The 70,331-nt window shown below is 49.6% G+C and overlaps 3 protein-coding genes and 1 pseudogene across 6 annotated transcripts; 1 reads left to right on the top strand and 3 right to left on the bottom strand.

Moving 5' to 3' along the window:
- Positions 1 to 43,347: 43,347 nt before the first annotated feature.
- On the bottom strand, positions 43,348 to 49,249 carry LOC103638194 (protein MEI2-like 2). Of its 2 annotated transcripts, none has more exons than XM_008661186.3 (13): positions 48,939 to 49,249; positions 48,286 to 48,347; positions 48,061 to 48,216; positions 47,071 to 47,537; positions 46,794 to 46,952; positions 46,596 to 46,712; positions 46,349 to 46,500; positions 45,795 to 45,889; positions 44,785 to 45,685; positions 44,608 to 44,692; positions 44,435 to 44,503; positions 44,089 to 44,268; positions 43,348 to 43,988 (listed from the first exon to the last, which is right to left on the bottom strand). In XM_008661186.3, the coding sequence occupies exons 2-13, from the start codon at positions 48,317 to 48,319 to the stop codon at positions 43,860 to 43,862; spliced, it is 2,544 nt and encodes an 847-aa protein (XP_008659408.1). In that variant the 5' UTR covers positions 48,320 to 48,347; positions 48,939 to 49,249; the 3' UTR covers positions 43,348 to 43,859. The 2 variants fall into 2 exon arrangements, with proteins under 2 accessions (XP_008659408.1, XP_008659409.1); XM_008661187.3 differs by having other exon boundaries at positions 43,349 to 43,988; positions 47,071 to 47,550; positions 48,939 to 49,223.
- Positions 49,250 to 49,833: 584 nt separating this feature from the next.
- Positions 49,834 to 50,498, top strand: LOC103639860 (uncharacterized; annotated as a pseudogene).
- Positions 50,499 to 50,938: 440 nt separating this feature from the next.
- On the bottom strand, positions 50,939 to 53,808 carry LOC100192757 (uncharacterized). 3 transcript variants are annotated; one of them, XM_008659838.4, is made up of 8 exons: positions 53,294 to 53,770; positions 52,933 to 53,166; positions 52,763 to 52,842; positions 52,325 to 52,492; positions 52,084 to 52,259; positions 51,938 to 52,007; positions 51,709 to 51,856; positions 51,078 to 51,645 (listed from the first exon to the last, which is right to left on the bottom strand). In XM_008659838.4, the coding sequence occupies exons 1-8, from the start codon at positions 53,485 to 53,487 to the stop codon at positions 51,312 to 51,314; spliced, it is 1,404 nt and encodes a 467-aa protein (XP_008658060.1). In that variant the 5' UTR covers positions 53,488 to 53,770; the 3' UTR covers positions 51,078 to 51,311. The 3 variants fall into 3 exon arrangements, with proteins under 3 accessions (XP_008658059.1, XP_008658060.1, NP_001131427.3); NM_001137955.3 differs by having other exon boundaries at positions 51,081 to 51,599; positions 51,702 to 51,856; positions 53,294 to 53,591; XM_008659837.4 differs by having other exon boundaries at positions 50,939 to 51,856; positions 53,294 to 53,808.
- Positions 53,809 to 55,841: 2,033 nt separating this feature from the next.
- LOC100283190 (OB-fold nucleic acid binding domain containing protein) lies at positions 55,842 to 59,673 on the bottom strand. The gene is given in 2 exon segments (NM_001156092.2): positions 55,842 to 56,265; positions 59,287 to 59,673. Coding segments are annotated over 2 exon segments (501 nt in total). The 5' UTR covers positions 59,594 to 59,673; the 3' UTR covers positions 55,842 to 56,071.
- Between the last annotated feature and the right edge of the window lie 10,658 nt (positions 59,674 to 70,331).

Here is a 70,331-nt window from a genome sequence, read left to right as displayed (position 1 = left end):
TGGATTGCTTCTTTTCTTTCTCATTCTTTCTTGTGATCAACTCAATTGTAACCGAGGCAAGAGACACCAATTGTGTGGTGGTCCTTGCGGGGACTTTATGTCCCGTTTGATTGAGAAGAGAAGCTCACTCGGTCTAAGTGACCGTTTGAGAGAGGGAAAGGGTTGAAAGAGACCCGGTCTTTGTGACCACCTCAACGGGGAGTAGGTTTGCAAGAACCGAACCTCGGTAAAACAAATCCTTGTGTCTCACTCTTTATTTTGCTTGCGATTTGTTTTTCGCCCTCTCTCTCGGACTCATTCATATTTCTAACGATAACCTGGCTTGTAGTTGTGCTTATGTTTATAAATTTCAGATTCGCCCTATTCACCCCCCCCCTCTAGGCGACTTTCAGCATCCCTAGCAAATTTTAGTTTCTCATAATCATCTTTGTAAGTCTTAAGTTGATCATTAAGACTTGCAACATCATTATTTAGTTTGGCAATAGTAGCAGCATGTTCATCAAAATCAATATCTTTACATCTATTGCAAATGACCACATGCTCTACACATGAACTAGTTGCATTTACTTTCTCTAGCTTAGCATTCCAATCATCATTTAAATTCTTTAAGTAAGAGATTTTTGAACACTAATAAATTTATCATGCTCCTCATACAAAATATCTTCTTGCTTTTCAAGCAATCTATCCTTTTCATTAAGAGCGTCAATTAATTCATTTATTTTGTCTACCTTAGTTCTATCTAATCCTTTAAATAAATCAGTGTAGTCTACTTCATCATCAGATGATTCTTCATCACTAGAAGAAGTATATTTGGGAGTGTCCCGAATACATACCTTCTTCTCCTTAGCCATAAGGCATGTATGGCGTTCGTTGGGGAAGAGCGAAGATTTGTCGAAAGCCAAGGCAGCCAGTCCTTCATCGTCGGAGTCGGATGAGGAACAGTCGGAGTCCCATTCCTTTCCAAGGTGCGCCTCACCCTTCGCCTTCCTATAGTTCTTCTTTTTCTCCTTCCCAAGCTTTTCTTGTGCCTGGTCATTCTTATTATCGGTACATTGAGCTATAAAATGACCAGTCTTACCGCATTTGAAGCAGGAGTGTTTTCCCCTTGACTTGTTCTTGTTGGGGTACTCCTTTCGTCCTTTTAGTGCGGTCTTGAAGCGATTGATGATGAGCGTCATCTCATCTTCATTGAGCCCGACAGCCTCCCCTTGTGCTACCTTGCTAGGTAGCGCCTCCCTGCTGCTGGTTGCTTTGAGAGCAACGGGTTGTGGCTCGTAGACGGGGAATGGACCGTTCAAGGCGTCGTCCACATATCTTGCCTCATTTACCATCATGCGCCCGCTTACGAATTTTCCGAGGATTTCCTCGGGCGTCATCTTGGTGTACCTAGGGTTCTCGCGAATAAGATTTACAAGATAGGGGTCAATAACTGTAAATGACTTGAGCATGAGTCGGACGACATCATGATCCATCCATCTTGTACTCCCGTAGCTTCGGATTTTATTGACCAGGGTCTTGAGCCTGTTGTAGGTTTATGTTGGCTCCTCTCCCCTGATCATCGTGAACCTCCCCAGCTCGCCTTCCACTTGTTCCATCTTGGTGATCATGGTGGCGTCATTACCCTCGTGAGATATTTTGAGGGTGTCCCAAATCTGCTTGGCGTTGTCCAAGCCGCTGACCTTGTTATATTCTTCCCTGCATAGAGATGCTAGCAACATAGTAGTAGCTTGGGCATTTTTATGAATTTGTTCATTAATAATCATAGGGTTATCAGTACTATCAAAGTGCATTCCATTTTCTACAATTTCCCACATACTAGGATGGAGGAAAAATAGATGACTACGCATTTTATGGCTCCAAAATGAGTAATCCTCTCCATCGAAGTGTGGAGGTTTTCCAAGTGGAATAGAAAGTAAATGAGCGTTTGAATTGTAGGGATGCGAGAATAATCAAACGAGTAATTTTGGTTAACCATTTTCCGTTTGGACGAGAAGTCGTCGTAGTCATCCCTTGGTGAAGAGGAGGAGGCATCACTGTCGTAGTAGATAATCTTCTTGATGCGTCTCTTCTTCTTCCCGTTCCTCTTCTTGTGACTCAAGCTTGAGTCAGTGGGTTTGTCGTCTCTTGGCTCGTTGAAGAGGGACTCATCCTTGTCATTTATCACCATCCCCTTGCCCTTAGGATCCATCTCTTCGGGCGGTTAGTCCCTTAGATGAAGAGTACAGCTTTGATACCAATTGAGAGCACCTAGAGGGGGGTGAATAGGTGATCCTACAATATTCAACACTGATCGCACAGACTTGATTTATAAAATGTTAGTTAGACTAAACCAAGTTGCTATAGAGTGAGCTCTTGAGAAGAAATCAATCATAGAGAAAAACAACACAAGAGACACAGTGTTTTATCCCGTGGTTCGGCCAAGTAACACTTGGCTACTTCCACGTTGTGGCATCCCAATGGACGAGGGTTGCACTCAACCCCTTTCAAGTGATCTAATGATCGACTTGAATACCACGGTCTTTTTCTTTAGAGTTTTCCCGTTTGCAAGAAATCTCCACAAGTTGGAGCCTCTCACCCTTACAATATTGATCACAAGAGAAGCACAAGAGTAAGGGAGGGAAAGCAACACACGCAAGAGTCAATACGCAGCAAACACACACACACAATCCAAGACTTGAGCACAAAAACACGATGCATGAGTTCTCGACTCGAAAGGTGCTCAAATCTCTAACACAGTGATCCAAATGTGTGGCGGTGGAGTCTAGGTGTCTTAGATTGTTCAGAGAATGCTTGGTATCCTGCTCCATGCGCCTAGGGGTCCCTTTTATAGCCCCAAGGCAGCTAGGAGCTGTTGGAGATCCAATTGGAAGGCAATACTTGCCTTCTGTCGAGTGGTGCACCGGACAGTCTGGTGCACCACCGGACATGAACAGTTCATGTCTGGTGCATGATCTCCTTCCTTTTCTAGCGAAGCCAACCATTGGGTCTCTGGTCCCGTTGGCGCACTGGACACAGTCCGGTGCACACCGGACAGTCCGGTGTGACCATCCGACCGTTGGCTCGGCCACGTGTCGCCCATTGATCGCGCAGACGACCGTTGGCCGCGGGCGTCGTTTGGCTCACCGGACTATCCGGTGCAGTCCGGTGAATTTTAGCCGCGGCGCCTTCGCTTTTTCCCGAGAGCAACGAGTTCGCCACCGGGCCAGCCTGGGCACCGGACAGTCCGGTGCGCCTTAGGCTAGTGCTGATTTGGCTGAACATAGCCAATTCTTCTCCACTTCTTTTCCTCTTTTCTTGGCAATGTCTCTAGTACTTAGATAAACATGTTAGTACCCAGAAACAATTTACTAGGGCTAGAAACATACCTTGGTTCTTGATGTGCACTTCTAAATCACTTTGGCACATATGAACTTAAAACAATGTGTTGGGCATCTAATCACCAAAACATTTATAGAAATGGCCCAAGGGCACATTTCCCTTTCACCTAGGCATGTGCGGTGGTGGGGCCCCAACCGATGGTTGCGGCGGCTCCCCGACCCGGACGCGCGGTGGCGGATGTTCCCCTACCCTAACAGGCGATGGCGGAGGTTCCCAGATCGGTGGCGCGATGATGGTGGCTCCCCGATCCAGAGGGCGAGCACGGGGGGCGAGTGAGCGACGGCGACACTCCCAAGGTAGACGGGCAAGCGGCGACGCACCCTAGGCCCGAGCAGCGGCGACACACCCTAACCTACGAACGACGGTGGTGCCCCCGGTGTGCGAGTAGCGGCGGTGCCACACGAGGCGTGAGGTGCGTGCAGCGACGATCGCGTGTGACATCCTCCAATCTGGTGGAGTTTGGGCGGCCCGAGTGACGACCTCCCTCTGTTCTTGTGTCCTCGATGGTGTTCTCCGGCGACTACTTCCTCCGATTCGTGTTATGCCTTTCGATTATTGTGTTTTATGCCTGTCACATGCACTATTTATGCTAAAAATTGTAGGATTTTATGTTTGAACACGGAGATGGTACATCAGTTTACTGCATGCATTTTTTCATGCACATTGAAAAGGCAATTCCTTGATTTATGTTGTTCGTAATTACCATAAAAATCAAATCACTTATATTCATAACTGCCAGATTTGTACGTCTACCATAAAACCATCCCTAATTCTCGTCGGCGTTCTTATTTGGACCGATTTAGGTTTTTATTAATTATGCTACACGGTGTAACTATTTATGTGACTTTGTATAAGAATTTATGCTCTACGTGACTCATGTCATCCAATTTTTTGCGTGTGTGCAGTGAAAACGAAAATATCATCCAAAATTTGCGTGCATACAATGATAGCTCCAACGATCTGTCATAATTTTTGGATCTGAATAAAAATAGAAACTGCATACATATGACTCCCATATTTTTTAGATCTGCCATAAAAATAGGATTGTGAATACAACCCACCAGAATTATCAACCTCTCACATTGGCCCAATATTTACGCTTATAACTGAGGGTTTTCTGCTAAAAAAGTTAAGGTTTTTACGCGCGAACCTGGAGATGCGTCCACCAGTGAACCACATGCCAGATTTTTTACGTTGTGTACCGCATTGCATAAATATTTAGACTGTGTAGCATAATTTGTATAAGTATATATCATAAATTGGTTCTAACGAACCTGGAGATGGCTATTGGAGCGATCCTATATTTATGGAGAAAATAAGATTTTTTTTATTTTCATGCATGTCAATCTATTTTTTTCATTGCACATTCCTGTCATCCTAAATTCTATATTTACGAAGGATATAAAGCATTAAATTCGATTTTTTGATTCCATGCATGATGCATGTGAATTCATTTCCTTTCATCGTATATTTTTGTCATCTAATTTTGTGCCCATGCAGCAGGTAACATATTTTTACGCAGTGTACTGAAATGCATAAATATCTATACTGTGTAGCATAATTAGTATCGGTATATATCATAAAGTGATCCTTACGAGATGAACTATATGGCTGTTGCAGCGATCATATATTTATTGGAGGAAACAAAACATTTAAAAATTGAAACCGCCACACATTTGTTTTCTAAATTTACGCGCATGCAGGAAACGATGTTTGACTTATGTATGTCTTCCTATTTTTTTGCACAGACGTAGGTGGGGGCACCCGACAGCCTGGCTTGGAGTGTGGGTGAGCGCGTCGGCCTCGACCAGGTCGCAGGTGTGGTCGGTTAGGGCTTCCTCTAACTATTTGAAGCTCATGACTTCTAATATACCGATCTATATATTTACTAGTCGGTTGCCCTTGCTTTACTACGGTTGTTATATATCATATAAATAAGTATTGAGATATTTATTCAAATATAATATTGTTTATTTTTAAATACTAAGATATGTGTGGTTTGATGGCCTAAATTTCTGGAGCAGGTGGCGTGGGTTCGAGTGTTCGCTCTGCACTTTTTTGCGCGGTGTGGTAGCTGCGCAAACGGGAGGTGCAGAGTAAAAGTTGAAGTCGTGATAGCATTAGGTGCTCACATTAAATTCTATTAGATAATAGATATATAATATAACACTCCCAACACACGAACGCCGCTATTATGGCATGACCATAGACCCGATTGCTTTTGAGTCGATTAAGCTATTTTCTGTTCCAAATCTACACCTGGCGCTTAGATAGAACAGATAAACCGTAGCGCTCAAGCCGACTGAGACCTCAACCCTGCTAGATGCTTCGTCGCACGGCTCCCTCGCCATCTTCCCCGAGCACCGACGTCACCATGCGTCCCCTCCCCGCCATGCATCTGTTGTCCCGTCCCCCATGCATCCGCCCCGCTCTCGCCCAGGCTGTAGTTCGCCGGTGGACCATCGATTGGTGTCCCATTCGGATGTTCCATGGGTTCGAAGCCATCCGCGTCCCATGATTCGGTGACGCACCCGTGGAGCGGTGCTTGGCACCACGCATCGTCTCGGTCAGCGTCGTCTTGAGGAAGACAATCTGTATGAAGGTGATGGAGAATGGGGAGAGGAGAAAGAAAAGGTCGTGGGAGGACAAAGAAAGACAGGCCAGTGCCAGGTAGGATAGCGGTCAGGGCAGCGCGAAGGTGGCAGCGATAATTACATATATTACATAAATTATTCAATAAAAATATTAGAGCACAATAATTACATATACTCTGCAGCACATGTTCCAATTTCCAAGAAAGCATGTGTAATATCATTAGATGAAAGAGCAAGCAACAAAACCGAGGTGAATAAGTGGATCGAACGGTAAAAAAACGAAGGCCTCCTTTGGAATGTAGAAATTTCATATGAATCATACAAGAATTTCATAAGAATCAGTTTATTTCCACAGAAAAACATATGAAACGGAAAAAAATCTCGTATTCCAAAGGAAACCAAAATGAATAAGCGTATCAGATCATGAAGTGCACCATCTCAGAGGTGATGTCGTCGTGGGCATTCATGGCCTATCACGGAGGAAGGGAGATACAGGGGGCGAAGGGATTGTTATGGTTGCTCTAAAGGTTTGTTTGGTTACACCAATTCAAAAGTAATCATATCCAATCTGTTAAAACGAAATTAGCGCACTTTTGCCTCCAAGGAAACTGTCCACGTCACCATAACGTTTCTGCACCGTTGATTTGCGCTCCGATGCAATATAATCCGTAGGATTTAGTCTCCTCTGGAGCACATGTGAAAGTTCGAGAAATTGGTAACGTGACACATGCTAAAAATGCTCTGTTGTATAAAAAGAAAGTGATTGCTCAGGTCTCTTAGACAAATAAGGCACGCGACTATGCTAAAAATGCTCTGTTGTATAAAAAAGAAAGTGACTGCTCAAGTCTCTTAGATAAATAAGGCACGCGACTCTAAAGGTGTCAGCTTTACCCGTGGGCCAGGGCTGTCCCACAAGGGCAAAGTTGATTCACTTCTTTTTTCCTTGCAAGTGTTTCGAAAATTAAAAACAAACAAAACAACAGTCCACTTCCCAGTAGTTACAGGAATTGGATAAGAAAAACAGGCATACAGTTTTAGCGCGCGCTCTCTTTATATTGCCTATTTTTTATATATTTCCTTACTATGAAAGCAGCTCCAAAACGTGTCTCTGTAGCCTGTCCACGACGGCAGAAATTCATGAGGCTCTGCTTATTGCCTATTTTTTTATATTTCCTTACTATGAAAGCAGCTCCAAAACGTGTCTCCGTAGCCTGTTCACGACGGCAGAAATTCATGAGGTCGTGCAATCGTGAACCAATAACTTATGTTGATCGTGGTCTCCGTAGCATGTGGATAAGCATTGTTGATTTCTATTGCTTAGGGTTTAGGGTTCAAGAATTTGTTGATGCCATTGTTGATTTGAAACTCTGATTTTTATTACCCAAACATCAGTCATATGATGATCCATGATTTGGTTGCGCATAACAGAGGCATATCTAATGGGTGGTTCGAGTGGACCACGGCATACCCTAAGCCGGCCCACCAAACCACCAATCTATTAAGGTCTAACAAAAAATCTAACACCAGTAGTTATTTTTTATTTGATGTTTACACAATTTTATATTATATTTGCATTTTAATGTATACAATTATGGACTTAAATACTAATTTTATAATTTCATATGCTATTCTTGCCTTTATATTTTGAACCGTATACCAAATTATTATGCATTATAGAAAATCTTATGGCATACCTTGTGAAAAAATTCTAGCTACGCCACTAGCGCATAAGTATAGTCAATATAATGTTTCGCAGTGGCATTTCAATATTTCTCTCCTCATACGTAGTAGTATGATAAATGTAGCACACTTACAATTGGTTGTGTACGCCAACAAGAAATTTCTTTTACATAATTTTGGATTGTCCTAAAAAATCACTATACGACAATTATGAGTTTTGGGACAAATATTTTAAAACTTGTTATATATGTTAGTCAAGGGATCGTTTTGATTTATTTGAAGTTCTATGAATCTAGCAAGTTGATAACATCTGGAAGTTGTGCAGCAGTTTTTATTTGCATCTACTACTAGATTCATATGCCAACAACGATAAAAGTCTCGCTCAAGGCGCAAGCAATTTACTAGTTTTATTTATTTACACAAGAGCAATACTTGCCTCCTGTTCGTCCACGTCATCCGTTTAGTTTCATCCGTTCGATCTTAAATCAGCGGCGGACGCTAACGACTGCCTCCCTCCGCTCGATGTTGTTGTCTGTGGGCTCCGCTCCTAGAACTCTCCACGTCGAGCCTGTGACCAAAACTTGTGGTCCGTGAGGCCATGTTGTGCTTTAACTTCCCAGTCGTTCGAACACCATCCAACGCCTTTGGTTAAGGCTTTATTCGGTTATTCCTATTACACATGAATTAGATAAGATTGAAAAAATAAGAAGAAATTTGACTTGTTTGTTATTTAAACCCACTCAATCTCACTCAATCCATATGGATTAAGAGGTACTAAATCGTGTCGAACCTTCGAGACGAAGCCATGCTTCCTCCATCCGACCCAACCCACCAATCCCTGCGAGCCACGTTGTGGAAGGAGTAGGAGACGGATACAGTCGTCTCAAGGATGGTCGGGACCCGGGAGCATGCAAGCGGTGTATGCGGTGGGCCGGATATGCACGGCTCGCGCTGCACTGGCTCCTCGTCGTGCCCCGATCGCTGGCCCTGCTCCTGTCCTTCCGGTGGCACCCGCGACCGGGGGTCGGGGCCACGACCGCTGCCGTCTGATGGCTGCCGCCCGCCTAGAAGGTGAAGGCGTCTTCGTTAGTGGTTCTACAAGGTACCAGCCAGGTCGCCCATGGTCACATCATGCCTAGTATTTTTCTTTTTTTTTCAGCAATCATCGGTTAACAATTTCCGCTTGTGAATAAGTTCACATCATGCCTAGTATTTTTCTTGTCACCGTTGCATCGTATTGACCTTACAACTTCCAAGGTCAGTCTTGGTTGCTTCTAGGTCACCCTGCTAATCTGTGCCTTATCCAATCCACCGGTAATACAATAGATACATAATAGAAACTTAACTGCCCCTAGCTCATAGCTACCGAACGACTTAAGAGAGCGCGCCAATGGCGCGTCATGCTTTCTAGTCCCTTTATAATTAGATTGGTGTAACTCTAACTAAAATTTATTAAGGCCTCGTTTGTTTTCTTTGGAATTGAATTCCATTTAATAATTATAATTTAGACAAAACTAATTAAGTTCATATATTTATATATGTAATATATTTGTATATTGTCCTAAATTATATGAGAGAGATAGTTATATACAACATTTATGTTATAGGGAAGCAAGTAGAAGAGTGTTGTCGGCGTTTCGAGACCGGGGGTCCCTCAGGCCGACGAGTGAGTGTCGCGTGCCCCAGCCCAGATGGGTCGAGCGCGTGGGCGAGCGCGAAGGGGGGAAAGGAGCGAGGCGGCCGGAGTCCGGCGTGAGAGAGGTGGGAATCTCGCGGCCTTCGTGTTCGTCCCGCGCCCAGGTCGGGTGCGCTTGCAGTAGGGGGTTACAAGCGTCCACGCGAGAGAGGGAAGCGAGCGACCCCAAGAGAGCGCCTGTCCCGTCCTCGTCCCCGCGCGGCCAACCCTCTCTAAGAGGGCCCTGGTCCTTCCTTTATAGGCGTAAGGAGAGGATCCAGGTGTACAATGGGGGGTGTAGCAGAGTGCTACGTGTCTAGCGGAGGAGAGCTAGCGCCCTAAGTACATGCCGTCGTGGCAGCCGGAGAGATTTTGGCACCCAGCTGGTGTGATGTCGTGGCCGTCAGAGGAGCGACGGAGCCTGGCGGAGGGACAGCTGTCGGAGCGGTTGGGTCCTTGCTGACGTCCTCTTGCTTCCGTAAGGGGGCTGAGAGCCGCCGTCGTCACAGAGCATGCGGGGCGCCATCATTGCCTATCTGGCGGAGCTAGCCAGATGGGACGCCGGTCTTGTTCCCTGCGGCCCGAGTCAGCTCGGGGTAGGGTGATGATGGCGCCTCCTGTTGATGTGGCTGGCCTACGCCCTAGGTTGGGTGATGTGGAGGCTCCTCCGAAGCCGAGGTCGAGTCTGTCTTCCATGGCCGAGGCCGAGTCCGAGCCCCTGGGTCGGGCGAGGCGGAGGTCGTCGGCAGAGGCCAGGGCGGAGTCCGAGCCCTGGGGTTGGGCGGAGCGAAGTTCGTCGTCTTCTGGGGCTGAGCCCGAGTCCGAGCCCTAGGTCGGGCGGAGCGGAGTTCGCCGTCTTCCGGGTCTTAGCCCGAGTCCGAGCCCTGGGTCGGGCGGAGCGGAGTTCGTCGTCTTCCGGGTCTTAGCCCGAGTCCGAGCCCTGGGTCGGGCGGAGCGGAGTTCGCCGTCTTCCGGGTCTTAGCCCGAGTCCGAGCCCTGGGTCGGGCGGAGCGGAGTTCGCCGTCTTCCGGGTCTTAGCCCGAGTCTGAGCCCTGGGTCGGGCGGAGCGGAGTTCGCCGTCTTCCGGATCTTAGCCCGAGTCCGAGCCCTGGGTCGGGCGGAGCTTCCTATGGTGCCTTTGGCAGGGCCTGACTGCCTGTCAGTCTCACTCTGTCAAGTGGCGCTGCAGTCGGAGTGGCGCAGGCGGCGCTGTCCTTCTGTCAGGCCGGTCAGTGGAGCGGTGAAGTGACGGCGGTCACTTCGGCTCTGCCGGGGGGGCATGCGTCAGGATAAAGGTGTCAGGCCACCTTTGCGTTAAATGCTCCTGCGATTCGGTCGGTCGGTGCGGCGATTTAGTCAGGGTTGCTTCTTAGCGAAGGCAGGGCCTCGGGCGAGCCGGAGATGTGTCCGCCGTTGGAGGGGGGCCTCGGGCGAGACGGAAATCCTCCGGGGTCGGCTGCCCTTGTCCGAGGCTAGGCTCGGGCGAGGCGTGATCGAGTCGCTCGAATGGACTGATCCCTGACTTAATCACACCCATCAGGCCTTTGCAGCTTTATGCTGATGGGGGTTACCAGCTGAGAATTAGGAGTCTTGAGGGTATCCCTAATTATGGTCCCCGACAGTAGCCCCCGAGCCTCGAAGGGAGTGTTAGCACTCGCTTGGAGGCTTTCGTCGCACTTTTTTGCAAGGGGACCAGCCTTTCTCGGTTGCATTTTGTTCCGGTGGGTGCGCGCGAGCGCACCCGCCGGGTGTAGCCCCCGAGGCCTCGGAGGAGTGGTTTCACTCCTTCGAGGTCTTAATGCCTTGCGTAATGCTTCAGCTGGTCTGGTTGTTCCCTCATGCGAACTGGGCGTAGCCCGGGTGTACGGTCGGTGTCGGTGTTTTGGGTCCGACCGCACACCCGGGGTTGCCCCTCAAGGTGTTTTTAGGAGTAGGACGGTGTCGACAACTGTAGCAAAATGGTTCGTGCCGATCGCACGAGGGACAATGGACAAGATTTTCAGGTTCGGGCCGCTTAGAAGTGCGTAACACCCTACGTCCTGGTGAGTATATGAGCGTGGTTACAAGAGGATTCTCTGGATAGAGGGCGCAGAGAGTTTTTGTGGGTGGCTAAATAGAACAGAGTCGATCGATCTGAAGGGGTGCCCCCTAGGCCTTATATACTCGACCGTGGGGCAGTACACGTGGGTAAGATAACAACAAGTAGCTAAAAGATAGTGAACCTCTTGATATTATCCCTACGTAACCCTCGCCGACTTATCCTCGCATGGCTTCGTTGCATGGAGACTCCAGTGCGGGAAAGCCGGATCTCTGTTGCAGCCATTCGCTCGACGCTGTGGGTCGTCCGGGTTTGCACCAATTCGGCTTCACATCGTTCTGTTTTGCCGGTTGTTTCTCCCCAGGCCCACGAAAGAATGACCTTACGTTTTATTGGGCCCTTGGGCCTTTCGTGAGGTCTTTTACTCTTTTAGTGGACCCGGGGGATATCTATCTCCCACAAGCCCCCGATCTTTGGGTTGATTTGGAGGTAATCAACTCAAAGATCCAAGGTCCAAAAATGATTCCCTGCTGTTTTCTCTTGCTCTGATCACTTGTTCGACCAAAGTTTAGCTTTGTGCTTGTGCCTTAGAGGTCGACATTTCGGATTGTCAGACTCTAGACTTCATTGGGTGCACCGGAGGTGCACCCAATGGGTGTAGCCCCCGACCTTTGAGTAGATTTTAGAAGATAATCTACTCAAAGGTCTTCTCCAAAGGTTATCTCCATTCACGTTCCTGTATCTCAGTTGAGGATTGATCTTTCCAATCTTGTTCCACGCCTTAGAGGTCGGCACTATATTGATTTAGAATGATAATCCATGGGGTGCACCGAAGGTGCACCCAATGGGTGTAGCCCCCGACCTTCAAGTGGATTTTTGAGGATAATCCACTCGAAGGTCTTCCTTCTGTGTCCTTTTTGCTGAAAATTATCCTTTCTACTTGTAAAAAATTGGCATGATGTCATCCGCGCTATGTCATCAGTATCATGCTTCAGAGGTCAGCATGTATTTTGTCTTTTGCAGCCGAGTTCGCAATCCATCCATATCTCGCTAGGTAGTGTAATTTATTTGCTCTGTGACTGATTGGACAGTTGATGGACGTTCTCTGTCTAGCCTTCAAGTCATTTCTGTCGACCATATTTTGCACTCTACTGGCTATATTTGGCTTCCCTCTAACTCTTGTTGATATCTCATTTTTGTCTCGAGGTATTCACTGCATGCCCTGCACGGATGTGACCGTTTGAAAAATATACTGATAATTCCTGGGCGTCCCCCCCCCCAATGGGTGTGGGCAAGGGACGGCTTGGTACGCTGAGTGTTTTAGCCGGTTGCCTCTGAGTAGTAATGCGATGGGACGGCTAGTGTAATCATATCCTTTGCGCTGTTGAATGGAGTCCCAATGGGTGTAGTGTTGCATGAAACGGCGTCCACCGTCTGACGTGTCTTCGGGTGGGTGGAAGTGCTTATTGAATGCCTTGCGACTGTTCAGTGACCGCGGTTAGAAGCGAGCGGTTGCCTTTCCCTTCTATAAATAACTCCTTTGCTTCTCTGGTTTCTTCCTATCTCTTCGCTGCTCCTTACTGCCTCTTCCCTTTCTTCTCTCCCAAAGCTTCAACCATGGGCAAGAACAACAAGCGCAAGCGTGAACCGACTCCTCCATCGGAGGAGTTTGGTGACTCGGAGTACTCGGAGGAGGAGTTCTCCTCCGAGCCCGAGGGGTCTTCGACTCCCGTCTCTCCCCCGGCGTCGTCTGATGACTCGGACGACTCCCAGGGGATAGCCGCGGAGGTCTGGACGTACATCCGAGCCGTCGAGCGCGCCGGGCTCGATGGCTCGGATGAGTCGGAGTACTCCTCGGATGAGGAGGACTCGGACGGCGGCGACGAGGGTGAAGACGACGACGACGACGACGATGACGACGACGACGGCGACGACAGTGGCAGGGGCGGCGGCGACGGCAGCAGGGACAGCACCAAGGGCGGCAGCAGCAGGGGCAGCACCAAGGGCAGCAGCAGGGGCAGCACCAAGGGCGGCGGCGGCGGCAGGGGCAGGGCCAGTGGCTAGACGCCACTGGTCTTCTTAGATATTAGTATAGTTTAGTATAGCTAGAATAATGTAGTAGTAATTAGTGTAATTTAGTAGTAGTGGTAATGTAGAGTAGTATATTGTAGTTTAGTAGTAGTAGTAATGTAGAGTAGAATTAGGGAAGTACCAACTCATAAAGAGTTGGTTTGTAATCTCGTCAACTTCCCTTTAATGAAGTATATCGTTTATCCCCTCTTTTTGATGACTTACCACTGCTTTTGCTGAATGTTGAACTGATTCTTTTGATATAGTAGAAACAGCGCCGAGCGATGTGAAGATTGACATCAGCGTTTTTAGAAGTAGCACTGAGCAATCGAACACAAGACCAGCATTTTAGAGGCAATGCCGAATGATAGAAGGTCGGCATCGGCATTTTTAGAAGTAATGTCAAGCGACAAAATACGGGGCCAGCATTTTAGAAATAACGCCGAGTGATAGAATATCGGCGTCAGCATTTTAGAAGTAATGCTGAGCGTTTGAACACATGGTCGGCGTGCTAAAGGACACGCCGAGTGATTGAAGGTCGGCGTCGGCATTTTAGAAGTAATGCCGAGCGATTGAACACGTGGTCGGCGTTTTAGAGGCAGCGCCAAGTGATTGAAGGTCGGCGTCGGCATTTTAGAAGTAATGCCGAGCGATTGAACACGTGGTCGGCGTTTTAGAGGCAGCGCCGAGTGATAGCCAGCTTCTCAAGTTACTTTGAGGAAAATGGCCGAGTGATGAGGTGGCACATCGGCTTTCTTGGAAATAACTGTTAGATATCCACGTGGCATGCTGGGATTTCGGAGATGACCGCCGGGTGATGACTGGGCACTTTTGAAAAGGTATCTGGCTCAAGAATATCCCTTAAGAGTCGCACTTTCAGCCGCCTTTGCTTTCCGTGCCCTAGTTCTTGCATTTCCGCATCTGAGTCTTCTCTGCCACTCGCCTCCTGCTCTGTTTCGCCGGCGAGAAGCAAGATGGCGCCCAAGAGGAAGACCGCGAACTCGTCTGCTGCAGTGATCCCCGCCATCGATCCCAACAGTCAGTTACCCTTCGCAGGTAACCATATGTCTGTGATTTCTGAAGTTGAGCTTCTCCGCCTTGTCTCCATCGGGGTTCTCCCTCCACGGGAACTCTGTTCTTGGCGTTCTTGCCATGGGACTACTGTCCCAACCGAAGATACCCACGAGTCAGTGGTTTACACTCCTTTCCTTCTTCGCGGCCTCGGCCTTCCCATATCTCCTTTTTTCCGTGGCATCCTTGATTTTTATCACATCAACCTGACTCACTTGAACCCTAACTCCATTCTCCAAATCTCTATTTTCGTTCACCTTTGCGAAGCTTATCTTGGCGTGCTGCCGCATTTTGGCTTATGGAAGTATCTGTATCACTGCCGTCCTGGGATGGCCGGGGGGCAACATCAATTGGTCGGAGGTGCCAGTTTAGAGATGCGTCGGGGGCGGAAGACCGAGTATCTCGAGATACCCCTTAAAGACAGCATTAAAGGTTGGCGTCTGGAGTGGTTTATAATGGATAATTATGGAAATTCTCTCCCTTCCCGCTCGGGAAGACAGGCAGACGTTCGTACTCCGAGTTGGACTGAATCTCCCACGGACCAAGAAGTAGCCGAAGCGGGTGCGTTGCTTACTGAAGTTGGATTACTGAAAGAGAGAGGTCTGACTGCTGAAGCCGTGGTCACAGATTTTGTGTTCAAAAACATTCAGCCGCTGAAAGACAGGGCCTATCCGGCATATCTTTACCGAGGGCTGGCCGACTCAACCCGAGTTTCTAATAGGAGAATTCCTTCTGTTGATTTGGTGAGCCGACTCGAAATGATCCTCAGGGGTAAAGTTTCAAATGTTGGAGCTCCAGTGGCATACTCGGCTTGGAACCTACCTTCTCCCAAAGCTTTCACTCTTTTTGTATCCAATCCACCCATGACAGATAGCAATTTGGGTCTTAGAGTGCGACCCTCTGCTGAAGAGGTCCGTTCCTTAGTTGCTTCGCTCGGGGAGATACCTGATGATGAACGGCAGATTTATTTTGAAGTGCCCCTGAACCCTAGTGATGCAGACATAAATGACATGCTCGATCTGCTAGCCGAGGATTCATCTGATACTGCTCCTGATGGTACATTGGCAGTGGTGCCCCTTCCAGAGGTTAATGCGACCTTGGACGTCTCGAAACCTGTCAGTACTCGCCCGAGGCGCCCTAGCCGAACCAGTCAGCCCGAGCCTTCTGCAGATGAGCAGAAGAAGAAAAGAAGACGCCTCCGGCGAGTGTCCAGCTTTGACGAGGATGCCAGCACCTTAGCTCCTGCTATCGAAGAAATGACTGCAACTGGCCTAGCTGACATTGATCCCAATGGGTGTGCTCCGCCTGCTGCTGACCCCAATGAGGGTGCTGTTTGTGCTGTTGCTGTGGAAGATGAGGATGAAGAGAATGAAACTCCATTGACTCGGAAAAACAGTCGGCAGTTCGTCGCTAGCGGCGGTAGTAGTGGGGTTCCTTCTCCTGCCTTGTCTGCTCTTATTGGTCTGCAAGAACTGTCCATGGCCAATTTTGATCAAGCTCTAGAGGATATGGTTCCTGAGAACTTGTTGTTGGAACCTGCAGACGCTGATGCAACAGAAACTTGTGCGGCCGTGCCAGATGCTGGGTTGAGGTCGTCCCGTGCCTCGTCGACCTTAGAGCACGATCTCGAGGGCCGGGATGATGACTTGGATCGTCCTGATCCTGCGGAGGTAGCTGAAGGCCCGTCGACCTTAGAGGTAGTCACGGCAGAGAGCTTGGATCCTTTGAATAGTGCTGACATGTGCCCAGCCCCCGAGGGTGTCGCCGGGGAGGACTCAGCTCAGGTGAGGAGCGTAGGCCACTACCCAGCCCCCGAGGGTGCTGCCGGGGGTAACCCGGCTCAAGTGGGCAGTGCCAACCTTGACCCAGCCCCCGAGGGTGTCCGAGCGAGGTCTCCCTCCTGCACTTCCATGGATGTTCATGTGGGTTCACCTCCACGCTCTGGCGGCATGGTGGTGGCTCAAACTCCAGATCAGGGGGTCGCTTTAGAGGGCAGCATCCCCACTGGTCTGGCGTTAGGCTCTGCTGAATGTACTGAGCTCGTTCCTGCTGGTCTACTGCAAGCTGCTTCGGGTGGTGGTCTGACACCTGATTATCAGCTGATTTCTCCTGACTTGGGGATCCCTTCGTTCTTTTCCAACCTCCAGGTGCTGTGTTGTGCTTTAGTTAGATCTTTATGTTGCATGAATTGCTGTCATTATGCTCATCTGTTCTTCTCATCAGGCTTTGGTGAATGGATTGGCCAGTCAACTGAAATCACAGGGTGCTTCTACCCCAGAAGTGGCGTCATCTCTCGAGCGTTGGAATCCAGTGTTGCTTCATCGTCGTGTATCTGAGTTGGAGGCCACCAATGCTGGTCATTGTCCTTTCTTCTTCTTCTTTGTTCTTGCCCGTAGGTTGTTTTACCTTCTGACCTCATTTTGTTTGAATACCTCTTGATAGGGATGACTCGGCAGATCACAGTTCTTGAAGAAAAACACTCTCAAGATCAAGCTGAAATGGCTCGACGATGTGCTGACTTCGAGGAGAAGTATTCTCAAAGTCAGATCGAGTTGAGTCAGGTCTCTGCGGCTTTGGATGATGCCAACGCTTTGAGTTCTTCTCTTCATGCTCAGCTTGACTCTGAGAAGGTAGCTTACGTACCTGTGCTTCGCCTTATCATGCTCTTGGGTTCTGAATGAGTTTCATTTTTGCTTGTAGGAAGAAAAACGTATCCTTGCTGCTTCTCGCGACAACTTGGACAGATTGTACCGAGATTCCAGTAACTCGCTGACCATCTTGGAGAGGAGCCACCGTTTTACGATGGAGGAGCTTGACAATCAGCGCCGTCAACTGCAAGAATCTTCAGACGAAATGGCCCGCCTTACACAGTTGCTATCAGCAAAGGACGCCACCATCAAGGAACTCCGAGCTTCCAAGAAAACCACTGCTCGGGAGTTAGAAACTGCTCAGCTGGCCGCTAAAACCGCTGAAGAGACTGCTGCTACTTTCAAAGCCCAGCGCGATAAAGCCATGGACAAGGCTATTCGAGCGGGGCGAATCTTGATGAGAAGACCCGGAGTGGTAGTTCCTGAAGATATAAAAGCTGATGTGCATGCCACCCCCGATTCTTCGATTCGCCCTTCTTCATCGGTCGTTCCTGAGAAAGACATTGGAAAATAGAGAAACACTTTGCGTGCTATGAGCACGCGGTTAGTATGAGCAAGCATTCATTTAAAGGACATCAGCTTATCATTCGAATGTTATGATTTCTTTCTTATCGTATCAGAATTTATTAGTTTGCAAGTTTGTGGTAACGCTGCATGATGATTATGAAGTTTGTTTGTGGGATATGGAGATCATTCCTTGAACTGCATAAGCGCGAGTATGCTATACTGGTTTAAGCCGCCAATGACTTTTAGCCGGTAATTTCTGTTAGTAGGGTTTAGTGATCGCCCTAGGTAAAGTAAGCATGAGCATGTTGCACCGCCTGAAGTCGTTGTCGACTTAAGTCGATTGCTCCGTTTGTAGGGCATAGTGGTCACCCCGAGTTAAGTAAGCGTGAGCATGTTGCACCGCCTTAAGTCGTTGCCGACTTAAGTCGATTGCTCCGTTTGTAGGGCATAGTGGTCACCCCGAGTTAAGTAAGCGTGAGCATGTTGCACCGCCTTAAGTCGTTGCCGACTTAAGTCGATTGCTCCGTTTGTAGGGCATAGTGGTCACCCCGAGTTAAGTAAGCGTGAGCATGTTGCACCGTCTTAAGTCGTTGCCAACTTAAGTCGATTGCTCCGTTTGTAGGGCATAGTGGTCACCCCGAGTTAAGTAAGCGTGAGCATGTTGCACCGCCTTAAGTTAGTGGTCACTGAACGCTGATGTCAATCTTCACATCGCTCGGCGCTGTTTCTACTATATCAAAAGAATCAGTTCAACATTCAGCAAAAGTAGTGGTAAGTCATCAAAAAGAGGGGATAAACGATATACTTCATTAAAGGGAAGTTGACGAGATTACAAACCAACTCTTTATGAGTTGGTACTTCCCTAATTCTACTCTACATTACTACTACTACTAAACTACAATATACTACTCTACATTACCACTACTACTAAATTACACTAATTACTACTACATTATTCTAGCTATACTAAACTATACTAATATCTAAGAAGACCAGTGGCGTCTAGCCACTGGCCCTGCCCCTGCCGCCGCCGCCGCCCTTGGTGCTGCCCCTGCTGCTGCCCTTGGTGCTGCCCCTGCTGCTGCCGCCCTTGGTGCTGTCCCTGCTGCCGTCGCCGCCGCCCCTGCCACTGTCGTCGTCGTCGTCGTCGTCATCGTCGTCGTCGTCGTCGTCTTCACCCTCGTCGCCGCCGTCCGAGTCCTCCTCATCCGAGGAGTACTCCGACTCATCCGAGCCATCGAGCCCGGCGCGCTCGACGGCTCGGATGTACGTCCAGACCTCCGCGGCTATCCCCTGGGAGTCGTCCGAGTCATCAGACGACGCCGGGGGAGAGACGGGAGCCGAAGACCCCTCGGGCTCGGAGGAGAACTCCTCCTCCGAGTACTCCGAGTCACCAAACTCCTCCGATGGAGGAGTCGGTTCACGCTTGCGCTTGTTGTTCTTGCCCATGGTTGAAGCTTTGGGAGAGAAGAAAGGGAAGAGGCAGTAAGGAGCAGCGAAGAGATAGGAAGAAACCAGAGAAGCAAAGGAGTTATTTATAGAAGGGAAAGGCAACCGCTCGCTTCTAACCGCGGTCACTGAACAGTCGCAAGGCATTCAATAAGCACTTCCACCCACCCGAAGACACGTCAGACGGTGGACGCCGTTTCATGCAACACTACACCCATTGGGACTCCATTCAACAGCGCAAAGGATATGATTACACTAGCCGTCCCATCGCATTACTACTCAGAGGCAACCGGCTAAAACACTCAGCGTACCAAGCCATCCCTTGCCCACACCCATTGGGGGGGACGCCCAGGAATTATCAGTATATGCGCCAGTTGCAGATCGTTCGGCGGGTGAGCGAGCGGTAGAAGATGGTTGGCTGCCTGAGTGAACAGGCGCCGGTATCCCTCGGCGTCGGGGGTCCGAGGAAGTCCGTCAGCTATCCGGGCCAGAACGCCTCCGACTTCGCTCGGCGTATTCATAGCTCGGGCGAAGTCGGGGTTCAGGTTGCGCCCGAAGAGCGGATTCTCGCGTCGTTGCCTTGCATCTTGCTCGGCTTGCTCCTGAGTCCGACGGCGATCTCGTCGTCGGGAGTTCCTTCGTTCCCTGAAGACGCGTTCTTCCGGAGTTTCTCCTATCTCTGAGACCTCGTCTCGCGAGACAGGTTGCTCCGGATCCCGTTCTCCGGCTGCGTGATGTCGTCGAATGTTTCTGCGTCGGTTCCTTCGTCGGCGGGATTCTCGCTGAGGTGGTTCTTCTCCGGGCGCGGTCGGTTCATCGTCGGAGACGGCGGGCGACTCTGCCCTCCCGATGAAGAGGACGTCGGGGTAGAACGGTATTGCTGCCGTGGCGGCTTTCTTTCTGTTCTCCTTTGAGGTCGGAGGAACGGAAAGAATGACCGGCCTCTCCCTGATCTCCTTCCTTCTCATGACCTGTGTCCATTCTTTCGTCGGGGAAGTAGACAGCGGAGTCTTCCGGGTCAGCGAGCTTCTAGCTCCAGCCTTCCCGGAGACGATCTTGTTCCGAAGAGCCGGAGGTAGCTTCTTTCCAGCATTTTCGGAGTTTGTTGGAGGAGACCTCTTTTCCGGCAGATCCGTGAGGCGGTGTAGAATTCCTTCTTCGTCCGCCACGGATGAGATCGTCCCGAAGCAGAATGTGGATCCGGGACGCATGGTGATCTTGCTGTGGAAGGTGACGGCCATTGAGCTAGCTTGGATCGTCGACACACCCCCTACCTGGCGCGCCAGCTGTCGGTGTTTTGGGTCCGACCGCACACCCGGGGTTGCCCCTCAAGGTGTTTTTAGGAGTAGGACGGTGTCGACAACTGTAGCAAAATGGTTCGTGCCGATCGCACGAGGGACAATGGACAAGATTTTCAGGTTCGGGCCGCTTAGAAGTGCGTAACACCCTACGTCCTGGTGAGTATATGAGCGTGGTTACAAGAGGATTCTCTGGATAGAGGGCGCAGAGAGTTTTTGTGGGTGGCTAAATAGAACAGAGTCGATCGATCTGAAGGGGTGCCCCCTAGGCCTTATATACTCGACCGTGGGGCAGTACACGTGGGTAAGATAACAACAAGTAGCTAAAAGATAGTGAACCTCTTGATATTATCCCTACGTAACCCTCGCCGACTTATCCTCGCATGGCTTCGTTGCATGGAGACTCCAGTGCGGGAAAGCCGGATCTCTGTTGCAGCCATTCGCTCGACGCTGTGGGCCGTCCGGGTTTGCACCAATTCGGCTTCACATCGTTCTGTTTTGCCGGTTGTTTCTCCCCAGGCCCACGAAAGAATGACCTTACGTTTTATTGGGCCCTTGGGCCTTTCGTGAGGTCTTTTACTCTTTTAGTGGACCCGGGGGATATCTATCTCCCACAGTCGGGGCCCAAGTTCTCGGGCTGGTATGTTGACGCTGTCAACGGTTCGGCCGGAGCCGGGTTTGCGAGAGCAGCCCCCGAGCCTCTGCACAAAGCGAGAGGGCGATCAGGGACAGACTCGGCTTTTTTACATACGCCCCTATGTCGCCTTTCCGCAAGGAGGAGGGGGGAAAAGCGCCATGTTGCCCTCGATGGGCGCCGAACATGGTGTCTCCGGTGAGCTGCAAGCGGGTAATCCGAGTGGACGTCCGTGCCCCGTTCGTTAGGGGTCGGCTAGGGGCCCAGAGGCACGCCCAAAAGTACCTGCGGGTGATCTGCCGGACCCGGTCCCCTGGCGACGGGGTCCGAGGGCTCGATGCCTCCCTCCGATGGGATTTCGTTACAAGATCGCTCCCGCTGGTCTCGGAAATGTCCTAAGGTACCTCGGGAGCGTAGCCCGAGCCTTGGTTATGTATCGAACGTACCCCTGGTCATCCCTCGCTCGGCGTCTGAGGCGGCTGTGAACCCTTCGGGGGCCAGCCTTCGAACCCCTGATCAGTAATGGGCGTGGAGCCCGAGTAGCCTGAGGCGGCCGTGGAACCCTTCGGGGGGCCGGCCTTCGAACCTCTGACTAGTAGTGGGTGTAGGGCCCACGCGATCTGAGGCGGCTGTTGAACCCTTCGGGGCGCCAGCCTTCGAACCTCTGATCAGTAAGGAGGCTCGGAGCCTGGTTCCTTCACGGGGAAGGATCCTTTTCGGGGTATCCCCTTTCCCGGTCCCTGTTGCAAGAGATAGAGAAAGAGGAAAAAAAAGGAAAAGGATACGAAATCGAACCATGCGGCGTACCTTTTTTGGCGCGGTTATTACGGCGAAGGCGAAGCGTCGCCCGCTTTTCCTGCCAGAAGCGCCGCCTGTCCCGCTGCGGAGTTAATGCGACGGGGCGAGTGGTTGGCGGGGCGGCCGCTGCGCGTGCGCGAGCCGTTCGAGGAACGGATCACGGGCGCGTTGTCTTCACGCCGTGAGAGGGGGTTCTCTTGCTGCCCCCGGATGGGACGTGAGCTTGGCTGACGACGTGACCGCTGCTCCCGCCCGCCTGCCACCGTCATTACTGCCGGCCCACTTTTGGCCGCATTGACCGCCGCGCCAGGCTGGCACTGCTGGGTCGTGCGCTGGGTTGCCTCGAGTCGCGGTATTGGTTCCGCAATCGAGGTGGCGCGGTGGTGGCGCAAGTGGCGGTGCAGTTACTTGCATGCAGCATCCGGCGCGCCGGTTGCGTGACGCGTGGGCCTGGGCCTCCATGCTGGCGCGTCGGGAGTCGGAGAAGCGCGTCCACTTGGCGCGGTTGCATGCCGCCTGCATGGCTGCCCTTCTCTTTCGCCCGTTGGTCTGGGCAAAAGTGGAGGGTCACTTGTAACCGCTGGGCGGTTGTGTGCACCACGCGCGGCGGTCTGGCTTCTTCTGCTCTGAGCCGGTTTGCATGACATGCGGGACCCAGCCCCCGCGCCGCAGGGGAGGGCCTTGGAGCGTGTTGGAGAAGACTCAGCCCGTGACGGTTGGAGGCACAAGTAGGGAGAGTGGCCTTTAAAAGGAGGGCGACCCCTTTCGGAAGGCGACCATGTCTTCTCCCTCCCTTAAGCATCGCGTCTTTCCACCTTCCAAGCTCCCGGATGGGGGGTACCCGCCGTCTTCTCGCCTCATCGTTGGAGGAACGCAACTCCGTGGGAGTTGGTACCTTTCTGCCGTTCGGCTTCAAGGATTTTCATCATGCAGCCCGGCTGCACCCCTCCACCGGCGGTCACCCAAGATGGTGACCTCCAGCTTGATGGTGGGGGAAAGCGAGCCGGGCTGCGGCCTCTGCCCCTCCCTCAGCCTCAAGGATTTTCATCACCAGGGCTGGGGAGGGGAGTGTGCCGAGTTGGGGTCAGCCCCTGCGCGGGCGGCGGCCCGCTCCTTCACTCAGTGATCGGAGGAAAGGGCAGTTGTCGTCCGTGGCGCTGGCAGCTGCACCGTGCCTGGCTCTCGGACGCGAGTGGCTTCGGAGCCGCTCGCGGCGCCGGCGTCTGCCACGGCAGCTGGAAGAGGTTCTTCCGCCGGCGAGATAGCCAAGGCCGGCCACGGACCGACCTCCAACTCTACGGCCTTCTGCCTGTCCTTGCCTCACGAGTTTGGGCATGGGCGGGGGCCTCCTGGCAGCAGCACCCGCCCTGAGGTCAGTGCTGCCGCTGTTCGGCCCCCCGGAGCAGAAGTCGTCGTCGTCGGTCTTCTGTTGCTCCGCAGGCCCACCCCAATCGAGTGGGGTTGTTCGTACCTGCGGAGGGGGAACCGGAGTTCCGTTTGTAATGGCACTTCGAATGCCAGTGTTTTTTGTTCATTTTGGCTGTCGGGGCCTGAACATGTATGTAATTTTGGCACGGAGCCATGTTTTTTTCCTCATTTTCGAGCACTAAGACTCGCCTGTTGATTATCTGAACCGCTTCACCAAGCATGAGTCGCCCCGTGTCAAGGTGACGAGTGAGGTATCCGTATCCCAGAGGCGTAGGAGTCCCTCGGCTCGGTCGGCCTTGTTGTCTGAGGCTCCTCTAGCTTAGTTAAAGGGACCCCTTGGCCGCTCTTCGACGAGCCGAGGCCAGGGGTAGCGATATCAGCATGAACAGAGGCGGAGTTGGCTCAAAAATGAAACCTGGTCGGCCGGAGCCTAGCCGGGTTGTCCGTTAGCGGGACCGACGCCGGAGTTGACCAGCCGAGGCCTCGGGTCGGGCTGGCGCCCTTGGAAGATGGTTGGCCGAGGCCCCAGGGGTAACCGTCCGAGCCGCCTGCTCGGGCCGGATTCCCGGAGAAGTCCCTGACAGCGATTGTCCGGGCGTGATGATGATGTCGTCCTCCAGAGTGGGGATCCTCGGACCGCGTCGCCGTCCGAGGCTAGGTCGAACCTTGCTGAAGGTGTCGTCAATGCCGAGGGTGCTGCTGCCCCTTCCAGCGTCAAGACCCGAGCCTGCAGGATCAGAGTGCCTTGTAGCGTGTGCCTTCTGCGGCCGCCGAGGCCAGAATACACACCCTCGCTGTGTTGTAAAGTTGTGTCTCCTTTCCTCTTGTTTCGAGTATCTGGACTTTTTTGTCGGTAACAGGGACGTTTGTGCGAGCGAGAGTTGCTTCTCGCGGAAGGTGATGAGTGAGGTATCCGTATCCCGGAGGCGTAGGAGTCCCTCGGCTCGGTCGGCCTTGCCGCTTACGCGCACTTTCACTCGTCCGTGAGGCCCTGTCACCGACTCAGTCGAGAAGGCTCGAAGGATCGCTTCGGCAGAAGAGCTTCCGAACGTGAAGACTTGTTCGGTCCGCGGAATCACTTTATCCGAACGCGAGTTACTTATCGCAGAAGGTGATGAGTGAGGTATCCGTATCCCGGAGGCGTAGGAGTCCCTCGGCCCGGTCAGCCTTGGCTGCTTACGTGTACTCCGTCGTTTTCAGGATCCACTTTTCGAAGTAGTCAGAAAGCACGAAAGATATTCTGGCAGAAGAGATCTTTTTTCGAGGAAAATTTCAACGCAGAGGGGGTTCCCCCCCCCTTTTAGCCCCCGAGGGAGGGTCGGGCTTTGCCGAGGCGAGGCCGACCCTTCCTTGATGACTAAACTTTGCATGGGTGCGAGGTATATGAACAACTTGAAAACATCTTAAGGGTAGAAGCGACGTAGCTGTTGGATGTTCCAAGCGTTGCCGTAGACCTCGCCTTGACTGTTGGCCAGCTTGTACGTTCCGGGCTTCAGAACTTTGGCGATGACGAATGGTCCCTCCCAGGGGGGCGTGAGCTTGTGCCTCCCTCGGGCGTCTTGCCGCAGCCGAAGCACCAGGTCGCCCACCTGGAGGTCTCGGGGCCGGACCCCTCGGGCGTGGTAGCGTCGCAGGGACTGCTGGTACCGCGCCGAGTGTAGTAAGGCCTTGTCCCGAGCCTCTTCCAGCTGGTCCAGCGAGTCTTCTCGGCTAGCTTGGTTGCTTTGATCGCTGTAGGCCCTCGTCCTCGGGGAGCCGTATTCCAGGTCAGTGGGCAAGACGGCCTCGGCCCCGTAGACCAGGAAGAACAGCGTGAAACCCGTGGCTCGGCTCGGCGTTGTCCTCAGGCTTCAGACCACCGAGGGGAGTTCCTTCATCCATCGCTTGCCGAACTTGTTGAGGTCGTTGTAAATCCGAGGCTTGAGCCCTTGTAGAATCATGTCGTTGGCACGCTCTACTTGCCCATTCGACATGGGATGAGCCACGGCGGCCCAGTCCACCCGGATGTGGTGATCCTCGCAGAAGTCCAAGAATTTTCTGTCGGTGAACTGGGTACCGTTGTCGGTGATGATGGAGTTCGGAACCCCGAAGCGATGGATGATGTTGGTGAAGAACGTCACCGCCTGTTCGGACCTGATGCTGTTCAGAGGTCGGACCTCGACCCACTTGGAGAATTTGTCGATGGCGACCAGCAGGTGCGTGTAGCCCCCGGGCGCCTTCTGCAAGGGGCCGACGAGGTCCAGACCCCATACAGCAAAGGGCCAGGTGATGGGTATCGTCTGCAGAGCCTGAGCGGGCAGGTGGGTCTGCTTCGCATAGAATTGACACCCTTCGCAGGTGCGGACAATTCTAGTGGCGTCAGCCACCGCCGTTGGCCAGTAGAAGCCTTGCCGGAAAGCATTCCCGACAAGGGCTCGAGGCGCTGCGTGATGGCCGCAAGCCCCCGAGTGTATCTCTTGCAGGAGTTTCTGACCTTCGGCGACGGAGATGCATCGCTGGAGGATGCCCGAGGGGCTGCGGTGGTAGAGCTCCTTCTCATCGCCCAGCAAGACGAACGACTTGGCGCGTCGCGCTACCCGCCGAGCCTCGGCTCGGTCGAGGGGTAGCTCTCCTTGGCAGAGATATTGCATGTACGGGGTCTGCCAATTTCGATCAGGCGTGGCCCCGCTCCGCTCCTCCTCGATGCGCAGTGCCTCGCCCTCGGAGGCCGAGGGTACCTCGGGCTGAACCGAGGGCGCCTCGGGCCGAGCTGAGGGTGCCTCGGGCTGTGCTGAGGGTGCCTCGGGCTGTGCCGAGGGTACCTCGGGCTGGACCGAGGGCGCCTCAGGCTCGGGCGAGTCGTCGATCTTGATAGAGGGTTGATGCAGATCCCGGGAGAAGACGTCCGGGGGAACCGTTGTTCGCCCCGAGACGATTTTTGCCAGCTCGTCCGCAGTCTCGTTGTAGCGCCGAGCGATGTGGTTAAGCTCGAGCCCGTAGAACTTGTCTTCCAGGCGCCGAACCTCATCGCAGTAAGCCTCCATCTTCGGGTCGCGGCAGTGGGAGTTCTTCATGACTTGGTCGATGACGAGCTGCGAGTCACCGCGAGCGTCGAGGCGTCGGACCCCTAGCTCGATGGCGATTCGCAATCCGTTGACCAGAGCCTCGTACTCGGCCACATTGTTGGATGCCGGGAAATGGAGGCGTAGCACGTAGCGTAGGTGCTTCCCAAGGGGCGAGATGAAGAGTAGGCCCGCGCCGGCTCCCGTCTTCATCAGCGACCCGTCGAAAAACATGGTCCAGAGCTCCGGTTGGATCGGAGCCGTCGGTAGCTGGGTGTCGACCCATTCGGCTACGAAGTCCGCCAAGACCTGGGACTTGATGGCCTTCCGAGGGGCGAACGAGATTGTCTCGCCCATGATTTCCACCGCCCACTTTGCAATCCTGCCCGAGGCCTCTCGGCACTGGATGATCTCCCCTAGGGGGAAGGATGACACCACAGTTACCGGATGAGACTCGAAGTAGTGTCGCAGCTTCCGCCTCGTCAGGATCACTGCATACAGCAGCTTCTGAACTTGTGGGTAGCGGATCTTGGTTTCGGACAGTACCTTGCTGACGAAGTAAACTGGCCTCTGAACGGGCAATGCATGCCCCTCTTCTTGCCTCTCGACCACAATCGCGGCGCTAACCACCTGAGTGGTCGCGGCGACGTAGACCAAGAGGGTTTCTCCGTCAGCTGGAGGCACCAAGATAGGCGCCTTTGTGAGGAGCGCCTTCAGGCTCCCGAGAGCTTCCTCGGCCTCAGGGGTCCAAGCGAAGCACTCAGCCTTCCTTAAGAGGCGGTACAGAGGCAGGCCTCTTTCGCCGAGGCGTGAAATGAAGCGGCTCAGGGCCGCGAGACATCCCATGACCCTCTGTACGCCTTTTAAGTCCTTGATGGGCCCCATGCTGGTGATGGCTGCGATCTTCTCCGGGTTGGATTCGATGCCCCGCTCGGAGACGATGAACCCCAAGAGCATGCCCCGGGGCACCCCGAAGACACACTTCTCGGGGTCGAGCTTGACGCCTTTCGCCTTGAGACATCGGAATGTCACTTCGAGGTCGAAAAGGAGGTCGAAGGCTTTCCTCGTCTTGACTACGATGTCATCGACGTAGGCCTCGACCGTGCGGCCAATGTGTTCGCCGAACACATGGTTCATGCACCGCTGGTACATCGCACCTGCATTCCTCAAACCGAACGGCATGGTGACATAGCAGTACATGCCGAAGGGTGTGATGAAAGAAGTCGCGAGCTGGTCGGACTCTTTCATCCTGATTTGATGATACCCTGAGTAGGCATCGAGGAAAGACAGGGTCTCGCACCCAGCAGTGGAATCCACGATTTGATCGATGCGAGGCAGAGGGTAGGGAACCTTCGGACATGCTTTGTTGAGACCAGTGTAGTCTACACACATCCGCCATTTCCCCCCTTTCTTTCTCACAAGCACAGGGTTGGCAAGCCATTCGGGATGGAATACCTCTTTGATGAACCCTGCTGTCGTTAGCTTGTGGATCTCCTCGCCTATCACTCTGCGCTTCTCCTCGTCGAATCGGCGCAGAGGCTGCTTGACGGGTCGGGCTCCGGCCCGAATATCCAGCGAGTGCTCGGCGACATCCCTCGGTATGCCGGACATGTCCGAGGGATTCCACGCGAAGACGTCGGCGGTCGCGCGGAGAAAGTCGACGAGCACTGCTTCCTATTTGGGGTCGAGCCCGGAACCGATCCGGATCTGCTTGGAGGCGTCGCCACTGGGGTCGAGGGGGACGGCCTTAACCGTCTCCACTGGCTCGAAGTTGCCGGCATGACGCTTCACGTCTGGCACCTCTTTGGAGAGGCTTTCCAGGTCGGCGATGAGGGCCTCGGACTCGGCGAGGGCCTCGGCGTACTCCACGCACTCCACGTCGCATTCGAACGCGTGTTTGTACGTGGGGCCGACGGTGATGACCCCGTTGGGGCCCGGCATCTTGAGCTTCAGGTAGGTGTAGTTGGGGACGGCCATAAACTTCGCGTAGCATGGCCTCCCCAGTACCGCGTGGTAGGTTCCTCGGAACCCGACCACCTCGAATGTCAGAGTCTCCCTTCGGAAGTTGGAGGGCGTTTCGAAGCAGACGGGAAGGTCGAGTCGTCCGAGGGGCTGGACGCGCTTCCCAGGAATGATCCCGTGGAAGGGCGCAGCGCCTGCTCGGACGGAGGACAGATCGACGCGCAGGAGCCTGAGGGTCTCGGCGTAGATGATGTTGAGGCTGCTGCCCCCGTCCATAAGGACCTTGGTGAGCCTGACGTCGCCGACGACGGGGTCGACGACGAGCGGGTATTTCCTGTAACACCTACTTGTAAATAGCTAGAGGAAAAAAATATATATATATAAATACCAATAGAGAAAACAGTTTCTCTTTATGTGACTTGATCTTTGAGCATCATCATATGTGAACACCATGTCCAAGAATAATTAATAAAAAGATATGCTGCTAAATCCTTGCATCATGCTGAATATTTTATTTTTGTGTGCATTTTGTAACTAGAAAAGGAAAAGATAATCCATTATAAAGAAACTTATATTTGAACAAATATATTTTTTTCATACTGGTATGATTAAAGTCTACCTTCGATTTAAGTATAAAATTCACATTCCTATTTGAAGTTCAAATTGGGAATTAAAAATAAAAGAAAAAAAATTGAAATGTGAAAGAAATAGGAAGAAAGAAAAGGGAATAACAGAAAAAGAAAAGAAGAAGATGCTACACGGGCCGACTAAATTCATTTCTGGCCCAGCTAAACTATTCCGGACGCGCGGCCCACCTCTCCTCGCGCTTGCGCCTGCCGATCCGGGGTCCACTAGTCAGCCTTGCCGCCTCGCGCTCACTGCCGCTCCTGTGTGAATTCCTGGTCGGCGTTGTCTGTCACCATGTATCCACGCCGCGCCGTGGCTAGCAACATTGAGCGCCTATTTGTCGGTAAGTAGCCACCGTTCCTGTACTGCGCTAGATTAGGGCATATCGCATACCGGGGCTGGGGCCGTCTGCTGGCCTGCTCGCCGCTCGCCTGGCGGCGATGTAGAGAGAGAAAAGAGAGTAGGAGGGCGCAGGGAGGACGAAAAGCTGGAGACCGTTAGATCTGCGTCAGCGGCCGTGATTAGAACACGGTTACCGCTTCGATCAAAGGAATGGTAACCGTCGGATTTCAATCCTGCGCGCTCTGATTGATTTCAGCTGTTTAAAATCTATGCCGTTGATCTTGGATCGGGCGGCTAGGGTCGCGTACCGCTTCGGTCAGTGCATAATCTAATCTGCGCCGCTCGTGCTGGATCGGACGGATCTCGTTTGACCATACCCCTTCGGCTCGGGCGTTTCGCAAATGAGCCCCTCCACTTTTCAAGAATCAACCCGCAGTCCAACCCTACTGTTGGCTGTGTCTCGGGAAATCTTTTGGTTTAGACCCTGCGTTTTCCAGAAAATGAGGCCCAGTCCAGAGCACATTTAAAACGTATAAATGAATTAGTAAATGTATTTTTAATACAAAAATAATTCCTAGAACTTAGTTAATTCATAGAAAATTCATTTTAGCTCCAAATTTAGCCATTCCAATTTCTGAAATTTTGTAATAATATTCACTACCATTTAGTGTCTCTGTTTTGGCATGAAAACAGTAAGAACATTAACTTAACATTTAATCCTATTTTAATCACATTAAATCTTAGAAAATTCATAACTTGAAATCTATAACTCCAAATTTAGTGATTCCAGTTCCTATGATTTCATTTTAATGTGTAGATTTTTACTGTATATTTTATTTACATGTTTGGTGTGATGTTGATTTTGGCTATACTATGTATGTATTGTGTTGATGCGAATAGACGAGCAAGCCACTGCGGAAACTGAGGTTCAACAAGTAGAAGTAGCTGAGCAGGAGCTCATTGAAGGCAAGTTGTGCCCTTGACCACTTTTTACCCAATAATGTTCTTTAATATCACTTATCCATGCATAGGTTAATTTTGATGGGACCCAATAGGTTACCCTAGATTGTTTATCTCATTACCTTGTTCACCCCTGAATCACTTGGGTAGTTTGCTATTGCTTTACATGGTTTTGGGATAATCATTTATTACCTCTATGTTCCAGTTATTTTTGTTATTCTATTTATGTTCATGTTGAGATCATTAATGTTAATTGGAACATAGAGCTTAACTTGAGAACCACATGCCACCACAAGGGTTTAATGGGACGCCCTTGGCTGATTAACTAGGAAAGCTAGTGGAAGACTACCTTACCCGAAAGGGGCAAGGGCAGTAGGGGAGAGGTCAGTGCGGGGAGGTCCCTGGTTGATTTTGCTGCGATGGCGGTCAGCCAGGAACCCTGTACTGGATCTTCCCATAAACTGTAGCGGGTTTTCGGAAGCTAGTGGAACTTTGTAAAGGCCTCGTAGTGTTGCCCTGCCGCGCTTCCTAGGTAGAGGTGTATGGGATTCATGACCCCTTGGCAGATGGGTAACATGACTTGTGGGTAAAGGGTACAACCTCTGCAGAGTGTAAAACTGGTATACTAGCCGAGCTCACGGTCATGAGCAGCTCAGGACTCTCTGATGTTTAAATTATGGAACTTAAATTCAATTTTGTCATTTGCATTGCATGGGTTTATTATTAATTTGTTCAATTACTTTATTTAAGGTTTGGTATTTACTTACACTTAGTAACTGCTAATAAAATTTTGACCAACTACTTAAAAGCAATGCTCAGCTTTAACCCCTATCATTGATCAGCCTTACACTTCACATGAGCTCCCACCTTTGGTGAGTTCGTGTCACATTATTCCCCACAACTTGTTGAGCGATGATCATGTGTGAGCTCACCCTTGCTGTCTCACACCCCCCCCCACAGGAGATGATCAGGTGGTTCAGGAGGAGCCGCCTAACACTGTGGAGTTCGATCTGATCTAGGTGGCGTTTCCCAGTCGACATTGGCGCCGACGATCCTTAGTTCGTTTTATGTTTACACTTTTATTTTGTAATAAGTCTTCCGCTATGTAATAAATACTCTGATGTTTTATGACATTTATCTCTATACACTCTGTTATTATATATGTTGTCTTCTTGGCGCATGTATGAGATGCACCCGGCTTTGTTCCTTAAAACCGGGTGTTACAGAAGTGGTATCAGAGGAAATGTTGACTGTAGGGCGAAACCTAGATAGAAATGGACAAAACCCTTCACTACTTACCTTACTCTAATTCATTCTATACTTATCTTACCTTCATCCTGTCTCACCTTTTGCTGTCTAACTCTGATTATTCTTACCTTTTCTACTCTGAGACAAGATGGATTTCACACCTGGGAATCCTACATTTGTGATCTTTTTAAGAGATAGGAGACCTAAGACAAAACTAAAACTATTTTCTCTATTTTAAAAAAAAATGTTGGTTGATTGTTCTGATGATAAATGCTTGATTTGCTTCTTTGATTGATTGAAACATTATAGTTGGGCATCTTAGCATGTACCACTATAAGGTAATGAATTAGCCTTAGTAGGCAACACACTTAGCTAATGAATCCCCCAAAGTAACATAATTCGTAATCACCTGCCTTGTCTACAATCCTTTCTTTCTTACCCTGTGTTCCTAACCCAGATGGCCTACCCCTATAGTGTTAGAAGAGAGCACTATAGACGTGATCCTTGGTATGTCATGGTTAAGAAAGGCAAAGGCAGTATATACACTGTGCTAAGGGAACCGTAGAACTCACCAGTTCCAAAGGAGAAAGATTCGAAGTTGAGATTGCAGTAACTAGCACCATCAGACTAGTGGCATTCTTAGTAGATGAGAAGTTTGTGGGTGACAACATTCGTGCAGTTAAGGATTTTCTGGATGTCTTTCCAGAGGAGTTACCAGGGATGCCACCAGATGAGGAATGTTGAGTTTTGTCATTGATCTCGTACCTAGGACTACCCCTACTCCCAATCGGTCATAAAGGATGTCTGTAGAAGAGTTAAAGGGACTGAAGAAGCAGTTAATGGAATTACAAGAGGCTGGGTACATTCGTTCGAGTTCCTCACCTTGGGGAGCACCGGTCTTGTTTGTACAGAAGAAGGATGGATCGCAACGGATGTGTGTGGATTATAGATCTCTTAATGATGTTACAGTAAAGAACAAGTATCCGTTGCCCCGTATTGAAGATTTATTTGATCAAATGAGAGGTGCAAGGGTATTTTCGAAGATTGATCTCCGATCGGGTTACCATCAGATGAGGATTAGACCATCGGATATTCCCAAGACGGCTTTCTCGACTAGATATGGATTATATGAGTTCACAGTTATGTCGTTTGGATTGACTAATGCACCAGCTTATTTTATGAACTTAATGAACAAGGTGTTTATGGAGTATTTGGACAGATTCGTCGTGGTATTCATCGACGATATTCTTATTTATTCTCAGAGTGATAGTGATCACGAGGAACATCTGAGGTTGGTGCTACAGAAGCTACGAGATAATCAACTCTATGCTAAGTTCAGCAAGTGCGAGTTTTGGATTGACAAGGCGCCATTCCTTGGTCATATTATTTCTAATGGAGGAATAGCAGTGGATCCTGCTAAAGTGAAGGAGATAATGGAGTGGAGAGTGCCCACTACAGTTACGGAGATTCGGAGTTTCTTGGGACTCGCAGGATATTATCGGAGATTTATTGAAGGTTTCTCTAAGATTGCCAAGCCTATGACCTCGCTTTTGGAGAAAGGAAAAGAATTTAAGTGGGACGAGAAGTGCCAAGATAGCTTTGATCAATTGAAGAAAAGATTGATGTCGCCACCAGTATTGGTAATGCCAGACTTACAGAAAGGATTTGATATCTATTGTGATGCATGTGGCCAAGGATTAGGATGTGTGCTTATGCAAGAAGGACATGTGATTGCTTATGCATCTCGTCAGTTACGGAAACATGAAGTGAATTACCCCACTCATGACTTGGAATTTGCAGCCGTTGTGCATGCGCTTAAGATTTGGAGACATTATATCATGGGGACCAAGTGTCAAGTGTACACGGATCATAATAGTCTGAAGTATATTCACTCAGAAGGATCTCAATCTTAGGCAACGCCGTTGGTTGGAGCTTATTAAGGATTATGATTTGGAGATTCACTATCACCCGGGCAAGGCAAATTTGGTTGCAGATGCCTTGAGTCGCAAGGAGCATGTTCATTCAGCTGTTGTTGCCCAGCTACCCGATGAGATTGTTGAGGACTTCAGAAGACTTAACCTGGGGATAGTTGCTCATACTGAGGGAGTTACTATTGAGGTGGAACCTACTCTGGAACAAGAGATCCGCAAAGGACAAATTGGTGATGCTAAGATACAAGAGATTAAGGATCTGATTACTGAAGGTCGAGTTCCGGAATTCACGGAAGATGAACAGGGCACCGTATGGTTCAAGGACAGGATGTGTGTTCCTGATGTTAAAAGCCTGCGAGAGACTATTTTAAAGGAGGCCCATGACTCGGATTATTCTATTCATCCAGGTAGTACCAAGATGTATCAGGATCTAAAGCGGAAGTATTGGTGGTATGGATTGAAAAGAGATGTGGCTGCACATGTGGCTATGTGCGATGTATGTCAAAGAGTTAAGGCTGAACACCAGAGGCCAGCTGGATTATTACATCCACTGAAGATACCCGAGTGGAAGTGGGAAGAGATTGGTATGGATTTTATTACTGGATTGCCTCGCACCCAGAAAGGATATGATGCTATATGGGTGATTGTGGATAGATTGACTAAAGTGGCTCACTTTATTCCTGTCAAGACTACTTATAAAGGTTCACAGCTAGCAGAGTTATATATGGCTCGGATTGTGTGTTTACATGGAGTACCAAAGAAGATCGTGTCTGATCGAGGTTCACAGTTTACCTCAAGATTTTGGAGAAGCTTTCATGAGAATATGAGTACGAAGTTGAATTTCAGTACAGCTTATCACCCTCAGACTGATGGACAGACTGAAAGGACTAATCAAGTATTGGAGGATATGTTGAGAGCATGTGCCCTTCAGCATGGAGGAAGTTGGGATAAAAGTCTACCATATGCGGAGTTCTCATATAATAATAGCTATCAGGCCAGTCTGAAGATGTCACCTTTTGAAGCTTTATATGGGAGGAAGTGCAGGACTCCTTTATATTGAGATCAGACTGGAGAGAGACAGTTCTTTGGGCCTGAATTGATTCAAGAAGCAGAAGAACAAGTTCGTATAATTCGAGAGAATTTGAGAGTGGCTCAAACCAGGCAGAAGAGCTATGCTGATAATAGAAGGAGGCCATTGGAATTTGAAGGAGATTATGTGTACCTCAAGGTGTCACCCCTTCGTGGAATGAGGAGATTTAAAGTCAAGGGCAAATTGTCCCCTCGCTACATTGGACCATTCTTGATCTTTAGGAGAGTTGGAGAGATGGCATACCAACTTGAGTTACCTGCTAGTCTATCGGATGTGCATAATGTGTTCCACGTATCTCAACTCAAGAAGTGTCTCCGTGTCCCTGAGGAACAGTTACCCATGGAAGAGCTCAGTGTTCAAGGTGATTTGACCTACACGGAGTACCCGATCAAGATTTTGGATACTTTGACTCGGGTTACGAGAAATAAGGTGATAAAGATGTGTAAAGTCCAATGGAGTCACCACGGTGAAGATGAAGCAACTTGGGAAAGAGAAGAAGAGCTTCGCATAGATTTCCCCCACATTTTCTCTAGTTCTTCTTAAATCTCGGGGACGAGATTATTTTTAAGGGGGGTAGGATTTGTAACACCTACTTGTAAATAGCTAGAGGAAAAAAAATATATATATAAATACCAATAGAGAAAACAGTTTCTCTTTATGTGACTTGATCTTTGAGCATCATCATATGTGAACACCATGTCCAAGAATAATTAATAAAAAGATATGCTGCTAAATCCTTGCATCATGCTGAATATTTTATTTTTGTGTGCATTTTGTAACTAGAAAAGGAAAAGATAATCCATTATAAAGAAACTTATATTTGAACAAATATATTTTTTCATACTGGTATGATTAAAGTCTACCTTCGATTTAAGTATAAAATTCACATTCCTATTTGAAGTTCAAATTGGGAATTAAAAATAAAAGAAAAAAAAATTGAAATGTGAAAGAAATAGGAAGAAAGAAAAGGGAATAACAGAAAAAGAAAAGAAGAAGATGCTACACGGGCCGACTAAATTCATTTCTGGCCCAGCTAAACTATTCCGGACGCGCGGCCCACCTCTCCTCGCGCTTGCGCCTGCCGATCCGGGGTCCACTAGTCAGCCTTGCCGCCTCGCGCTCACTGCCGCTCCTGTGTGAATTCCTGGTCGGCGTTGTCTGTCACCATGTATCCACGCCGCGTCGTGGCTAGCAACATTGAGCGCCTATTTGTCGGTAAGTAGCCACCGTTCCTGTACTGCGCTAGATTAGGGCATATCGCATACCGGGGCTGGGGCCGTCTGCTGGCCTGCTCGCCGCTCGCCTGGCGGCGATGTAGAGAGAGAAAAGAGAGTAGGAGGGCGCAGGGAGGACGAAAAGCTGGAGACCGTTAGATCTGCGTCAGCGGCCGTGATTAGAACACGGTTACCGCTTCGATCAAAGGAATGGTAACCGTCGGATTTCAATCCTGCGCGCTCTGATTGATTTCAGCTGTTTAAAATCTATGCCGTTGATCTTGGATCGGGCGGCTAGGGTCGCGTACCGCTTCGGTCAGTGCATAATCTAATCTGCGCCGCTCGTGCTGGATCGGACGGATCTCGTTTGACCATACCCCTTCGGCTCGGGCGTTTCGCAAATGAGCCCCTCCACTTTTCAAGAATCAACCCGCAGTCCAACCCTACTGTTGGCTGTGTCTCGGGAAATCTTTTGGTTTAGACCCTGCGTTTTCCAGAAAATGAGGCCCAGTCCAGAGCACATTTAAAACGTATAAATGAATTAGTAAATGTATTTTTAATACAAAAATAATTCCTAGAACTTAGTTAATTCATAGAAAATTCATTTTAGCTCCAAATTTAGCCATTCCAATTTCTGAAATTTTGTAATAATATTCACTACCATTTAGTGTCTCTGTTTTGGCATGAAAACAGTAAGAACATTAACTTAACATTTAATCCTATTTTAATCACATTAAATCTTAGAAAATTCATAACTTGAAATCTATAACTCCAAATTTAGTGATTCCAGTTCCTATGATTTCATTTTAATGTGTAGATTTTTACTGTATATTTTATTTACATGTTTGGTGTGATGTTGATTTTGGCTATACTATGTATGTATTGTGTTGATGCGAATAGACGAGCAAGCCACTGCGGAAACTGAGGTTCAACAAGTAGAAGTAGCTGAGCAGGAGCTCATTGAAGGCAAGTTGTGCCCTTGACCACTTTTTACCCAATAATGTTCTTTAATATCACTTATCCATGCATAGGTTAATTTTGATGGGACCCAATAGGTTACCCTAGATTGTTTATCTCATTACCTTGTTCACCCCTGAATCACTTGGGTAGTTTGCTATTGCTTTACATGGTTTTGGGATAATCATTTATTACCTCTATGTTCCAGTTATTTTTGTTATTCTATTTATGTTCATGTTGAGATCATTAATGTTAATTGGAACATAGAGCTTAACTTGAGAACCACGTGCCACCACAAGGGTTTAATGGGACGCCCTTGGCTGATTAACTAGGAAAGCTAGTGGAAGACTACCTTACCCGAAAGGGGCAAGGGCAGTAGGGGAGAGGTCAGTGCGGGGAGGTCCCTGGTTGATTTTGCTGCGATGGCGGTCAGCCAGGAACCCTGTACTGGATCTTCCCATAAACTGTAGCGGGTTTTCGGAAGCTAGTGGAACTTTGTAAAGGCCTCGTAGTGTTGCCCTGCCGCGCTTCCTAGGTAGAGGTGTATGGGATTCATGACCCCTTGGCAGATGGGTAACATGACTTGTGGGTAAAGGGTACAACCTCTGCAGAGTGTAAAACTGGTATACTAGCCGAGCTCACGGTCATGAGCAGCTCAGGACTCTCTGATGTTTAAATTATGGAACTTAAATTCAATTTTGTCATTTGCATTGCATGGGTTTATTATTAATTTGTTCAATTACTTTATTTAAGGTTTGGTATTTACTTACACTTAGTAACTGCTAATAAAATTTTGACCAACTACTTAAAAGCAATGCTCAGCTTTAACCCCTATCATTGATCAGCCTTACACTTCACATGAGCTCCCACCTTTGGTGAGTTCGTGTCACATTATTCCCCACAACTTGTTGAGCGATGATCATGTGTGAGCTCACCCTTGCTGTCTCACACCCCCCCCCCCACAGGAGATGATCAGGTGGTTCAGGAGGAGCCGCCTAACACTGTGGAGTTCGATCTGATCTAGGTGGCGTTTCCCAGTCGACATTGGCGCCGACGATCCTTAGTTCGTTTTATGTTTACACTTTTATTTTGTAATAAGTCTTCCGCTATGTAATAAATACTCTGATGTTTTATGACATTTATCTCTATACACTCTGTTATTATATATGTTGTCTTCTTGGCGCATGTATGAGATGCACCCGGCTTTGTTCCTTAAAACCGGGTGTTACATTTCCCCGGGCTCGGCACGTGGTCGGGGTGGTCAGCTTGGTCGAAGGTGATGGGCTTGTCGGACCAGTCTAGGTAGACTGGCGCTGCCACCTCCACCGAGCAGACCTCCCCGCGCTCTTGCTTGGGATGCCGAGCCGAGGCATTCGCCGCATGCCCACCGTAGATCATGAAGCAGTCGCGGACCTCGGGGAACTCTCCTGCTTGGTGATCTTCCTTCTTGTCGTCGTCGCGGGCCCTGCCACCCTCCGCGGGTGGCCCGGCCCTGTGGAAGTGGCGCCGAAGCATGACGCACTCCTCAAGGGTGTGCTTGACGGGCCCCTGATGATAGGGGCACGGCTCCTTGAGCATCTTGTCGAAGAGGTTGGCACCTCCGGGGGGCTTCCGAGGGTTCTTGTACTCGGCGGCGGCGACAAGGTCCGCGTCAGCGGCGTCGCGTTTCGCTTGCGACTTCTTCTTGCCCTTCTTCTTGGCACCGCGCGGTGTAGACGCCTTGGGAGCATCTTCCGATGGGCGGCCCTGGGGCTGCTTGTCCTTTCCGAAGATAGCCTCGACCGCCTCCTGGCCAGAGGCGAACTTGGTGGCGATGTCCATCAGCTCGCTCGCCCTGGTGGGGGTCTTGCGACCCAACTTACTCACCAGGTCGCGGCAGGTGGTGCCGGCAAGGAACGTGCCGATGACATCCGAGTCGGTGATATTGGGCAGCTCGGTGCGCTGCTTTGAGAATCGCCGGATGTAGTCCCGGAGAGACTCTCCCGGCTGCTGTCGGCAGCTTCGGAGGTCCCAGGAATTCCCGGGGCGCACGTACGTGCCCTGGAAATTGCCGGCGAAGGCTTGGACCAGGTCATCCTAGTTGGAGATCTGCCTCGGAGGCAGGTGCTCCAACCAGGCGCGAGCGGTGTTGGAGAGGAACAGGGGGAGGTTGCGGATGATGAGGTTGTCGTCGTCCGTTCCACCCAGCTGGCAGGCCAGGCGGTAGTCCGCGAGCCATAGTTCCGGTCTCGTTTCCCCTGAGTACTTTGTGATAGTAGTCGGGGGTCAGAACCGGGTCGGGAATGGTGCCCGTCGGATGGCCCGGCTGAAGGCCTGCGGACCGGGTGGTTCGGGCGAGGGACTCTGATCCTCCCCGCTGTCGTAGCGTCCCCCACGCCTGGGGTGATAGCCTCGGCGCACCCTCTCGTCGAGGTGGGCCCGACGGTCGCGATGATGGTGCTCGTTGCCGAGGCGGCCCGGGGCCGCAGGCGCGGTGTTGCGCGTGCGCCCGGTGTAGACCGAGGCTTCCCGCATGAATCGGGAAGTCGCGGCATGAGGTTCCGAGGGGTATCCTTGCCTTCGGGAGGCAGTGCTCTCGGCCCGTCGGACCGCGGCGCCTTCCAGGAGATTCTTGAGCTCCCCCTGGATTCGCCGACCCTCGGTGGTTGACGGCTCCGGCATCGCGCGGAGAAGCATCGCTGCTGCCGCCAGGTTCTGACCGACCCCACTGGATGCGGGTGGTGGCCTGACCCTGACGTCATCGGCGACGCGGTGCTGGAGGCCCTGGGGCAGGTGACGTATTTCTCCGGCCGGGGGTTGGCCCGCCCATGCCTGCCCGACGTCCCGGCGGATCGGCTCAAGTGCTCCTGCTCCCTCGTCGAGCCTGGCCAGCGCCCCGCGGACTTGCTCGAGCTGTGGGTCGTGACCCCCCGCCGGAACGGGGACCACAGCTAGCTCCCGCGGGATGTCAGCGCGAGGCACCGGCCTAGGGAGATTACCGTCCTCCGGCATGCCGAGATGATTGCCTTCGGAGGGACCCCCTAGATCGACGTGGAAACATTCGCGGCTTGGGCCGCAGTCCTCGTCGTCGAGGCTGCGGCTACCGTCGGAACAGTCGGAGAGGCAGTAGTCACATGCGGTCATGAAGTCCCGCATGGCACTGGGGTTGCCAAGTCCAGAGAAATCCTAACAGATGTTGGGGTCGTCATCTTCCTCGGACCCAGAGGGCTCGTAGGTCGAGACGTCCGTCAGCCGGTCCCAAGGCGACCGCATGCGAAACCCCAGAGGGTTTGAACTCGCCTCTACGAGAGCGCCCGCCAAAGCAAGGTCGCTAGGCGGGTTGAGGCTGAGTCCAAATGACGTAGGATGGGAATCGGTTGGTACCTTTTGGTCGTCGAGCGGCGATGAAGTCACGTCGAGGACTGACTGCACCGTCGCCTCAGGTACGAGGGCGACGTCCTGCAAGCTCTCCGCGAGCGCGCTGGCGTCGTCCGGGGATTGGCGTGTCGCGGGGAGACGACGCTCGCCTTCGTCTCAAACGCGAGGTCGACGCCCTACGCGCCCCCCGTTGGGGCGCTGGGGACGTTGACTCGCTCGACAGCCGGCGAGGCGCGGCCTCCCGCTTGGCCTTGGTTGCCCCGCCTCCTCCTCCGTTGGCGGGGGAGAGGACGGGGCGAGCTCGAATGTTGTTCTTCCACCACGCGGGGAAGACGTCGTCGATTCCGCCGCCGGCGGGCGGGCTGTCGGCCGCCATTGTCGTTGTCGCGCGGCGGTGGAAGGAGTATCATGTCGTAGCTGCCATCGAAGGACATGAACTCAAGACTCCCGAAACGGAGCACCGTCCCGGGTCGGAGAGGTTGCTGGAGACTGCCCATCTGGAGCTTGACGGGAAGCTGTTCGTCAACACGCAGCAGGCCCCTACCTGGCGCGCCAACTGTCGGCGTTTCGAGACCGGGGGGTCCCTCAGGCCGACGAGTGAGTGCCGCGTGCCCCAGCCCAGATGGGTCGAGCGCGAAGGGGGCAAAGGAGCGAGGCGGCCGGAGACCAGCGTGAGAGAGGTGGGAATCCCGCGGCCTTCGTGTTCGTCCCGCGCCCAGGTCGGGTGCGCTTGCAGTAGGGGGTTACAAGCGTCCACGCGGGAGAGGGAAGCGAGCGGCCCCAAGAGAGCGCCTGTCCCGTCCTCGTCCCCGCGCGGCCAACCCTCTCTAAGAGGGCCCTGGTCCTTCCTTTTATAGGCGTAAGGTGAGGATCCAGGTGTACAATGGGGGGTGTAGCAGAGTGCTACGTGTCTAGCGGAGGAGAGCTAGCGCCCTAAGTACATGCCGTCGTGGCAGCCGGAGAGATTTTGGCACCCAGCTGGTGTGATGTCGTGGCCGTCAGAGGAGCGACGGAGCCTGGCGGAGGGACAGCTGTCGGAGCGGTTGGGTCCTTGCTGACGTCCTCTTGCTTCCGTAAGGGGGCTCAGAGCCGCCGTCGTCACAGAGCATGCGGGGCGCCATCATTGCCTATCTGGCGGAGCTAGCCAGATGGGACGCTGGTCTTGTTCCCTGCGGCCCGAGTCAGCTCGGGGTAGGGTGATGATGGCGCCTCCTGTTGACGTGGCTGGCCTGCGCCCAAGGTTGGGTGATGTGGAGGCTCCTCCGAAGCCGAGGTCGAGTCTGTCTTCCATGGCCGAGGCCGAGTCCGAGCCCCTGGGTCGGGCGAGGCGGAGGTCGTCAGCAGAGGCCAGGGCGGAGTCCGAGCCCTGGGGTCGGGCGGAGCGAAGTTCGTCGTCTTCTGGGGCTGAGCCCGAGTCCGTGCCCTGGGTCGGGCGGAGCGGAGTTCGCCGTCTTCCGGGTCTTAGCCCGAGTACGAGCCCTGGGTCGGGCGGAGCGGAGTTCGCCGTCTTCCGGGTCTTAGCCCGAGTCCGAGCCCTGGGTCGGGCGGAGCGGAGTTCGCCGTCTTCCGGGTCTTAGCCCGAGTCCGAGCCCTGGGTCGGGCGGAGCGGAGTTCGCTGTCTTCCGGGTCTTAGCCCGTGTCCGAGCCCTGGGTCGGGCGGAGCTTCCTATGGTGCCTTTGGCAGGGCCTGACTGCCTGTCAGTCTCACTCTGTCAAGTGGCGCTGCAGTCGGAGTGGCGCAGGCGGCGCTGTCCTTCTGTCAGGCCGGTCAGTGGAGCGGTGAAGTGACGGCGGTCACTTCGGCTCTGCCGGGGGGCGTGCGTCAGGATAAAGGTGTCAGGCCACCTTTGCGTTAAATGCTCCTGCGATTCGGTCGGTCGGTGCGGCGATTTAGTCAGGGTTGCTTCTTAGCGAAGGCAGGGCCTCGGGCGAGCCGGAGATGTGTCCGCCGTTGGAGGGGGGCCTCGGGCGAGACGGAAATCCTCCGGGGTCGGCTGCCCTTGTCCGAGGCTAGGCTCGGGCGAGGCGTGATCGAGTCGCTCGAATGGACTGATCCCTGACTTAATCGCACCCATCAGGCCTTTGCAGCTTTATGCTGATGGGGGTTACCAGCTGAGAATTAGGAGTCTTGAGGGTACCCCTAATTATGGTCCCCGACAAGTGTGCTATAAGTTGTACATCAGAAAATAGCATGTAAATCTATAGAATCAATTTTCATCTCTCATCCCATGAATTTGAGATAGACTTATATGATAAATTTGAAAAGTGGTGGAATGTCACATTCTAAAAAAATAACATATTCCATTATTAAGATTCCAATTCCTCAAAATGAAAAGAATTAATCTACAACTAGCAAATGTTTACTATAGCATCACATGAGTGAATCATAGATAAATTAGATTTAATAGACTCATCTTAACATTTTAGTCTTTATCTATATAACTGGTTTTGTAATTAGACTATTTATAATACTCGTAACTAGTATTTAAAGATCCAATGTAACTACGCTTGGGGAGAAAGATTAGAGCGGAGGGTGGATACTTTATATACTTTATATAGGCACCACCACATGAGATGACCAATCTAAGACATTCATCAAGGTGTTGTGCGGCCGAGGGGGGAGTGAGGTGCGACGATGGGCTGTTCGGATCGATTGTACTAGCCTATTACGTGTGGGTGAGAGAGTAAATGTATGATCTACGCGCTTCATGTGTGACGTATGATAACGGCGGAAACTAGTGCTATGTAGCAGTTAGGTGCACATATGTTGCTACGTTTTTCATTTATGTCTAAGTATAAAGTATAAGACATAAAGCATGTGTGTTCTGTTAATTAGGTGGTGTGAATATGGATTTAGAGCCAACCATGTTTTAAATCCTATAGTTTGTTTTTTAACATTTAGATGTGGGGGAGCAAGGAAAGCGAAATGGTGGAAAATAGTGTTTTATAGTAGAGAAGAAAAAGAGAAGAGGAGAGGGGGGATTCGTTTTTACATCTTCAACTATAGCCGTGTACCGAACAAGCCACGGTTTTTTTATTTTTCTTTAAGTTTAAAGAAAATCGCTAAATAATTGACATGTTTTTAAACCACAGAAAATATCTCAAGCCTTTTAAAAGTCCCACAAAAACAATAGAGGTTGATTGAGATATGAAGAATCCAAATAAAATAACCAACTAGGGGTCATTTTAAAAGCTGGTACACAATGATTGTTTTGAAAAATCATGATGACCATTGGGCATTGGCACAGTTTGCATCAAATTGTTCCAATATTGCAATTGGGGCAACTGCTAGACGAGAAAACTGTAATTAACGTCGGATTTACATCCCTTTTCCTTGTGAACAGAACAGAGAAAGCACGCAAGCAGCTTTCTATATTTTGGTCAGATTCCATGGATACAATCATGCAAATAACTTTGCATGATCAATGCCCCAACTTCAGCACTGCACATTAAGATGCCAGAATGCAAAATATGCACAAAAGTTCTAAACTGTACAGTTTGGCTTTTTTTTTCTTCAGTTCAGTTCACCTTTTTACAGCAAGCAATCAAAAACAAGCACGACTATGAGAAGCAGCGGTTTGGGCGGTTCCACCCCCACATCTCTATCTACAGAGGGGGGGGATTCTACAAGCAAGCTCCCGGCTCCAGTTCGAAGCTCGATCGCTTGAGCTTCAGCTCCCATTTCCACTGCCGGGGCGACATCTGAAACCAAAAGACGTGCCATGCCACACCAGACCACAAAATTCAGCGCTAACCATCAACCTTCCTCGCTTTTTATACAATTTGGGGGGTGGATACTCTCTCTAGACAGTTAGATTTATATGTATGGCCATTCTGATCCTGTCTGCTATCATCGCAGACGTCACAAACTCCCGGCCATATCGGTCGAGCTCTCTCCAGTCTTCTCGTTCAGACTCTTGCCATCTTCATTGTCAAGGTAATCATCTTCCGGAAGCATGTGGATGCATATGCCATTGATTGGAAATGCTTCCTGGATTTCATTCATGACAAAAATGACATTACTAACACACTAACATTCTCTTTTAACTTGTTTTTTGTAAAGATCCAGGAGGAGGGCACATATTGTTTACCTGGTGCACAGACTCCTGACCATTGGGATTAAAAAGAATGGGGCGGCACCTCTTATCCTCATTCATCAAACTTGAATTTTGAAAATGTGATATCAGTGCAGACCGTCCTTGAATTCTAGCATAAGCCAACGAGGCTACCTTCTCGCTGTTGAACTTTTCCCATTTCTTACCATTAAAAGCCTGCAGGTTATAGATGTACATCAGTACATAAATATTACAAGCTGTTCAGAGTAATTATACTATTGCTAATCCGTATTGCTGATTAACTCAGCTGGACAGGGAACAAGTTCTTAACTCTGCAGGTAACTATTGCAAACACAGGACAAAGGCCAAGAAAGGAAAGCACCTGGTAGAAGGATATAATATGCACCGGCGATATCATGTTAACGAACGCGTATCCAACATTGCATTTGTTCTGCATAAGCACAATAATACAACATAAGTAAATTGAATAGGTGTGGCCTATAAAATACAGGCCTCAAAAACAAGAGTAGCACAAATTGGTGCTAAATCTAGTACCTTGAAATCAATTGGCAGGTAGAAAAAGTCATAAGTTCCTCTGTGAAGCTCATCAATTGCAGCCAGGAGCATCTTAGATGTATACCTGTTAGATTCAGGGAAAAGAAAACCGAATGAACACAACTGACAACTGGCTAGTTAAAGGTCCAAATGGAAACATAATGCGGTAAAGCATACTTGTTTGGGATGTTCTTAATCATCAATGTTGTCCGAGTATCATCACCTCTGTGAATCTTCTCCAAGTCAAGCTGATACTGCCTCTTGCTATCAGCCTGCAACACACTGCTGTCAACCCGGCGGTTGCGGACACGGTCAATGGAGCTGTCAAGTCCGAATGTACCAATCCCATGGTATGGAGGATTAGTGTAAAATGTCTGTCCCAATCTAGGCGACAACATCGGTCTGAAGTTAGTAGAGCTGTTATCTGTCAGACTTCCAATTAGAGAAGAACCAGGATTCACAGAAGCACGATTAGCCATGCCCAGCAGGAGACCTCCCCCGTTTCGGCCAGTACCAAAATTACCCATGTTCCCAAACCTGGCTTGCTTCATAAAAGATGTCTCTGGCGATTCAGGTAAGAAGCCAAAATGGCTCTCAAATGGAGCACCTGAAGGGGCAGAGCCAACATGATGATGGTGCTGATCCGAAGAACCAAATAATGAAGCCTGACGGCTACTGTACAAGAATCCTTGGCCCTGAGTGCGACTGCTGGATGACAATGCAGATCCGATTCCTGGTGGATGCCAAATAGGGGATTTTGAATGTTCTGAATATGGCTTTGGACTGCCCCAGAGAAACTGGGGCCCTGATAAAGTCCCAGGACTAGAACTCATGTGTTCACTGTTGTGATCTTGGTATGAGTGGGAGTGCTGAAATGCAGCTCCCACGGACTGGTTACCATTTGAAAACACTTGATCATACTTAGACCGGTTGCTATCCTTGCCAATAGGAGCAATCTTTGGAGCATTTGAAATCAGGGAAGGAATTCCGATAGGACTCATTCCATTTCCAGTTGGAGATCTGGTGAAAGCTTGCAGCATATTGCTATCTGTTGGACTACTGTACTGAGCCCATGCCCCTGCCACAAGGATTAGGGAAAAAAACTTAATTAATTTTTATATACAGGGGGATTGACTCCAAAATACATGGGGACAGCGTTATACAAAAACTAGTTCCAACAGAAGTACCTGGAGGAGAGTTAGCAATAGGTGAACCAACATGAGAATGTCTGTAGGTTCTTGGCTCTTCTTGGTCCAAATCGTGACCAAGTTGCTGCATCAAGCTAAGTCATAAGAAAACAAAAAAAAATATCAGATCAGTAAACTACATTAGAAAAAATTTAAAAATATCAGATCAGTAATGATCAGTAAACTACATGGGAAAAATTGACATGTAGGAAAAGTAAGTGAAACAGCATGGTGCCAAAAAACTCAATTTCAGACATGTAGATTCACACACATTAAATGACTCAGGAAGGAGTAAAGAAACGGACAATTTAAATTGCAAGTGAATTATTCAAAATAAAGTTAGCCGGCACTGCACTATACATCTAACTTGCAAGCTTATCAGAATCATAAGAATGTGGCACCCAGAACCACAGCAAAATGACAGCTCCAGCAATATATATATATATATATATATATATATATATATATATATATATATATATATATATATATACAGAATATTGGTGAGAAACTGTAACAAGCAAATAGCCTTGAAAACTAAATCAGAGTCATACTTTCTGCGTGTTCCACCAGGACGACTTGGTTCCAACTTGATTCGTTTTCCAGCTATCTCACTTTTATTCAGTGACCGAAGAGCAGCCTCTGCTGCTCTTACATCATAGAACTCAATAAACTTATGGTGTTTCTTGTTTGGTGTCTCTCTTATCTGCAGATGAAAAGTAGAAGACAAAGCACCGTCAGCATGAATAGGGAAGGAGCATCAAAAGCAGAATGAAGGGAGACAATACTTTGCATGCTAACCTCCTTTACTTCACCATATGCCCCAAAAATCTGGCGAACCTCTTCATTAGAAACCGACGGATCCAAGTTAAAAATAACAAGAGTTCCCTGGTTCAAATCTTTGTCAGATGGATTCTCCTGCAAAATCAAACACAACGATCATTCCAAGAAGTAATTTTGTTGGTGTGTCTGATAAATAAAACCGAAACAACAAACAACCTTTGGGATGGAAAAATGAATGTCCAGCTTTCTCCTCCTCAGAGGTTTGTTCTGCAATGCGCGCATTGCATTCCGTGCAGCTCTGATATCAAAATAAGATATCATTACAAAGCCCCTGTGCTTTGTTGCAGTGTAAAGGGTCCGGATGTCCCCATATTGCTGAAATAACAATAGACCACAACGAGATTCAACTTTTCAGTAACAGAGAAATACATGAAGGGGTCAAAATCATAATCATAAATGTTATGAAGATATTTACAATCACTGCAGTTGATACCTCAAACAAAGATCGCAGTTCAGAGTCCTCGACATTGCTATTGATGTTCCTTACAAACAAGGTCCTCGAAGGGTGCTCTCCAAACGGGTGCTCCCCAGCCACAGTTCCTACAGTGCTTGGGACACCAAAAGGGTTGATGCTATTGCATCTAGCCCCGTCGACAATACTTGAATTTGCAAAACCAACTGTGATGCTCTCCACAGGGTCAATGTCCAGCTCCATGCCCCCTCCATTGCCAAACACATCAAACTCCTCCAATTCCTCCGTGGTATTTGTCTGCGCAACGGGCTCAGTCTCATCAGTGATCCCCGCGAAAAACTCATCTTCATCTGGCAACAAGTCATCTATCTGCCGAAGATCAAAATCAAATTTGTAGTCCTTCTCATCAGGATCATTAGCCAGGACTTTCATTTTGGTCAAAGTGTCATCCATTGGTGGGGTACCATGAGAAGAATCAGCAAAGATCACTGAAAGAAATGGCTGGAGATGTCATCAGAAATATAAAAAAACATTGTCAACATGTACTAATATTCAAAATGGTAGATTTGTGAGACTTCTGATGCATCGAATTTGCAATAAATCGAAAGGAAAAAGAAACGGGGGCGTGACTACAGAACAATTTATTATATAGGAATTAATCGCCCTAAGATCATCTGCTCCCTCTCGCACATTTAATTTACCACTCCCTGGCACCCATCGGTCAATTTCCAATAGCCAGAAAATCATGTTTACCCATGTGCAAAGATACTCAATAGGCATCCACTGGTCAATTTCCCATAGGCAGAAAATCATGTTGACCCATGAGCAAATATACTCAATAGGCATCCACTGGTCAATTTCTCATAGGCAGAAAATCGTGTTCATCCATGAGCAAAGATACTCGATAGGGCAGTAAAGTTGTCGCGCTCTCCGCACATGAGCATTTGGCTAGAAACTTGGTATGGCTCAAGTGCATTATTAATTTATGACGATGAAAAGCAGAACACATACACTTTTCATGAGGAAGAACCGGCAGCGAGGTTGAGAAGAGGCTTGTATCGCCACCAAAACCAGCGCGAGCATTGAGCAGCGGTGGCAGAGGGGCCCTCCAAGGGTTGTTATTTGCGGCCATCTGTGGTGGCTTTGAGGCGGCAGGCACGGCAAGACCTGGTACAATGTTACAAAGTTAGAGCAACCGCATTGAGAAATACAGCGTGATTGTCGTGGAACATGAACCTGGTGGATTGGAAGAATCTGACGATCGATCCATTACAGCATTGGCATTGCGCAGAAGATACCTGCACAGAAAGGGTTGAGCATATGTCGTCGTCTGTCATTTACTCATTTGGGTTGGGTCGTGCGCACAAGAATCTGATAGAAGGGTATTGAGACGAAGTTTGAACTAAGGTGAATGGGGGGCGAAAGGGGTTTTATTATTATTATTTTGTTTGGGTTTGGCACGGGAGGGATAGTCAAACATGCAAGAAAGGATTTGGATAGACGCAACAAGGAGTTTGACCCAGAAATAGCGATGAGGAATACGGAAGCAATCGAATCCAATCGCACAAGATGGGTCCGGTGCGATGAATCTAGACATAAACACAAAGGCACATGCAGGTGCGCGGCGGAAGTGAAGGGATAGATCGGGTAGTGGCAAGGATTAGGAGCAAAAGAACCGAGGAGGACGAACAGTGTGGTACAGGTAGGTGTAGTAGTGACTGAAGCTGATAAGAGGAAGGATTTGCGTTGTCCCTTGGCGGGGTTGCGGTTGCGGCTGAGGGAGAGAGGACTGACAATCGGCAGAGCAATCTCATCATGTGTGCATGCATCATCACCAGAAAGGGGGGAAAAAGAGAAGAAAGAGAAACGGAGGGAAGATAACAACTCACCAGAGCAGAGCAGGTGGAGGCGGAACCCTAACAGCAGAAGTGGAAGAAATCGGAAGGTTTCGCCCTTGTTGGCGGCGGCGACGGCGGCGGAGAGAGAGGAGAGGTGCGGCGGACGAAATCAATCGCTGTTGCCGCCGATTGTGTCTCTCCTTCCTTGCATTCCTTTCCTTTCCTTTCCTTTCGTTTCCCTAGTCGTAGTTGGGTTTTATAAAGGGGAGAGACACCCCAACACAACACACAAGGAGAAAGAAGGAAGAAAGCGGAGGAGGATGCTGCTCTCCCTCCCTCCACGGCAGCCGCTACACGTACAAAAACTGTTTTTTCTCGTTTAATATACGTATTAATTATATATACTATATACGGCAGGCAGAATAATAAGTAATAATATACTCTGATGATGAGTAGAACAAATAAAATAAGAAAGAAAAAGGAGAGAAAGAAATCCATTGGTGGATTGCGACATGACAGGTGCGATGATTGGTGTGAGCCTGGCCCTGTACTGGACCGCCCGCGCTCCTCTCATCCTCACGTCACGTGCGCCTTCCACTCCTCCGCTGCTCCATGAGCATGCAAGTGGCGGGCCCAGACAAACCCAAGTAGGTCCCACCTGTCAGTGACGCCGACGTCACAACATTCTAATCTCCCCAACTCTAGGAATGCTACCCTACTCTCCCCTATCCATATGCATTTCTCATAAATAAATTAATTTATATGTCGCCAAACTATCTAAGTGATGCATTTCACCAAGAGTAAAAAAAACTCTCTCTTGACCTACCTAAGGGTAATGAGGAGAAATTTGGAATTTTGCCATTATGAAAACTGGACTTCGCTGGATTGCCATTAAATTTGTGGGTTTCGTTCAAGTGCCATTATCAACCAAGGCACATACGCTGAAATGCCTTATGGCTATTTAATAAAAAGAAAAACCAATTTAATTGGGTCAGAGAGGGCGCACGGACTCATTTGCCCTTCTCTTCTCCGTTTCTCTGCTTCGCCGCTCCGCTCAGCCATCTGGTACTTGCCCGGCTCGTGCGACACGATCCGCGACTTCGTGGACGTGGCCTTCTGCGCGTTGCAACTGGGGTCCGTGCCGGGCGCCGCCTCCGCGGACCGGCATGGCCGGCATGGCCACCTTCTGATGGCGGCGGACCTGGCGGCCGCGAGCAGGGCCTCGGCGCATGACGTCGCGGCGGGGATGGCGCGGCGCAAGGGCGAGGGCGGGGACCCGGCCGCGCGGGACCCGCTGGAGGCGTGCAGCATCCTGTACGGCGCGACGTCCGTGCTCGCGCTGCGCCTCATGCGCGGCTATGTGGCGGCGCGCGCTGCTGCCATTCACGGGTCAGGCTGGGATCGGGTGCGATGCCACGCTCACGGGCTCCGCGCCGGCCAAGTACCGGATTGCCGCCGCCAACCGCGAGTTCGACCAGCTCTCCACCATGGCCACCACGCTCCTCAATAAGCTCGCCTAGATCCGGCGCCGCGCTATGGCACTCCTGCGCCCCTCCACGCCGGTCAAGTACCGGATGGCTGAGCGGAGCGACGAAACGAAGAAGAGAAGGGCAAATGAGTCCGTGCGCCCTCTCTAACCCAATTAAATTGGTTTTTCTTTTTGTTAAATAGCCAAAAGGCATTTCAGCGTATGTGTCTTAGTTGATAATGGCACTTGAACGAAACCCACAAATTTAATGGCAATCCAGCGAAGTCCAGTTTTCATAATGGCAAAATTCCAAATTTCTCGGGTAATGAGAATGATTGATACACATAAGCTACTCTCGATATATTAATGAGGCTACTAATTATATCGACTAACAAATTTTAAATTTCTCATTAGACAAAGGCTCTTCCTAATTCAGCATTTAGAATGGAAAAAGAGAGCAAGAAAGGATGAGTTGTAATGAAATCATCTAGGTCCTTTATAGTCGTCATTGTGTCAAATATTGTGACTAACAAGTTGAGTGTGATGCGTATGAAACCATCTAGGTCCTCTACAGTTCTGGTGATTAATAACAACACACGATTATTGTGACTAACAAAAATACATATTAACATGTGTGTGTGTTTTTGTCGCAATCACGTACTCACTGATACGTGACAGCACTGGCTACGGGTTGCTGGAACCGTGACAACTCTGGTAACTCGTATCCTAACTTGCTTGCTTTATTTATTTAATAGCATATCGGTTGAGTCAAGTTTAAGTTTCTCTGGTAGGATTAATATTACAGGAGAGGGTTGGGCAATCAGCAAAGCCAACAGCCGCCTGTCCCTGCCAGCTAAAAGCTTCAGAAACCGACAGCAAGCAGGACACGACGTACAGCATATCCACCCCAGTTTCAGTTCGCTGCCTGTCCGTTCCAAGACTGCTGCTGTAAGCAGCTACTCGTTCTCATCATCAACAGCAGCAGCAGGAGGTGAAAAGTGTGACTTCAATCCGATCCAGCACTGGTAGTAGTCGAGGTCCCGACACGGGGAATCCAGAGCCCATGGGCACACGCGAGGGATAAGCCAAGACTCAAACATGAACGCCAACGTACCACTGAGCCTGGATGGCTCGTTGGCAGCAGCACGGCTGATCGTTGCCTCGTACGTCTTGGTGTCTGGCCCATGCGGTGTCATGCAGCTGTGAAGGCTGGCGCCACCAGGAAGAAAACCATCGGCCTTAGCCTGCAGATGTGCATCGTCTTTACATCTCTTCACATGACTGCTGCCACTGCCAGAGAGATAGATAGATAAGATAGATAGATAGATAGATAGATAGATAGATACCTCGTACATCCCATAGATGAGGCCCATGAATTCGCTCATGCAGTTGCGGTGGTAGTAGGGTGGGCGGAATGTATTCTCAGCAACCAGCCATCTGGGTGGGAATATTACAAAATCAAGCAACGCGACGCCAGGCTTATCAGTTGGCGCAGTTAGAACTGCGAATCAATATTTGTTGGGTTAATTAGTCCTCAAGATGCAGCAGCGGAATGAACAGAAAACCCAATCCTGACACCCACCTGTGTTCACTGACGGGTCGCCATGATCCAAGAGGACGGTGTTGAATGGACAGAACTTACTCAGATCATACTGAAAGAGAAGGGGGTGGAGTGAACAGCGACACACATCTCAATGGCAGACAGGTGTACAATGGCATACAACACACCTTGTAAGGGACATAATTCCCATGCCACGCGACCACGTTGAATGGAGAGAAATCCTGCGTGGCGCTGAACAGCTCGCCACCATACTTGTGCACTATTGTGTATCCAGGGTGGTGCTCCTGCTCAAACCATGCTGTCGGGGAAAGGAAATCCCTCGGCGAAGCCAAGCCATTGGCACCTGCACACACACACACAGTTTAGGTAAGTATGGGTTCTCGGTGTGACAAAACAATTTATTATTACCAATTGGGCCAAGATCAGGGAGCTGAAAATGGGCGCCGAAGATCTCAGAGACATAGCCACGCGAGGGGCCATCCGGCAAGTCGACAGCAAATCGGAGACCTTGAGGGATCACGACGATCTCGCCGGGTGAAACCAGCAGCCTTCCGCACTCGGTTGTGATAAATAACCCTGGGAAGATAGATAGTGAACATGTGCATCATTTCCACAAAGAAGAAAGGTAAGCGCTGCTGAATGCAACAGCGATGGGGCAACCCATTTGCTTTTCGCTTTGATCCCAATAATAAAGGCAGGAAGGGCATGGAGTGGCACTGCCGGAACACTGAAAGCGACGCGAACAGGACATTTTGTTGGTGGCCAAGCAACAGAAGCATGTGATGTGATTACTACTAGCCTAGTGGAGTGAGTGGTGGCGAGTGATGACCGAGCCGAGGAACTTACTTCCTTGCTGGGGAACAATGAGGAAGTCACCGTCCGCATTGCACAAGGAGCATCCATCCATGGGCTTGTTAGCAGCATACCTGCGTTGCGTTGCGTACATGAGGGGGGTTCAGTGATCGAGCAACTAGTTGCTACTTGCAATTGTAAGCAGCGGCATATCGAGGACATGCATGTGGATGGCGTATCCGTGTCGGAGGCATGAGCTGCCGGCGCCGCAGACGGTGTAGAGTCCGTCGATGAAGTCGAGGCCCGGGTGGAGGGGCACGTCGGCGGGCCTCCAGCGCAGCTGCGTGGGCGTGGCGACGGTGGTGGTGCGGTCGAACTCGCCGACGAGGCGCTCGTTGGTGGGGTTCCGCGGATAGAAGGGTTCGTGGGTCACCGACGGCTTGATCCGGTACAGCCACCTGTAATAACAGAAGGAGCAAACTGAATCCGATCCCCATCCCTATCTCTATCCCCACGGAGGGGAAGCTTGTGTGATTGCCTATGGAAAGTGGAAAGGCAGAGCGAGAGAGAGATAGAGGGACGTACGTGCGCAGGTTCCGGGCGCGCGGGGTGGTGAAGGAGGTGCCGGAGAGCTGCTCGGCGTAGAGTCCCAGCGGGCACACTAGCGGGTTGTTCTGCCCCACGGGGAGCGACCCCGGCACCGCCTCCGACGTGAAGGTGTTGCCCAGGCCCGAGAGGTAGCGCAGCTCGGGTGGTGTCTGCTCCTCCTCCATGGCCATTGCTTGTCGAGGATCCAAGGAGGAAACAGATGGACGCACGGACGGGGCAAGCCGGCAACGGCGAGACCAGCAGAGCAGGCAAGGAGCAGACGGCACGGCACGACTTGCCTCCTGCCGCTGACTGCTTGCCACCTGCCATTGTACATATCCTCATCTGGACTGTCCGATGAGGGAAGCAACGATCCAGATGGATTGCTCAGCAGCGGCTCCCTCCAGCTGCTGTTGATTGCTTCACCCTGCTCTGCTCTGGAAACAGCTTCCAAACTCTATGGAAACAGCTTCCACTTCTGTAAATGAATTAATGAACTGAACATCACCAAAAACTCAGCTCAACTGCAGTGGCTGGTCTCGTTGACTAGATAGCTTGCCTGTGGCAGCTTGACTTGAACAGAAAGCATTGACTGACTACTCGAGTTTGGAAGCTCACACAAAGTAGCTAGCCCAGAGGCCAGAGTAACCAAACCAGCCTCCACCTGACATGCACTAAATCGCCTATGGAAGGGAGAGAGATTCACAGGGCACCGCATTTATTTTGCTCATACACTTTTGCATATATATATATATATATATATATATATATATATATATATATATATATATATATATATATATATATATATATATATATATATATATATATATATATATATATATATATAGAGAGAGAGAGAGAGAGAGAGAGAGAGAGAGAGAGAGAGACACACACACATGGGAATTTTCATACTGCACACCCATACTACAACACAAGCTATGAGCCCATGGGGGGTTTCCAGCTGCTATGCTACTCGAGTTGCACTGCCAAGAACAGCAGCAGCAGACGCACCGGAGACTGCACCACAGTCCCCCGAAGCACCAGCAGCAGATCAGCAAACGCCTGGGCCAACACCACCACCTCCACAAACTGGAATGATGATCAACCGCACTACGGACGGGCTGTACCGTGGACCCTGGAAAAAACAACCATCTGCCCACCACAGCCAGGGCAGATTTCTTGCCCTACAGCTTCAACTTCTACCAATGTTTAGGATACTTAACTGAAAGCTTTGATGACATGCAGCTGAGATACTTAACTAAGAGCTAATTTTACTCATAGAACACTCACTATGCATGATGCGACGGTGGATCCTAATGCCTTTGGTATGCAGCAGTTCTCTATCTTGTATGTACCTCAGGCACAAGAAATACATATATAATTTTATGATCTGGCTAATTGAGTTTTGGGAATGGTAGGCCTAACAGAAGTATCAAGAGGGTTCTGCGGATCGGGGGTGATTGAAGTTGGGCAAACATGCCAAGGGCGAAGAACATGTGGAGACCCTAGCATAGCAAGTACCTATACTGGGATGCTGTCCATTCAACAGAGAGGACGAACCAAGTCATCGCAAATGTGATGATGGATTCCATTAGAAAACTCTACAGCTAGGGCTAAAGTGAAGATGAACGTGATTTGGAGTCTGGATTTGACATTTTCATCAAATATGGAGGGAAGGCTAGTTTAATCAGAGTCACGTGTATCCAAATGTACTAGAGCTAATATACAATATAGTCTAGTTTGAACTGCAAGAGAGGTATAGTGATCTGTGTACAAGGAACGAGAGAGGTGAGAAATTATCAGCACTGTCAATTTGCTGAGTGGTGTCGATGGATTAGTGGGGTAAGTGATGTCGATCTTGTTAGGAATGGACATTGGTAGGGTCATAATACAGAATTGAACCAGAGGCCACCTCTTGATTTCCTGAAATGAGCTCCTCAACAAGGCAGTGTAGATTGAGGCCAGAAAGCAGTCTGTACATTGAGGCCAGTATGCAGTTGGGGCTCTTCATAAGCCAAAAGAGAAAAGATTAGGGGGGAAAATGAAAATGCAAACAAACCACTACTGAAAATGATATGGATTAGGGAATGTCACCTACACCTAGATGAGAATAAGCGTGGGCAACTGGCTAGAATCCATACCGTACGGATGGAGATTGATGGGGTCGATGTGCGGGCGGCAGAGGTTGGTCGTCGGTTGGCAGCGGCACGGGATCCGACCAGACGAACGGCTTGGCTTGTACCCATTTCACTTTCCTTCCTTATACCCAGAGCTGTTCCTGGTCCCAGAGTATGACGCCACAGGTCAGTCATAAATTTATGCCGATTTACTGAACAACAACGTCAATGTATGGATCGTAAACCAACCACCCAGTTAGATTCAGATCACAAGGACAGAGCCGACCATAAGCATATTTCTGAACTAGCACTACAGGGGGAGGGGGAGGGAGCATCACCACCTTCATTTTTTCACCATACCATACCACGAAACCCAAACAGGCGCTGCCAGCTCAAATGGATTCGCAAATACACCCATCGTGAGATAGAAAAAAAAAGGTAGTACTAGCATTAAGAGTCAAAGCGTCACGGAAACGTAAAGCATCAGTCAGACAGAGACCTGCTGCTGCTGTACATAATTCGACATGCTTCTTCAAGATAAACTTAAAACAAAGTCCCAATCGCCAGCGGTCCAGGATAACAATAGCTAGATAGGAGCCTAACGCTACCGCCTCCATAACCAAAATATATGTCCACAGCCCGACTTCGTTTCTGGTCACTCCTCTTCGTCCACATCCACCAGCTCGTACTCCACCAGCGACATGTTGTTGTCTTGGTTCACCTTGAAATCAGCAGGCTGAGTCACCTCAATCCGCCCCCACTTGTCCACCACCAGCCTCATGGTACCCTTGAACATGTCAATCTTAGCGTTGCGGAAGATCACTGTTGTATCTGGCTTCAGAAGGTCAACTGTCCACAGTCACCCCCAAAGAAGGAAATCATGGTTAGATTGTAACCAATAATAATGATGGATATCACAAAACCTAATAATAATAATACCCACAAAGCAAATGTTTCATCGATTTCATGCAGGTATAGGATAGAGAAACCACCAGGCTAGTGCAATATGTAATTAATTAATCCAAACCACACAATGTCATGTTGACATTAGGTAGAGTTATCACGCATACGAAAACCAATGATTTTCAATAGCAGAAGCAATCTCAAGCACTTTCCAAATGATGCAACGCCACATGGACATCAGAAAGAATCATGAGTCATCATGCAGGGGTAAACATCTGAAAGCAAGAAGAGTCAGTTTTGAGCAACACAATATCATGAGCCATCGTCATGCAGGGCTAATCTAAAACAAAAGCAACATCCATTGGTTTCAAATGACACTGTGAAATGAGTCATCCCACAAGGAGCCAACCAGCAACGTTTTTTCTACCTATAATCCAGTGGTTTCTGCATGGCACCATATTCTAGTTCCCACCATTTGACAGGCAACAGATGTGCATCAATCAAGTGTTTCCATATTGTTTTGAAAGCTCACAAAGCATGTATGGTCAATCAGGAGTGCAGTGGCAATTATAACCATGAGGAGGCAACGATTGCAATGGCAAATAGCCAATTATATCATCAACCAGCATCTCTAAAATAGCAGGTTTATATGAAACTCTCCTTTTGCATAATGGCAAGGGCTCCTATATATCCTTACTGATATAAAGCAGGAGTTTCTCGTCGTGTGTCATCCCCCTCCCCACGGCCGAATTTTTTATATTTTAGCCCTTCCTCGGAAAAAAATTCACGTTTGGACCTTAGAAAATTTTAATGTCATTTTTGGACCCTTTGCTCGGCGTCATAGCCAATGGCGCCGAGCTAACACAGCTCGGCGCCATAGGCTATGGCGCCGAGGTGCGTGCTACGCTGGCCCAACCTGAACGACGTGGCGCCAACGTGGTACCGAGCTCGGCGCCAAGATCTATGGCGCCGAGCTCGGCTAGGTAACAGCAAAGTATGTCTAGCTCAGTCGGTAGAGTGCAAGACTTTTAACCTTGAGGTTGTGGGTTCAAGCTCCATGGTGGACGTATTTTTTTATCACTAATTTGTTTTTTGTTGTCCATATTTTTCGTTTATGTCGCTGATTTGTCCGTCCAGATTTATTTTTCATCTATTTTTTTTGTTTTTGTGACCGATTTATTTATTCATCTGGATATTTTTTGTTTTTGTTTTTGTTTTTGTTTATTCAAACTGCGTGACGCAAGTACCATGCACATAAGTAACCCACCCTATGGAAGTACGGAGTACTTTATAAAATCATCAAGTCACTGTTTATTTATACCTTGTATATTTATATTTTGGACTCTAATTATAATCTTTTTGTTTATTAAGTATATTTATATTTTGGACTCAAACTCCAATAATTTAATGTATTCGAAATTATACTTTTTAATATTAATTAAAATTTATCATTGTACATCACTACTAATGTAAGATTAACACAATCATTTGTTTATGATATAAATATTTTTAACATTTTAAATGGTGTACTTCAGTTTTTAGTATATTATTTAATGTTTTAAATCACTTGTAATTAGCGAGAGGACGGAATCAAGCTTAAGCATGTGGGGTTTACAATGCACCAAGGGCCATACGGATTATTCAGTACTATTAAACAAAATGTAATAAACAAATCAGTCACAAAAGCAAAAACAAATCAAGATGAGAAATAAATTTGGACGGACAAATCAGCGGCATAAACGAAAAAACCATGATGCACCATAGCTAAACCGGTGGCCGCTAACCAATGCAAGTACGTTTCCTTAAGCTTAATAAACGAAAAAAATATGGACGGATAAACAAATCAGTCACAAAAACAAAAAATATGGATAAAAAATAAATCTAGACGGACAAATCAGCGACATAAACGAAAAATCTGGACAAAAAAATCAGTGACAAAGACAAAAAAAAGTATGAAAACATGCCTATCGTGGGGCTTGAACCCACAACCATAAGGTTAAAAGCCTTGTGCTCTACCAACTGAGCTAAACAAGTTTTGTGTACATAACAGAGCTCGGCGCCAAGATCTATGGCGCCGAGCTCGGTGCCACGTCGATGCCACGACGTCCATTTGTGCCAGCGTAACACGCACCTCGGCGCCATAGGCTATGGCGCCGAGCTGTGTTACCTCGGCGCCATTGGCTATGGCGCCGAGCAAAGGGTCCAAAAATGACATTAAAATTTTCTAAGGTCCAAACGTGAATTTTTTTCCGAGGAAGGGCTAAAATATAAAAAATTCGGTCCCCACGGGCGTAGGGAGTGTTCCCCCTTCCCCGCGCGCCAACGAAATATATAAAAAAAGTGCAGCTGCCAGAATTCGAACCGTGGTCTCTAGGAAAATAGTACTCACCTCTAACCACTACAACTCATGTTGGTTTGAGAGATGTAAAAGGAATATATATATATATATATATATATATATATATATATATATATATATATATATATATATATATATATATAATGTAGGAACTAGAGCGATCTGGCACAAACAATCTGGCAGGACAACTGCAGTGCAAACGACACCCAATCCCTCCATCCCTAGCGAGCAAATAAGTAACAGTAGGATCGCACACACAACATAACGGGGCATGGTAAGCAGATAGATCAAATCAAAACAGGGTAGAAACAATGATGTAGATGTAGACTAAATGCAATGTAGGCGGCAGGTAGATGATGTCCAGTGTGTGTTAACTTTTTTAAAAAAATAGTAGCAGTTATTATAGTTATACTTATACACATGAAGAAGCATGAGAAGAACATGATAAGGCCAGCGCCAGATCTGCAGTCGTACGACATGTGTGGTCCAATCCACGACTAGCAGCCGGTCAATCCGTCGATGGGTTGGTGAAATCGGAAGCCCGAGCGATAGATGAGCGAGAGAAAAAAAGAGAGAAGGGGAGCAAAGCGGGTCGCAGACAGCAATACCCTGTTCGTTGCGGGCGGTGACGAGGACGGTGCCGGTGCTGTCTCCGACGAGGCACTCTGCGACGCGGGTGCGGCCGATGTGCGTGGAGGGCTTGTCGAGGACGGTGCGGGCGGAGATGACGCGGGCGGTGAGGGTGTGGCCGTGCGTCTGGGGGCGCAGCTGGTCGACGGTGGTGAAGACGGGCTTGCGCAGGGTCTTGGCGCCGTCGGCGGGGCCTGGGGCAGGGGCGGGGCCGCGGCGGACGTAGCCGGTGCCAGGGGGCGGGGCGCCGCGGCCTCGGAAGGGGCGCCTGGGAGCCGTCGACATCGGCGATCCTCACTCCAAAACCCTAGCGGAGGCGGCGGCGGTATGGGGTGGGGTTGCAGTTGGAGATGGTGGAGGCCCCGATTCGGGAAGACGCAAAGTTGTTGTTGCGCCTTGCGAGTGGGCAACTGCCAGCTGGGTTTTTAAAGTACTAGAACTATACATGTACATTTGGGCCGGCCTGGCCCGGCACGGCACAGACCCACAAAAACACGGCCCACAAAGGCACGGCCCACAAAAGCACATATCTAATTATGGGCTGTGCCGTGCCAGCACGTGTGCCCAGTCATCGGCCCACGGCACGGCCCACAATTAGTTATGTGTGCCAGGCCGGCCCAAATAGCCCAAAATACCTTAATGTGCCAGAACGGCCCATATACATACAACAGTAATACATCAACAAAAAGTATAATATATATATATGACCAAAATAAAACTAAGATGTTTTGTGGATGCACATTATAAACCTTTGGTCAGAAAGAAAAAAATATTACAACTAGCTCACAAATAATATTCAGTTCTCTGTTTAGTGTTTAATTGAGTACTATACATCCATACAGAATACATATACAATGATCATCATCACTATTCACTATCCATATCTAGGTATTGGTTCTCGATGGCTTAATGAAGCTCTAGATTCTCCAAATTATGCTAGTCATGTGGGCTTTGACGAACCTTAGTTAAATACTGAGTCTATATTTAGTGGGCATCGGTGTGCCTTAGTTAAATGGGTCGTGCCAGGCCGGCCCGTGGGCTTGACTTGAGGCCCAGGCACGGCCCACAATGTGGGCCGTGCCGGCCCAGGCCCACAATTAGGTTGGGCCGTGCCAGATATGGGTCGTGCCAGAAATTGTGTGCTTTGGGCCGACCTATTAGGCACAGCACAAATGTACACCTATAACTAGAACAGACAACACGAGGGCCCGACGGATCAGATGGAGAGAGAGGGAACAGCCTGCCTGGCTTCCCGAAGCAGTCGAAGACGATTACGACGCATGTGGGCTGTATGGGCCGAAACGTTTGAGTATGCTGAGGCCTAGCCCAAGTTGCATTGCAACACCATCCGTCCACCGTCAATAGGGATGAAAACGGTCAGGAATGGTCGGAAAAATATCTCTATCGTTTTCATTTTCATATTTAACTTGCGGGACGAAAACGAAAACCGGATATATCGGTAACGAAAACGAACGGGATAAATACGGGAATCGAAAAACGATACGATCCGGTCGGGTTAAAACCGAAATTGGACAGGAACCGGTATTTTTGTTCGGTAAAATCACACCATGAAACCATATATTCAAAAATTAACAACAAATAAAAATTTGTAAACACAAGTCTTAATTAAACATAGATAAAACTATAAAAGCAATGTTCGGACTGATCCAGACAAAACACTATAGAAAAATGTACGGATTAAAGTCAAACCAACAACCTGTCAATTTTGTAAAAAAGAGCTTTTAAATGTATTTGTACATGTCAAACCATATTTATATTTACTGAACCCGAGACCAACCGCACGAACGAGAAACCACTAGTTAGTGAAATACAGTTCCGCAATGGCAGCATGCAAAGCAGTCCCAACAGAAATGACGTCCTCATCAACGAAGAAATAGGGGTTGTGAGCCGAGTGAACAGAACCAGCTTTCTCGTTTCTAATGCCGATGCCAAACATAACGCCGGGAACAAGCTGCTGGTAGTAGCAAGCGTCTGCCAACATCCTCTACATGATGACGCAGCTTCTCATCGTTCACAACAGCGGCGTTTGCTACGGCTCGCTTAGCTGCCCGCTGGACGGCTGGAGCAGTGGAGGGACGCATCACGGGCAGACGGCGGCGTTTGCGACGGCTGGGAGAGAGCAGAGAGCTGGAGTGAGGAGAGGACGATACTAGGTTAGGTTTTTGTTTATATGGGCTGGGTCTCAAAGTGATGTCTGGATTGGAGCATGCCGTATTGAAGTGATTCCGAATTACAAAATACGGTAATAAAACGGGATCATCCCGATTAAAAACGGGATCCCGGTTAAACGGTCGGAAAAATAACTACCGTTTCCGTTTCCGCTTACCGTTTTGTATATCCCATTTTCGTTTTTTACATCGGGTTCGAAATCGATCCGGACAAAACTAACAAAATCGGTTATACGATAACGGTCGGTTCGGGATTTTTCCATCCTACTTTCATCCCTAACCGTCAACACGTCTGCGATTGGGCGGGTCATGTGTGTGGGCGTACATTATCCTTTTCCCTCGGTCCAAATCTCTACTTCTCTACTATACTTAAAACATCAGTTTTAACGATTGTCTTACATTATTTTTTTATAAAAAAAATCCCTACATTTCTTTCAAATTAACTTAGCGTAAAATGTTAAAAAACGATGCAGGAGGTGGTTTATGTTAAAAAACCGTGAGGTGGGTTTGAATCCACACCTTGATAAAAGAAGGGTATGAGACATTAGGCAAAATTGTCTAACCAGTAGAACATAATGTCCGGGTGTTTATAATACTAGAATAAAGAGCGTCCTATCGGGCGTTGTAGGGTTATATGGCCAGCCGTTAGTTATCCCCATGTAGCAACAGCCAATAAATACGACATTGGTAGCATGTAAGTGAGTCATAGAATAAAATGCATTTCTGGGTTGCCAAAAGACTTTAGCCACACAAATAAGTAGCGCACAGTTTGTAGTCGTGCGATGTAGCAAAAGGTTTAAACGGGCAGTTGATATATACAAAAGAGTAGGTTTTTCTTCTGCCACTACAGTACAAGTTGCTAAGGATGAACATCAGGGGAGGAAAGGTAACAGGCACGATTTTAAGTGAGATGCATTCACATTGGCTGCCAGCCTATCAAAAGCGTGATAAGTGTAGCATCCTGATCTAAGTTAACCTGAAATACAGTTGGACAATATTACCAAAAGAATACACAGAGTAAAAAACTATACAAAATACTGATAAAACTCTATTAGCCAATAGGTGTATCCTTGTAAGTAGGCAACTAACAATGTACAATCCCCTCTGAAATATGGAATTGATCTCTATTACTGTGATTAGGAAGAAGCCAACAATGAACCAAAAAATTAATACCTCATTGAACATGTACAATTGTGAAGGGCTATTTTGAAACAACATTTTTTGTAAAAAAAGAGAACGAAATAGTAGTGGGCATCATAGGTCACAGTCCATACCTGTTTTGATATGAGATAAAAGACATGTACCTTGGTAGTTTTGTGTAGGCAAATCGTTAGACATTGAAAGGGAAATGTGCCCTTGGGCCATTTCTAGTATATTTTGGTGATTAAGTGCCCAACACATATTGAGTGAGTAATTATATGCCAAATGATGGATGAAGTGCAAATCGACAAGAAGGTATGGTTCTAGACTTAGTACATTGGTTTTTGTGTACTAATATATTTGTCTAAGTGCTAGAATCAGGAAAAGAAAAGGGTTGGAAAAGAGTTGGCTGTGTACAGCCAACTGTTGCCCAGTGTGGGTGCACCGGACTGTCCGGTGGTGCACCGGACAGTGTCCGGTGCGCCAGGCTGGGCTCTGGCGAACTGGCCACTCTTGGGAATTCATTGGCGACGTACGGCTATAATTCACCGGACTGTCCGGTGAGCCAACGACCGCCAGCGCAACGGTCGACCGCCAAATCCGCGCGCGACGCGTGGCCCCAGCCAACGGTCGGCTGGGGCACCGGACTGTCTGGTGTGCACCGGACAGTGTCATGTGCGCCAACCAGCCCGAAGATCCAACGGTCGGCTGCGCCAGGAATGGAAGGAGATCCGCATCGGACATGCTACAGTGGTTGTCCGGTGGTGCACCGGACTGTCCGGTGCGCCACCCGATAGAAGGCAAGAATTGCCTTCCTTGTTGGGTTCCAACGGCTCCTAGCTGCCTTGGGGCTATAAAAGGGACCCTTAGGCGTAGGGAGGTGTCACCCAAGCATTCTTTGATCATCTCTAAGCACCAAGACTTCATTCTCGCGCATTCGATTCTCTAAGATAGTGACTTGAGCAACATTTGAGTAGAGAACTCCTTGAGTTGTGTTGTGAGCTCAAGTTGTGGCTTTGTGTGCTTGATTGTGCTCGTGCTTTGAGTCTTGTGTGTGTTGCTCTTTCCACCCTTACTTCCGTGCTTCTTTGTGATCATCAATTGTAAGGGCGAGAGGATCCAAGTTGTGGAGATTCCTCGCAAACGGGAAAGAGTATAAGAAAGAAAAATATCATGGTATTCAAGTCGATCATTGGATCACTTGAGAGGGGTTGAGTGCAACCCTCGTCCATTGAGACGCCACAACGTGGAGTAGGCAAGTGTTATATTTGGTCGAACCACGGGATAAATCACCGTGTCTCTTGTGCTTGTTTTACTTGTGACTATTGTGTTTCACAAGAGCTCGGTCCTTAGCCACTTGATTCCATTGTGCTAACACTTAACCAAGTTTTATGGCTACAAGTATTTGATTTTTACAGGATCACCTATTCACCCCCCCCCCCTCTAGGTGCTCTCAATTGGTATTGGAGCTATTCTCTTCATGCAAGGGACTAATCGCCCGAAGAGATGGATCCTAAGGGAAAGGGGATGGTGGTCAACGACAAGACAAAGGAGTCTATCGTCAACGAGCCAAGAGATGATAAGCCCTCGGACTCTGGCTCGAGTCATAAGAAAAGAGATGGGAAGAAGAAGAGGTGCATCAAGAAGATCGTCTACTACGACAGCGACGAGTCTTCTTCTTCTCCAAAAGACGACGACGACGAGAAAAAGAAACCGGTTAACTCAAACTTTTCTTTTGATTATTCTCGTATTCCGTTTAACTCCAACGCTCAATTACTTTCAATTCCACTTGGGAAACCTCTACACTTTGATGGAGAAGACTACTCATTTTGGAGTCACAAAATGCGTAGTCACCTATTCTCTCTCCATCCAAGTATTTGGGAGATTGTTGAAAACGGAATGCTTTTTGATAGTGCTGACAATCCTGTTTTCATTAATGAGCAAATCCATAAAAATGCACAAGCTACCACTATTTTGCTAGCATCCTTGTGCAGGGACGAGTACCACAAGGTGAGCGGCTTGGATAACGACAAGCAAATTTGGGACACCCTCAAGATTACTCATGAGGGAAACGACGCCACCATGATCACCAAGATGGAGTTGGTGGAAGGCGAACTGGGAAGGTTCGCAATGATCAGGGGAGAGGAGCCAATGCAAACGTACAACAGGCTCAAGACCCTGGTCAACAAAATCAGGAGCTATGGAAGCACGAGATGGACGGACCACGACGTCGTCCGACTTATGCTCAGGTCCTTCACTATTCTTGATCCTCATCTTGTGAACTCAATTCGTGAGAATTCTAGGTACACAAAGATGACGCCCGAGGAAATACTTGGAAAGTTTGTAAGCGGGCGTATGATGATCAAGGAAGCAAGATACGTTGATGAGGCTTTGAATGGCCCAATGCCCATCTACGAGCCTCAAACCATTGCTCTCAAAGCAACAAGCAGCAGGGAGGCGCTACCTAGCATGGTGGCACAAGTTGAGGCGGCCGGACTAAACGAGGATGAGACGGCCCTAATCATAAAGCGCTTCAAGACCGCATTGAAAGGAAGCAAGGAGTACTCAAACAAGAACAAGGCAAAGGGAAAGCGCTCCTGCTTCAAGTGCGGTAAGACTGGTCATTTTATAGCAAATTGTCCTGATAACTCTAGTGACCAGGAACAAGGAAAGGGCGGGAAGAAAGAGAAGCAAAAGAGCTATAGGAAGGCATAGGGCGAGGCACACATCAGAAAGGAATGGGACTCGAACTGCTCATCTTCTGATTTTGACGACGAAGGACTCGCTGCCTCAGCCTTCAACAAGCCCTTTCTCTTCCCCAACGAATGCCACACCTGCCTCATGGCAAAGGAGAAAAAGGTAAGCGTTCGTGAAACTCCTAAGTATACTACTTCAAGTGATGATGAATCTAGTGACGATGAAGTAGACTATACTGAATTATTTAAGGGCTTAAATAGATCAAAAGTAGATAAAATAAATGAGTTGATTGATGCCTTGAATGAAAAAGATAGACTGCTAGAGAGGCAAGAGGACATTCTATATGAGGAACATGACAAGTTTGTTAGTGTTCAAAAGTCTCTTGCCTTAGAAATAAAGAGAAATGAATTACTATCTTCTGAGTTATCTACTTGCAATTGAGAGCACCTAGAGGGGGGTGAATAGGTGATCCTGTAAAAACTTAAACTTATAGCCACAAAACTTGGTTAAGTGTTAGCACAATGGAATTAAGTGGCTAAGGACCGAGCTCTTGTGAAACACAATGGTCACAAAGAAAACAAGCACAAGAGACATGATGATTTATCCCGTGGTTCGGCCAAGTATAACACTTGCCTACTCCACGTTGTGGCGTCCCAATGGACGAGGGTTGCACTCAACCCCTTTCAAGTGATCTAATGATCCACTTGAATACCACGGTTGTTTTCTTTCTTATACTCTTTCCCGTTTGCGAGGAATCTCCACAACTTGGAGTCTCTCGCCCTTACAACAAAGATCAAAGTGAAAGCACTAGAGTAAGGGAGGGAAGCAACACACACAAATCCGCAGCAATACGCACACACACAGCCAAGACTTGAGCTCGAATGAATTGCAACAAGTTCACCACTAGAACGGAGCTCAAATCACTAAGAAAGTCAATCAAGTGCGCGGAGACGAAGTGTGTAAGATTTAGAATGCTCAAAGTATGCTTGGGTGACTCCTCCATGCGCCTAGGGGTCCCTTTTATAGCCCCAAGGCAACTAGGAGCCGTTGGAGGCATTCTTGGAAAGCAATTCTTGCCTTCTATCGGGTGGCGCACCGGACAGTCCGGTGCACCACCGGACATTCACTGTTCATTGTCCGGTGCGGATCTCCTTCCTAAAATGGCACAGCGACCGTTGCAGAATTGTAGCCGCTGGCGCACCGGACACTGTCCGGTGCACACCGGACAGTCCGGTGCCCCCAGCCGACCGTTGGCTGGGGCCACGCGTCGCGCGCGGATTGCGCGGCCGACCGTTGCGCTGGCGGCCGTTGGCTCATCGGACAGTTCGGTGCACCACCGGACAGTTCGATGAATTATAGTCGTACGCCACCACAGTTTCCCGAGAGTGGCCAGTTCGCCGGAGTCCAGCCTGGTGCACCACCGGACAGTCAGGTGCACCTAGACTAAGCAACAGTTGGCTGTACACAGCCAACTCTTTTCCAATCCTTTTCTTTTCCTGATTCTAGCACTTAGACAAATATATTAGTACATAAAAACCAATGTACTAAGTCTAGAACCATACCTTCTTGTCGATTTGCACTCCATCCTTCATTTGGCATATAATTACTCACTCAATATGTGTTGGGCACTTAATCACCAAAATATACTAGAAATGGCCCAAGGGCACATTTCCCTTTCAATCTCCCCCTTTTTGGTGATTTATGCCAACACATCACAAAGCAACAAATAGAAGTGCAACATTAATGCAATTGAGAACAGAAATAGTCTTTGACACAATTTGACATATTTGGATCGTTCTTCGCCACCACTTGGTTTGTTTTTGCAAATTAAATTCATTTTCCTATCTCTAAGTTAAACACACATGTTTAGACACAAAGAGAGATAATCCAAGAGTAAAAATGATTAAGAGCCAAAAACTCCCCCTTTTCCCATAATCAAACATTCTCCCGACAAGAGACCAAATTTTGATAGTAAGAGCTATTTTGACAAATCAAAAGTTCTACTCTACTCTTTTTCAAAAAATTTCACAAGTGGTAGCTGATCCATTTGCTTTGGCCTTATTTTCTCCCCCTTTGGCAGTAAGCACCAAAACGGGATCTGCCGGGTACCGTAATTAGGGGTACCCCCAACACTCCTAAACACGGCTGATAACCACCATCAGCGCAAACTGCAGAGACTGATGGGCGCAATTCAGGTCGAGGCTTCGTCTGCTCAAGGGACGCGATCTTGCCTCCCCCGAGCCCAGCCTCGGGCGGGAACAGTAGTCCCAGGCGAATTCACGCCTCGCCCGAGGGCCTCCTCAAGCAACGGGCGCACCCTCGTCTCGACCGAACCCCAGCTCGGGCAGGCTTCGTTGTGAAGCAACCTTGGACAAATCGCCTCACCAACCGACCGTATCGCAGGCGTATTCAATGCAAGGATCGCCTGACACCTTATCCTGACACACACGCCTCAGTCGGCAAGGTCGAAGTGACCGCAGTCACTTCGCCCTTCCACTGACCGACCTGACAAGAAAACAGCGCCGCTCGCCCCTCTCCGACTGCTGCGCCACCCGCCAGGGTGAGGCTGACAACAGCTATGTCCAGCCTCAGGCACAATAGGAAGCTCCGCCTCACCCGACCTTGGGCCTTGGCCTCAGGAGGAGGTCTCCGCCTCGCCCGACCCTAGGGCTCGGCCCCCGCCTCGACCTCGGAAGGTGGTCTCCGCCTCACCCGACCCCAGGGCTCGGCCTCAACCTCGACCTCGGGAAGAATCACGTCCTCGCCCGACCCTGGCCTCGGCCTCAGGAGGAGTCTCCGCCTCGCCCGACCTTGGGCTCGGACCGACCACGCCACGGGGGGTACATCATTACCCTACCCCTAGCTAGCTCAGGCTACGGGAGAACAAGACCGGCGTCCCATCCAGGCTTGCCCCGATAACAAGTAATGATGGCTCCCCGCGTGCGTCCATGACGACGGTGGTTCTCAGCCCCCTACGAAAGCAAGGAGACGTCAGCAACATCCCAGTAGCCCCGACAGCTGTGTTTCTACAGGACTCAGGCGCTCCTCCGACGGCCATGATACCGCTTACACAGTGCTCCAGCACCTCTCCGACAGCCACGTTGGCATGTACACAGGGCTCAGGCACCTCTCTGTCGGACACGTTAGCGCATAGCTACACCCCCATTGTACACCTGGACCCTCTCCTTGCATCTATAAAAGGAAGGTCTAGGGCCCTCATGCGGGAGGGTCGCGCGAGAGGACAGGCTGACGAACAGGCTCTGTCTCCCTCTCGAACGCTTGTAACTCCTACTGCAAGTGCATCCCCCTGGCGCAGGATAACCCGAGCCACGTTTTCCCCCCTTGTGTTCCATCTCGCGCCAACCCATCTGGGTTGGGACACGCAGCGACAATTTTACTCGTCGGTCCAGGGACCCCCCGGGGTCGAAACGCCGACAGTTGGCGTGCCAGGTAGGGGCCTGCTGCGTGTTGACGAACAACTTCCCGTTGAGCTCCAGATGGGTAGTCTCCAGCAACCTCTTCAGCCCGGGACGCTGCTCCGTTTTGGGAGTCTCGAGTTCATGTCCCTCGACGTCAGCTACGACATGGTACTCCTTCCCCCGCAGTGCAACGGCGGCCGTCAGCTCGCCAGGTGGCGGCGAACTCGACGACGTCTTCCCACCGTGGCGGAATAGCAGCATCCGGGTTTGTCCCGCCGCCTTCCTCACCGCAGGAGGAGGAGGCGGGGCAACCGTGGCCAGGCAGGAGGTGACATCTCGTCGGCTGTCGAGCGAGTCGACGACGCTGGCACCCCAGCGGGGGACATGTCGGGCGTTGCCCTCGCGCCTGAGACGACGACGAGCGTCGTTTCCCTGCAACACGCCAACCCCAAGTGGACAGATGACGCCAGCACACTCGCGGAGGGCTTGCTGGGCGTTAGCCTCGTACCTAAGATAACGGTGCAGTCCGTCCCCGACGCGACTTCGTCACCGTCCATCGATCGAGAGGTACCGTCCGTTTTCCACCCTGTGCCTTTTAGATTCAGCTTTGATCCACCAAGCGACCCCGCTTCGGTGAGCGCTTTCATAAAGGCATATCCTAACCTTCCGGGGTACCATATGTGGTCAACCTAGGACCGACTGACGGCTATCTCGACCTACGGGCCCCTAGGTTCCGAGGAAGAAGACGAGCCCGACTCTGGTTGGGATTTCTCCGGGCTCGGTAATCCCAGTGCCATGCGAGACTTCATGACCGCATGTGACTACTGCCTCTCTGATTGCTCCGATGATGGCCACAGCTTTGACGACGAGGGTTGTGGCCCAAGTCGCGAATGTTTCCACATCGATCTAGGGGGTCATGACGAAGGCAACCACCTTGGTATGTCGGAGGATGACGATCCCCCTAGGCCTGTGCCTCGCGTTCATCCTGCGGGAGCTAGCTATGGTCCCAGTCCCTGTGGGGGGTCAGGACACACAGATCGAGAAAATTCGTGAGATGCAGGCCAAGCTCGATGAGGAAGCAGGACAACTTGTGCAGCTCTGGCAAAACATCGAGCAGGAGTGGGCAGGCCGAGCACTGGCCATAGAAGCGCGTCATCAGGCCCGGGATGTCCAGCGCCGTATCGCTGATGATGCCAGGGCAAGGCTGCCCCTGGCCTCCAGTGGGGTCGACCAGAATCTGGCTGCAGCGGCAATACTACTCCGAGCGATGCCGGAGCCGTCCACCACCGAGGGGCGGCGTATCCAGGGAGAACTCAAGAATCTCCTGGAGGACGTCGCGGTCCGACGGGCCGAGAGCTCTACCTCCCGAAGGCAAGGGTGCCCCCCGGAGCATCGCGCAGCAACTTCCCGATTCATGTGGAAAGCCTCGGTCCACACCGGGCGCATGTGGGGCGCGATGCCTGCAGCCCCGGGTCGCCTCGGCAACGAGCACCACCACCGCGACCGTCGATCCCGCCTCGACAAGAAGGTGCGCCGAGGCTACCACCCCAGGCGTGGGGGACGCTACGACAGCGAGGA

Source organism: Zea mays, chromosome 9 (genome assembly GCF_902167145.1).
Source record: "Zea mays cultivar B73 chromosome 9, Zm-B73-REFERENCE-NAM-5.0, whole genome shotgun sequence".
NCBI lineage: Eukaryota > Viridiplantae > Streptophyta > Magnoliopsida > Poales > Poaceae > Zea > Zea mays.
Note: the sequence above shows the minus strand (reverse complement) of the source record. Positions and strands in the feature narration are given on the sequence as shown.

What these genes read in the sequence shown, in the direction of transcription:
- LOC100192757 (XM_008659837.4), bottom strand. Translation starts at nt 53,487, where the DNA reads ATGGCCATGGAGGAGGAGCAGACACCACCCGAGCTGCGCTACCTCTCG. An exon ending in CATTGTTCCCCAGCAAGGAA is followed by an intron (nt 52,493 to 52,762) that starts GTAAGTTCCTCG and finishes CTATCTTCCCAG; the next exon opens with GGTTATTTATCACAACCGAG. An exon ending in CGACCCGTCAGTGAACACAG is followed by an intron (nt 51,857 to 51,937) that starts GTGGGTGTCAGG and finishes ATTGATTCGCAG; the next exon opens with TTCTAACTGCGCCAACTGAT.
- LOC103638194 (XM_008661186.3), bottom strand. Translation starts at nt 48,319, where the DNA reads ATGGATCGATCGTCAGATTCTTCCAATCCACCAG. An exon ending in CCTGGTGGAACACGCAGAAA is followed by an intron (nt 45,890 to 46,348) that starts GTATGACTCTGA and finishes CTTATGACTTAG; the next exon opens with CTTGATGCAGCAACTTGGTC. An exon ending in GTCAGGAGTCTGTGCACCAG is followed by an intron (nt 43,989 to 44,088) that starts GTAAACAATATG and finishes AATGAAATCCAG; the next exon opens with GAAGCATTTCCAATCAATGG.